This window comes from Arachis ipaensis, chromosome B10, assembly GCF_059453495.1.
Source record: "Arachis ipaensis isolate K30076 ecotype BB chromosome B10, ASM5945349v1, whole genome shotgun sequence".
NCBI lineage: Eukaryota > Viridiplantae > Streptophyta > Magnoliopsida > Fabales > Fabaceae > Arachis > Arachis ipaensis.
In genome coordinates, this window is record NC_142435.1 from 18,959,693 (window position 1) to 19,031,781 (window position 72,089).

At 35.4% G+C, this 72,089-nt stretch overlaps 3 protein-coding genes and 1 pseudogene across 3 annotated transcripts; 2 read left to right on the forward strand and 2 right to left on the reverse strand.

The window, feature by feature from the left end:
• Nucleotides 1–20,182: 20,182 nt before the first annotated feature.
• On the reverse strand, nucleotides 20,183–23,304 carry LOC107620271 (protein FAR1-RELATED SEQUENCE 6-like). The gene is made up of 7 exons (XM_088489557.1): nucleotides 23,182–23,304; nucleotides 22,682–22,739; nucleotides 22,109–22,578; nucleotides 21,841–21,986; nucleotides 21,556–21,751; nucleotides 20,427–20,549; nucleotides 20,183–20,236 (listed from the first exon to the last, which is right to left on the reverse strand). Exons 1-7 carry the CDS (start codon nucleotides 23,302–23,304, stop codon nucleotides 20,183–20,185), a joined length of 1,170 nt encoding a protein of 389 aa, XP_088345683.1.
• A 4,337-nt stretch (nucleotides 23,305–27,641) lies between these two features.
• LOC107624073 (uncharacterized) lies at nucleotides 27,642–30,318 on the forward strand. The gene is made up of 3 exons (XM_088506610.1): nucleotides 27,642–28,508; nucleotides 29,005–29,115; nucleotides 29,725–30,318. The coding sequence occupies exons 1-3, from the start codon at nucleotides 27,894–27,896 to the stop codon at nucleotides 29,881–29,883; spliced, it is 885 nt and encodes a 294-aa protein (XP_088362736.1). The 5' UTR covers nucleotides 27,642–27,893; the 3' UTR covers nucleotides 29,884–30,318.
• A 14,126-nt stretch (nucleotides 30,319–44,444) lies between these two features.
• Nucleotides 44,445–45,023, reverse strand: LOC107622038 (uncharacterized; annotated as a pseudogene).
• A 1,005-nt stretch (nucleotides 45,024–46,028) lies between these two features.
• Nucleotides 46,029–52,723, forward strand: LOC107623554 (ATP synthase subunit B). Its single transcript, XM_088506595.1, has 13 exons — nucleotides 46,029–46,206; nucleotides 46,293–46,364; nucleotides 46,433–46,505; nucleotides 47,329–47,468; nucleotides 47,821–47,922; nucleotides 48,684–48,755; nucleotides 48,857–48,948; nucleotides 49,044–49,125; nucleotides 49,215–49,307; nucleotides 49,525–49,593; nucleotides 50,573–50,653; nucleotides 52,072–52,180; nucleotides 52,296–52,723. Exons 1-13 carry the CDS (start codon nucleotides 46,075–46,077, stop codon nucleotides 52,394–52,396), a joined length of 1,218 nt encoding a protein of 405 aa, XP_088362721.1. The 5' UTR covers nucleotides 46,029–46,074; the 3' UTR covers nucleotides 52,397–52,723.
• Nucleotides 52,724–72,089: the final 19,366 nt, after the last annotated feature.

The following is a 72,089-nucleotide window of genomic DNA, read 5'->3' on the forward strand; positions in this document are numbered from 1 at the left end:
TCAATAAAAAATATAATCCCAATATCCTTATCATTTCTAACTCAATTAATTAAGTACATCAAGGCCTGACTTAGTCGATGTTGGTGGCTCATCACCATCAAATATATACTAGTCCAAATTCGTATTATTCAAATTTTGCCGACCTTCATGAATTAGATGCTATCAACCTCAATGATGATAAAATTGAAAGTCGCAAGCAAGATAGCATTCAACACTAGAAATGATAAGAGGAGGAGATGCAGATCAATGTGCGGTTGAATGTTTCAACTGACCTTATAATCAGTACTGAACAAAAGTGTGAAATATTTTGGAACCAGATCCATAACTACAGTGAAGAATTTAACCCAAGTATGAAAAATGGGCAGTTACATCTAGAAAACGATGGTATAAGATCAACAAGGCAATTATACAATTTACTAGTTATTACAATCAAGTTACTAAAAACATAAGTGGTTCGAATTCTGATGATATAAAGGAGTTGACCTATAAATTCTATTTCACAAAATATGGTAAAAAAAATTTCACTTTTGAGAAGCATTGGAATATGCTTCATTTGCAATAAAAATAAAAAAAGCCAATTACCAACACAAAATGGAGGTTCCAAGAGAATCAATGTAAGTGCAATTGGAGTATACTCATCGTCATCCGATCTAGAAACATCATTGACTCTTCCATTTGTCCACAAGGATCAAAGAAGGGTAAGAGAAAGGGTAAGAAAAATACAAATGTCTGAAGACCTTAAAGAGAAGAAATCATTAGTAGTTAAGAAATTATCTCTCATAAATAATATTAAGAATGTTAAGAAAAAGTGAGTTATTTGATAGAGAGAAAAAAAGAGAAGAGAAGGAAAATATAGAAAATATTATGACAATCAAGAAAAAGGAGTTGTAAATTAAAACGACAATAAAGAAATAAGAATTACAAATTCAGAGGTACATCAAAGGAATGGAGATAAATGCAAAGGAATAGAAAATAGAAAGGATGACAAAGATATAGAAATGAAGATAATTGCAAAAAAAAGAATGAGAAATGGAGAGGACATATAAATACTTAATACTAACACATTTACAATGAGTAAAAGATGAGTTTTTCATGAAATTACATGTAAAATAATTATTGTAAAAAGTGATTTATTTAATTGTTGATTGTATTTATAGAGTTAAGTAGTAAATTAATATTACTTATTTAATTTTCATTATATATATTTATTTGTTGAGTAATGTGTTTTATCCTATTTGGAATGTATTATACTTTTATAATAAAAATTAATTTAATAGCTATATTAATTTATTTTATTTTAATTAATTAAATAAGTGAGACTATATAAAATTAGTTCTTTTTATTGGAGAAGAGAGAAATATCTTTAGTTTCTATTTACTTTTATTTATGATATAAAAATTGATATATAATTATTTTTTATGACAAATGAATCATAAATAGAGACCAAGTAGAGTTCCATTCCAAATGGAACTGCTCTTAGACTAGTTCCAACGAAAAAAAAAGTTATCACTTTATTTTATTTTATGTGAGAAAAAATATTAGAAAAATTTTCACATGTTTCATCCACTTTTAATAATACATTGGTATGACAATCATGGACAAGATGACAATTAAAATCTTGTCATATTTAATATTGTGTAACGGCGAAAAAGACCATAAAAAACACTTAAACGACAACTAAGCCTACCCTTCAAAGAAAGCTTGTTTGGTGAGATAGCTGAGTTAGAATAAACTGCTGGTGGCTCTTGGCTATTGGGTATATGAGATTGTGCACTCTTGTCGAAGGTTAGAAAAGTGTATGAGGAAAAGAAAGGTGTAATTTTGGTGCCACATGAAATGTTTCTTCACCGAAGACAATCTTGAGAAGCATAATTGCATTGCTAAGTTCAGACATCTTCCCAAGGAAAACAGCCGATTGGAAGAAATTCCAGCGGCTGATTCCTTTCCCGGCAACCTTCTCTCCAGTGGCTGACTCGTTGCGATATCGTCTCCCTCCGTTATCGAAGCAGCAAGGTTCACATCTTGTAGGGCCTTCCATTCAATCAAGGAAAGTTGTAGTATTATGTTCATCAGGATTGGGGAGGTAGGTTCCACCAGGAGGGAGCTTAGTTGTTGTAACTGTATTTTTTTTATTCTCTCTTTTTTTTGTGTTGTTTCCAGGTCGGGTTGGTCTTCGGAGACCCTGCCTAATCCCTTAAAAAAAAAAGAAGAAATGTCTTCATCAAAGAATATGATTATTGGAGTAAAAATAGATGAAATTACAGGGGGGGTTACTGACATGGTGGGGTTTGGGGTCTTCCACTACTGTGTTTTTGTTGAATGAATGGGTTCATTGGTGCGATGGAGTCAAGTATTGAGTCGCTTCTAGCATGGCTGGTGCAGTGTGCTGGGCAAACAAAGTTGGTGGGATAGATACTCAGTGCAACTAAGTGTGTCGCATTTGAAGCAATAGGTGAGTTTCACTTTGAAATCTCGAATACTAAAAATCCCGACACAGTAAGTATACCTGATTGTGCTAATTATTGCAATGATTCCAGTTTATTCAGAGAGGATGGCATTCTACAACGGTGTTGTAGAGGGAACGTCCCAGTGGAATGTGAGGAGCAGAGATAATTGGGCTCAATGCAAGGTGTAGATTTGGATGAGCAGGTACATTCATATTAGTGTTTGAAATGACGCTTTAATCTCTAAATGGTTGGTGAGATATGTTGTGGTTTAAATGTTCGTTTCAAAGGGAAAAATGGTTAATTGCTTTGTAGTCAGAGTTAGGGGAGTGTTTGGGGAAAGGGGAAAATTAGCAAAAATATGCTTTTTAAGATAATGTGTTGTTATAGTTGCCAATGTAGATGATAATATTAGTTCCTGATGATGTAGCTGTTGTGCGAAATCCATTATTGAAAATTTGATGTGTATAGTAAAACAGGGGGTAGGAACAGTATTGTTAATGAATCTAATCAGAAACTGTTATTGACAGATTTAACATTAAATGTTGGCTTCGAGTGTTAGTAATATTTGGTGATGTGGTTAGTCCTTACTGGTATTGTGAACCGTAGCGATGCATGGAATTTAGTGTTATATGATATGCGTTGTTTTCTATTTGGAGGGAATAAGAGGTGTTCATAGTTCAGTTATAAAACTGCACCAAACCATTTTGAATAGTTTAGCAACTGAACTAAAATGCTTTTTCACATAAAAATTAGTTTTAAACCAGCCTATAATGTAGTGTATCAGTTTAAACCAATTCATAAAAATAAAACCAGTTTTAATTTAGTAAACTAGTTTAAACTGATTTAAACGCAAAAGCTATTTTTTAACATATAGAAAAATAATTTTAACTATTCTCCCCCCTTTCTCTTCCACCTTTTTGTCGCCCCATATCTCTCTGTCCACCTCTCTCGACCTCTCTTCTTTGTTTTTGTATCATCAATTATGTTTTCTTTAGCTTCTTTCTTTCTTTGTTTTACTTTTTTTTTATCTCTTTGTTACAATGATTTCTTGCTTATTATCATCGTTATAAAATCTTTCATTTTAATATGGTCATGGATTGATTAAACTGAAATTGTACACTTATGGGGTTGTTTGAAAAAATATTTGGGCTGGTTCTTAGTTTTTTATTTCAAGAAAATAACAAAGTTGCATAGTAGAATAACAAAATGTAAGAGCAATTTTTCAAATGCAAAAAATTTGGTTGTGTTTTTTAAATTTACGACTCGTTAAATATATATTAAAAAACTATGAAGACCTGAGTCATTAAATTAAAGCTCAAACTATGACACTTGTTATGACATCATAATCATTTTATGCTACCAAAACAATCGGAAAAATGCTTTGTTTTGATATTATTATAGTGAAATTAGACACCAATTTTATTTGGTTTAAAACCAAATTGAACCATAAAAATTAGTTTTTAACACACTAGTTTTTTTAAAAAAAAGTGTAGTTTCAGTTAGTTTTTTTACCTAAAAAGCTTGATTTATTTAAAGCAGTTTTAGTTCAGTTTGGTTAAACTGATTTTGTTAAACACCCCTAGTCCTAATGATGAATAATAGATTTCAATAATTATACAGGAAGCATTATATGACATGGGAGTTGAAGCAGAAGAATACGTTGGTAACTATGAAAGCAAGGATGATGGGCATAACGATAGATGGGTTCAAGTGGGATGAAGGAGTGGGACCAGATGATGTCCTTCGAATGGAGTTTAATACTCTCGATGAAGTCAGGTCCTTTTATAATAGCTATAGCTGATTAAAGGGATTTGCTACGAGGCAAGGGAGAAAGGTAACAAATAGTGCAGGGGATATTGTATGATATACATTTGTGTGCAATAGGCAAGGATATCGAGAGAAAAAATGGCTAGAGATGGCTAATCGAAAGAGGGAGCATAAGATTATGACTCGTTGTGGTTGTCTTGCCAAGATGAGGATAAAACGAAAAAATGGGAGTTGCAAATGGTATATGTCTCAGTTTATGGATGAGCATAATCATGAACTTACATCTCGCAAGTACATTGATTATTTGAGGTTGCACAGGAGGATATCTGATGTAGAGATTGCACAAATGACTAGCATGAGGGAGGTTGGTATCAGCATTCCCAAAATATATGAATCTTTTGCGGCACAAGTTCGGAGTTTTAACCTTGTGACATTCACAAAGCAGGACATGTATAATGAGGTGCGGCGACAAAGAGGAAAGCAAAATTGAGATGTAAGCACTGCAATTCGATACTTGGAAGGTGTATCCTGTGTAGACAACAGAATGTTTTGGAGGTAAAAGGTTAGATCCGAAACCAATCTTTGTGACCTATTTTGGAGCGACAGGCGCAGCCAGTTTGACTATGTCGTATTCGGAGATGTTCTTGCCTTCGATGCTACGTATGGCCGAAACAAGTACAATTTGCATGTCGTTGTGTTTTTGGGAGTTAACCACCACAACCAAACCTGGTCTTTGGATATGCAATGGTTTCATGCGAATTATAAGAGTCCTACATTTGGGTTCTACAACAGTTTTTGGAATGCATCAGGGGCTGATTGTGCATTGCTCGGGCACTGAGTCGAGGGAAATAGCCTATAGAGAAGAAAGAGAACGTTAGTTCAGAATAAACATTCGCATCTTGCTGGGAGTGGGAGTGCCAAATAAGAATCCCTATTTGGTTAGAAAAGGTACCCATTTTCTTCCTCAATGAGCTTATAATCGGTTGGCACAACTTGTTCATCTTCCATTACTGACGACATAGTCAGAAACACAGCACCAGAAGTTAGGAACTAGAGAATGGGGAGAAGATATGGAGTAGGCGAATGTGGGATCCCTATATAAGCAAGTTTTGCTCTATGAGCCATGTAAAGCGTTTCTTTCTCCGGACAAGACGTGTACAGCAGAGTATGGCCCACAGATAGAGTGTGATGACTGTGATCTGATGTGCATCTGTTAATCCACTATAGTTTGCTCTGTGCCCACTAGACCCGGCAAATATCGTTTCCTCTCCACCCCTCCCCCCTCCCCCCTCCCTTGAATGTTGTGTTCGAAAGGCCACAAAAGATTTGTTCGTCGTTAGGCCAAGCCATACATCGATTTAGTGGATACCAACAAGCCATTTACTTGGAAAACCTTGGCAATTTGTGAAAGTTCAAATTTAATCCGTCGCTGTAACTTTTTTCAATAATATTTCACATAAAAATTTAAGTTGTTCATTATGTTTTAACTTCTTCTATAATTAGAAGTAAATTATTTGATTTGTCTATGAAAATTTAAATTTTATTTTACAATAATATATTTCAAAACTAAATTTCATATACTACAATATCTTCTTTGTATGTTAAAAGATTTTTTTAAATAATTATTAAGATAGAACTTTATTCCTCTCAATAAATATTAGATCATAAAATTTTTTTATAAGTAAGAATGAGCATCAAAGTAATATATGGTTACTTTGGATTAGTTTTAAAAAATACTTAAAAAATAATCTTAACCCTTTAAATCAATTCAACGATTATAAATGCATTGTTGTTGTAAAATAAATAAGGAAACTATAATAAATATATAATAGAGAAATATAAATATACTCTTATCTCACTATAATATAAGTAATCTCTATATTTACTAATATTATAGATAATGTAGTTTAAAACTAAAGAGAGATAAAAGAGAGAAAATATTTCTATAGTAAAAGAAGAGAAGATTGTTTTATTGATGCGTATTACTTCAACCGTAGCTTCTCTTATTTATACATGTAACAAGATTTGATTTTCAAACTTCATTTATTTTGATTGTCTTGGAGAGAGGTTCCTTCAATATTGAGAATGTTAGCCCACATGGTCATCCACATCCTTATCTCAACACTCCCCTTTGGATGACCATTTAGGATTATTGCCTCGTTAAAACCTTATTAAAGAAAAATCCAATGGGAAAAAAATCTTAGTGAAGGAAAAAGAGTACAATATCCTTTAGTGATGGGGACTGCCTCATTAAAAACCTTGTCAAGAAAAAACCCAATGGGAAAAAAATCTGACCAAGGAAAAAAGAGTACAGTCTCCCCCTCTTCTCGACATCATTTAATGTCTCGAAATCGGCGCATCCCAATTTCATGTACCAATCTTTCAAAGGAGGATTTTGGGAGTGACTTTGTGAATAAATCTGCCAGATTGTCACTTGAGCGGATCTGTTGGACATCAATTGTCCCTTGATTTTGAAGATCATGAGTGAAGAAGAATTTAGGAGAAATATGCTTTGTTCTATCACCTTTGATATATCCGCCTTTAAGTTGAGCAATACATGCTGCATTATCTTCAAATAGGACAGTTAGAGCTATCTTCTGATCAATCAGTCCACATGATGATAGAATATATTGGATCAAACTCCTCAGCTAAAAACACTCGCGACTAGCTTCATGTATTACTAGTATTTCAGCATGATTAGAGGAAGTTGCAGCAATAGTCTGTTTCGTGGACCTCCATGATATAGCTGTACCACCATATGTGAATAGGTATCCTGTCTGAGATCTCCCTTTATGTGGATCAGACAAGTATCCGGCATCTGCATAGCCAACTAGTTGTGACTTGGATCCATAGGGATAAAACAATCCCATATCAACCGTTCCATGAAGATATCGAAAGATTTGTTTGATTCCACTCCAATGTCTTCTGGTTGGAGAGGAACTATATCTTGCTAGTAAATTCACAGCAAATGATATATCGGGTCGTGTATTATTAGCAAGATACATTAGTGCTCCAATGGCACTATGATATGGTACTTCAGGACCAAGGATATCTTCATTTTCTTCTTTAGGACGGAATTGATCCTTTTTCACATCCAAAGATCTTACGATCATTGGGGTACTTAATGGATGTGACTTATCCATATAAAATCTCTTCAAGATCCTTTCTGTGTATGTTGTTTAATGAATAAAGATCCCACTTTTTATATGCTCGATCTGCAGGCCGAAACAAAACTTAGTCCTTCCAAGATCTTTCATCTCAAACTCTTCTTTTAGAGTTTTTATAATTGTTGGAATCTCTTCAGGAGTCCCAATAATATTTAAATCATCAAAGTACACAGCAATTATAATGAATCCAGATGTAGATTTCTTTATGAAAACACATGGACAGATATCATCATTCTTGAATCCATTTTTGGCCAGATACTCAGTAAGACGATTATACTACATTCGTCCAGATTGCTTTAGACCATATAAAGATCTTTGTAATTTGACTGAGTATAACCCTTGTGAATATTCATTGGATGGTTTAGATATCTTTAGTCTTTCAGGGACTTTCATATAGATATCCCGATATAATGAGCCAAATAAATAGGCTGTTACCACATCCATTAAATGCATATGCAATTTATGATATGCAGATAAACTGACCAAATAACGCAATGTTATCACATCCACTACAGGGAAATACGTTTCTTCGTAATCTATACCGGGCCTTTGTGAAAAACCTTGTGCCACAAGTCGGGCTTTGTAGCGCACAACTTCATTTTTCTCATTTCATTTTCTCACAAATACCCATCGGTATCTAACAGGTTTTACATCTTCTGGTGTACGGACTACAGGTCCAAAGACTTCACGTTTTGCAAGTGAGTCTAATTCAGCCTTCATGGCTTCTTTCCATTTTGGCCAATCATTCCTTTGTCGACATTCTTCGACTGATCTTGGCTCAAGATCCTTACTTTCATGTATGATATTCAATGCCACATTATATGCAAATATTTCATTGATAATTGTCTTATTTCGGTCCCATTTCTCTCCTGTAAAGACATAATTTATCGAGATCTCGTCATTTTCACAATTTTCAGATACCTGAACGTCTTCTGGCGTTAACATTATATCAGAATTTTGGACGACTGCAGGTGTCTCTACTATGTCTTTTTCAACAGGAATCGTATTTACCTCTTTTCGCTTTCGAGGATTTTTATCTTTGGAACCGACAGGCCTGCCACGCTTCTGGCGTGAATTTGGTTCAATGGCTACTTGTCCTACTGGGACATCAATTCGAATCGGGGCATTTTTCGCTGGTATATAAGATTTGGTTATCCTCTTTGTATCGGAAAATGCATCAGGCAATTCATTTGCTATTCTTTGCAAATGTATAATCTTTTGAACTTCTAGTTCACATTACCCTGATCGAGGATCTAAATGCATCAACGATGATGCATTCCAATTAAGTTCCTTTTCAGGAAGCTTATTCTCTTCCCCTAATGTTGGAAATTTTGATTCATCAAAATGACAATCCACAAACCGGGCTTTAAATACATCTCCAATTTGTATCTCAAGATACCACACTATAGAGGGAGAATCATATCCAACATATATCCCCATTTTTTTTTGGGGTCCCATTTTGGTGCGATTAGGTGGTGCAATGGGAACATATATCGCACACCCAAATATTCTTAAATGGGAAACATTTGGCTGCTGGCCAAAAGCTAATTGCATTGGAGAGAATTGATGGTAACTCGTTGGCCTCAAACGAATAAGTGCTGCGGCATGTAAAATAGCATGCCCCAAACCGACGTTGGGAGATTTGTTCTCATAAGTAAGGGTCTAGCAATTAATTGGAGGCGTTTAATAAGTGATTCTGCTAACCCATTTTGTGTGTGAACATAAGCTACTAGATGTTCAACACTTATTTCATTAGCCATACAGTAAGCATCAAAAGCTTGGGAAGTAAATTCACCAGCATTATCAAGATGAATTGCTTTGATTGGATTTTCTGGAAATTGTGCTTTTAATCGAATAATTTGAGCCAGTAATCTCGCAAACGCCAGGTTGCGAGAAGATAATAAGCACACATGTGACCATCTCGAAGATGCGTCTATCAGGACCATAAAATATCTAAAAGATCCACATGGTGGATGAATAGGTCCACATATATCACCTTGAATCCTTTCTAGGAATTCAGGGGACTCAAATCCAATCTTTACTGGTGATGGCCTTAAAATTAATTTCCCTTAAGAACATGCAACACAACAAAATTCACTAGTTTTAACAATCTTCTGGTTCTTTAGTGAATGTCCATGAGAGTTTTCAATAATTCTTCTTATCATGGTTGTTCCCGGATGACCCAATCTATCATGCCAAGTTATGAATTCATTTGGGCTAGTAAACTTCTGGTTTACAATGGCATGTGATTCAATTGCACTAATCTTGGTGTAATATAACCCAGATGAAAGTGAGGGTAATTTTTCTAATATAACCTTCTTATTTAAATCATGAGTTGTGATATATAAATACTTATGATTTTCCTCATTCATTGTCTCAACATGATATCTATTTCGGCGAATATCTTTTAAACTCAACAAGTTCCTCAGGGACTTGGTAGATAATAGTGCATTATTTATTATAAATTTTGTTCCTCCAGGAAACAAAATTATAGATCTTCCGGAGCCTTCTATCACATTGCCCGAGCCAATAATAGTATTAACATATTCTTCTTTTGGCACAAGATGGGTAAAATATATAGTACTTTTAAGAATAGTGTGCAAACTTGCACTATTCGCAAGGCAAATATCTTCAGAATATGTCCTTGCCATTTTTCTTCAAAAACAAATGATAATAATAATAAAATGAGTAGAAATGCATGCACAGTAAAATTATTCACATGAATACTTAACAAACACATACATATATCAAACTATTCCATCATTGATCAAATAGCCAATATTTCTTTCAGAATTCTTAAAGAAATTAGATACATCATAATGAGTGGTGGAATTTTCATCATTTGAAACAAAATTTGTTTCCTTTCCTTTGTCATCCTTTTTCAAGGATACTTGATAAAGATCAACTAGGTGCCTTGGGGTACGACAGGTACGTGAACAATGGTCATTTCCACCACAACGGAAGTATTTATCCTCAATTGATTTACTTTGCCCATTGTTTCTTTCTTTATCCCACTTCTGGTGAGATCCTTTCTTATGAACATAATTTCTTTTCCTTCCATAACTTTTCTTGTTATCAAAATCTTACCATTTACCTCTTCTGGGGTTATAATTTGCCGCATTTGCTTCAGAAAATGGGGCGGCGCCAGCTGGGCGCGCTTCATAATTTCTTAACAGTAACTCATTGTTGCGACAAGAAAGCAAGAAATTAGCTCAAACAAAATTTTTTAATCTTTTTTCTCGATTGCTACTGCAGGAGCACATTCGAGGCATGGAAGGTCGATAAAGTTTTCTCTAACATATCGGTCTTGAGGAGATATCACCGTCTTTTGATGATTGTACCTTTCTTCAAGGTCTTTCCACAGATCTGCAGAATCTTTTAATGTGGGATATTCAATTTTCAATCATACGTCAAGATGACGACGAAAGAAAATTATAGCTTTGGCTATATCCTTCTGGGATGTATTATTTTCAGCCTTAATGGTATTTTCAAGATCCATTGAATCAAGATGGATTTTAACATCTAGTATCCATGATAAATAATTATTTTCAGATATATCAAAAGCATTATATTCAAGATGAAAGAGTTTCGACATAATGAAAATTTGTTACCTGAGTCTTCCTAAAAATTTGATCAGAGTCTCGTGCTGATAACGTGTTGTAAAATAAATAAGGAAACTATAATAAATATATAATAGAGAAATATAAATATACTCTTATCTCACTATAATATAAGCAATCTTTATATTTACTAATATTATAGATAATGTAGTTTAAAACTAAAGAGAGATAAAAGAGAGAGAAAATATTTCTATAGTAAAAGAAGAGAAGATTGTTTTATTGATGCGTATTACTTCAACCGTAGCTTCTCTTATTTATACATGTAACAAGATTTGATTTTCAAACTTCATTTATTTTGATTGTCTTGGAGAGAGGTTCCTTCAATATTGAGAATGTTAGCCCACGTGGTTATCCACATCCTTATCTCAACAATTGTCAACATTAACATCAAAGAAATATCTAAAAACAATAATCATAGAAAGACAAAAGACGAAATAAATATTTGTTCCATTATTATATTGTCTTTGTTCCCACATTACATTGTAAATTACTTTTTTTAGAATGATGTTTAAAAAGGTTATTTTGTAAGATTTAACATGCAGTTATATATATCATATTAAATTTAATTTAGTATCAAAACTAAAAATAAAAAAAAAAATAACTAGTGATAATATTCTTTTTAAAATTGGTCAATTAGTTAATTACTATACTGAAGCTTAATTTTCTAAATATAAGTAAATTCTTTATTTTTCTTCTTCAAAAGTTAATTGAGATAAGAAAAAATGTTATCCATCTATTAAATAATAGAAAAATTATAAGAAATCGACTTTTAGTTATCCAACTTTAATTCATTTTTCTTTTTTAACTATCAAAAATCTCATTTTTAGGAGAGTTGACTATTTAAATTTTAAGATAAATAAAATAATTTTAAAAATATTTATTGATATTGATTGAAATTATCAGAAAAATTCAACTTCCTAAATAAAGTTTAATTCAAATTTTTTTGTTTTAAATCTTGTACATAATTATTATCGATATAAGTAAAATTATTAGTTTTTTTTTCTGATGCATATACATAATTTTAGTTTAAAATCACAAAAATTTTCGGTGTCTTAAACTTGAACTTCAGAAATAGACTCGATTGTTAATGATTATAAAAAATAAATGAGAAAATAATTAAAGATATATTTGTCTCTTTATAAAAAGATTTGGTCTTCTTAAATATTATAAAAAGATTTAGTCATTCTTAATAATTTTAGTATTAAAAGTCCTTATTAATAATTAAATCTTCCTAACGGTCTTTTAGAGTAATTTTTTCATAAAAATATATTTTGTGATTATAAAATACTTGAAATACATTTTAAAAATAAACCAATCAAACATATTTGTAGTATTTGTTCAATATCTAGAAATCAGTCTTCTTTTTCTAAAATAATTATATTTTTTTAGAATGTGAAAAGTTAAAAACAAAATTTATTTTGTTAAAATAAAAATACAAAACAAAAGCAAAAAACTCTTTTCGCAACCCAACGCTTTCAAAACAACCATTTCAAGCGTAGTTTCCTTCCCCATGCGAACTCCAAAAACTAACAACCTTTAAAAAAACTTCATTTTATTACCTCTTCCTACATGAAAAGCGGGATTTCATTCCCACTATCGACGAGATCGGGTACATTGAAAATTGGTTTGCCAGTGTTGCCTTACATAACTCCTCTCTTACATTTGTAATCTTTATCCTATTCTTGAAGGACACATCACACCATTTACACAAAAGATGAAACTTGCCCAAAATTTGCTACCTGCCCTCCTACAATACAGAGGTTGCTTTTGGCGTTAAGCCAGTCATTGATGGTAAATTCTATCGCCGACTACTCTTCACACCTGCACTGACCACATCTGCATTGACGTTTCTATACCACAACCCGAGCATGAAGATATATCCGAATGAAATAATACTGAATTGGAACTTTTCTTAGTCTGTGCAACATTCCTTCCATGCAAAATAAAAAAATTGATGTCAAGATAAACTAAAAACAAAATACTGTTTGAAAAAAAAACCTAAAATAACATATCAATCGACAAAAGACAAAATTAAAAGTTAGTGAAATTTATGTAAAAATAAATTTTATATAATCTTATTTTATTTAAAAATATAAATATTATACCTAAATGTATTTGAATTTAATTTAAAAAATTTAGAATTTATTTTTATAATTCAAAAACAAAACTTAATATTTTTCACCAAGGTTCTGAAAACCGAACCGGTCATCGAACCGCTCTAGCTACTGGTTCACTGGTTCATAGGTTCAACCGGTTCGACTGTGGTTGAACCGAAAAAACCGTTTTATAATAAAATAATAAATAAAATATAAATAAACACATGAAAATATAATTATAGTCTAATCTAAACTTTAAAATATCATTCAAATTAAAAGTACTACATAAACCAGAATGTTATAATCTCATTCAAATACAAATTCAAAAGTCAAAAAACAAAACAACCAATCAAACATAACATAGCAGCATCAAAATGATCCAAGTTTGTCATCAATCATCAACCCTACCAAGTGGAATAAGATTTTTTGTTGTATATCTTTCTAAAGAATGTACACCTGTGAATAACTAACAACCCATCTACAATAGAGCAGGATCATCATCACCGCCTTCTAAGATGTCCATGTTTAATCTTCATTTACATAATTAAACAAATATTTATATACCAAAAAATGTAATGAGAGAATCATTCAAAGGTACCTCTCCTGCAGCTTTTTTTGAAACTTCCCCCTCTGAAGCTAGAGCTCGGTCAGCACATAAATGGGAATGAGCCACATTTCCAACATAAGTGAAATCAATCAAATCATACATGTTATTGCCATCACCAATAATGAACTGTTCAAGAGAGAATTAAAATTAAAGAATTAAAAGACTTTAAGAAATTTTCTGGTAATAAGTTACATGTGCATATTGCTCTGTCCAAATCCCTCTTTGTTTCTGGAAGCACAAAGGTTTTCTATTATTTGCAACAAGCCAATTTCTTTCAATTCATGGATAATTTGAATCATCAAGCTATGTCCCACTCAAGATTAATTGTCCAGATTAATTAGCTACTGAAGGAGAGTACAAAAATTTATTAGGGCACTCACTACAGATGCAGTGCAAAGCATAGCCTTCAGCAGAAACTCACATTAAGAGTCAGGAAGTATGACTGAGTATGCCATAGCATCAGCTACAAGGCTCTACAAAGCAGTAAAGTCAAGCTAATTGCTAACTCTTCTCATTCTTCTCAGCCCAAAGGGGATAGGATATAAGAGCAGAGAACAGATCGAATAAACATTAAGCCTGTCTAAATCATGCAAAAACTACAAAAATGTATTCATAACAGTTTCAGAGACTCAGAGTTCAGTTCATCAGAATCAGTATCAGATTTCATCACAAAATCATGTTCATAACTAAATTAAAAATTACCTGGAGATGAGGAAATCTATTGCTTTCTCTCAGAGCTCGAAGGACTTCACCGCTTCAACGCTTCAACGCTTCAACCGAACTCTACTGCTTTCTCTCAGAGGCAGAGCTCGACGGAGGTGACTGGTCGAAGTGGCTGAGGGCGCGACGGAGCTGAGTGCGCGATGGAGCAGAGGGCGCGACGGTGCTGACTGCGCGAGGTATCTGACGGCGCGATGGACCCAACGGCGCCACGGAGCTGACGGCGCGATGGTGCTGACGGCGTGACGGAGGTGAAGGCGCGATGGTGCTGAAGGCGTTCTCTCTGTCTCTCACAGTCTCACTCTCTCTGACCCTTGCTTCAGGACGCTGGAGTGTTGCTGGACGAAAGGAAAGTGCGAAGGGAAAAACTGAAAAGGGAATTAGGGTTCCAAAATGCAAAACGCAGCCGTTTTGCTACAAGGCTAAAAAACCGGCCGGGTCCCGGTTCGGTTCGACCCACCGGTAACCGGCCGGTTCGTCAGTTCAACGCCGGTTTTCAAATCCTGCGATTTTTCTTATTATCCGAACCGCTTTAGTGTCCGGTTCACGGTTCGACCGGTTCGACCGGCCGGTTCGAACCGGTTTTCAGAACATTGTTTTTCACCTTTATATATTTGCGCTAGCGAAATAGAAACACACAACAATTTTCGGCGCTCGCAAAGTTCGCTATTTCTCACCTGGCGTAGGCAATGGACAACAACAACAACAACAACAACAACAACAACAACAACAACAACAACAACAACAATAATTATAATAATACTAACAGTAAATATAAGTGATGAAAAATAATAATAATATTTAAATTAACAATAATAATAACAATACTATTTAAATTAACAATAATAATATTTAAACTATAACAAAATAAAATATCACTATAAAATATATTGACATTTTTAACTAAATATGTAAAAATACAATATGCATCTATTTGATTAAGATTTTTTTGACAAATGTTCCACTCAACTTAGCATCCATATTATTGAATTATTCCTACACGCTTTATCATTAATTTTTTTTAAATTGAAAAATATATTGTGTTATTCAGGATAAGTTGAGTATTTTTTTAATGTTGAAATAAAAAATTGGAAGGTGCGATTTGATAATAAAATTTGACAAATACACAAATCTAATCCTTAAATTTGTGATTCAAAAAGAAAATAAAAAATTTATAAACACAAATCTGACTCTCAGATTTGTGAAATGTGACCCTCAGATTTTTGGATTTCAAATCTGACCTTTAGATTTTTGGTTTTCAAATCTGAGCCTCTGATTTTTTTTACTTTACTTCCACAATTTTGTAAACAGCCCTCATCTCCATAATACAAAAAAAAAACACCTTCTTCTCCAATATTAAAAATAAAAAGCGTTTATCTTCAACATAAGCTTCGGACACGCTAAATTGATGTAATCATGTCAAACTTTATAGCTTACTAACATCTTAAATCAACATTAGCCTACTAAAATACCGATAAAGTGTGAAGTAATCATGTTTTAGCCAAACATTCATACCAAAGTATGCTAAGTAAACAATGCCTTTCTTGAACAACATGAACAACGGGTCCTAAAATTGGTCCAATTCAACTAAAAACACACTACACCCCTAATTTCTCCCCAATCCTAATTTTAACCATCCTAATTTTTACCATCCTAATCATCCACCCCCTTTTTGACCTAGCAGTAAACAAGTTTCCTACCCCGAAACTGAAAGTGCAGTCACCGAGGAGAGCCCTCACCGTCGGCGCTCCATTACTAATCCCTACCAAGCTTGCTACAACGTGAACAGCCGTCGGAACCAAATAGCTTCTCGCCACCAGCTTCCATCCATCTTATCTCTCCGCTGCTACCGTCATCCAGAGCGCCCAGAGCGCCTCCCTCATGTAACCGTCAAGCGTCTGACATCGTGTACGAGCCCCTGGTCGTCGTACAGCCGCACCCCCGTGTCGTCCACTATCGGCCCACACTCGCAGTTGACGGCTTGGTCTTGTTTGCACCGCCTGTCGTCTTCCTCTATCAACCCTGACGCCATCGTTCTATGTGCCTGGTCGCATCCATCAAAGGTCAGTCAAAGGCTAACTATTTTTTTACTAATTAGATGTTCATTAAATTCTTTTGGTGATGGTTGTTTTGAACGGTTTTGCTGGTTGTGCGCATTGCTGAATCTGTTTAACTTTCGGGAGTGTTGATGGACATGATGGCAGGTTAATATTGTTGAATAGCCTCTTTTTTTCGTCTTGTTTTTTAATAGTTGACTGAATTCAGGTTTGTTCTGTCCCCGGGTATTAGTAAGTCATCAATTGGTTTGAAGCACGTTTTTTAAATTTGTTGCAATATGAGTTGTTTATGTATTGTAAAACAGATGGTTATTTCACTATGTGCATGGATGGTTGAAATTTTTTACAAGAATGTGAAATTTGTTTGAGTCTGGTGACCAATTTTTTGCTTCCATTAGTTCACCTACCTGTCTGTCACATGTGAATTACCATTCAATTTACCCGTTAGGTGTGTTTGATTTTGTAAAAATATGGTTTAAGTGGTTTCATTTGTTTTAGTTTTAGAATAATCTGCAAGCCAAATTATAATGCAACAACACCTATCTGTATATACGGTTTTCGAACTAGGTTAGGGTTGTTTGTTAGATTTTTAATCACAGTTGAAAGTGTAATATGTTTTTTCTGCACATGATTACTTGGTTATTTTGTTAGCTTTTGACCTTGGATATTCAATTTTGACTGCTTCCTTTGCAAGAAGATTATTATACCTGATTTTTGGTTGTTTGCCTGGTTACTTATATTGCTCGCTACTGTTGTTATACCGTTGTTGAGTTCCAATTTTTTTTCCTTAGAACATGGATGGTAATATTACATGGTGCATGGATGCTTGGATTAAAGCCAACAGTACGAAATATGTTTGAGTTTAGTGACCATTTTTTAGCATTTTTAGTTTATGTATTTGTGTTTCATGTGATTTACTTTGAAATTCTATCCATTAGGGATGTTTGGTTTTGGTTATGAATACTATGGAAGCCTAATTATAATATCATCAAAAATTATGTGTATATGGTTCTGGAATTTGGTTGGTATTATTTTTTGTGGTTTTAATCACAAATAAAATTGTAGTATGCTAATAATCCACGCATTTACGTTGTTAGTATGGTAACTTTTGATTGTGGATGTTCGACCAGGACTGCTTACTTATCCGGATGATTATTTCACCTGGTGTTTAGTTGTTTGCCTGTTTGTTCTAGTGGTTGATTATGTGATTGGTTGATTTTTTTGTTGTGATTGATAGTTGATTTTGTTAGCACTGCACAATATTAGTTGCTTTGCTTATCTGAAAAGGCGTCCATAATTAGTGTTTACCCATTTTAGTGTTATGCTGCTGTGTGTGTCGAGCTTTTGGGGTGGTTAGTTAGGTTTGTAATTCTAGTCTTATGATAACGTGTAGTAAGTGGCAAGGGATTTGTTTATTCAATTCACCATTTTAGTCCTATAATTTTGGAAAAGGATTTATTTGTTCAATTCACCATGAATGGGGACGTTTGTTTCACTTGTGAAGGGTATAATCTGCTTGTCATGCATGTTACACCATGCAGTTAATAGTTAAACATGTTATTTGTGAGTTCTTGTTACAGTGATTTATTCCAATGTGTTTGCAAGGATATTGGTGGCTGTATGCGTTTGAGGTGACAAGGAAAAGGGTGTTGGTAATCGATAGTCTGCATGATGAGGCACCCGACGATCAACAGAGGAAATTAGATGCATATGGGGTAAGCTAAAACACCCACTAATCTCCATATGCGTTGTTTATGGATACATCAATAACAAAAAATAAAAATTGACGAAATATCACTGAGTATTTTATAGGGACGACTAATTGAAGACATGGCTAAAGTGGTCATCCCGACATACGATCGCAGTACAAATGGCCCAAGTTATGCATATGCCAAACTCTCTATGCAACCAAACTGGTAAGTAGAGCACACCCAACAAATGTATCCATTCGCAATTGCTGTAACATTGATATCATCTTGATAGCACCATTCTTACTTCATTATGTAGTTGGGATTGTGGCATCTATGCCATTAAATTCATAGAGACATGGACTGAAGATTGTAAACTAGATGAATGGGACGATGTAAGTTAACCGGTCACTTTGTTTTTAATTTGTTATTTGTATTTCATATTACTTTGACACTTCGAACATTGCACTCACAATGAAAACACCATGCAAGATATGCTTCGATCAATGAGAGTGGAGCTCATGGTGGATATTGTCATGGGAGCACACAATGAATCAATTGATCAGGTGCAAACTTTGTTGGAATAAAATGATGAACGTGTACGCCATAACCATCTAAGAAACAAGAAAAAGGAGGTTAAATCACCATTCACAGCACCAAGCACAAGGACATTAATGAAACGGGTCAGAAGATTACCTGTAAAGAAGAACCGGAAAGGGAGAAAGCAATAGATGTACTTAGTTTTAATACCACAAATACGTTTTTGGCATTATTTACGTGTTTTAGCGGTGGAGTTTTGTTATAACAGATAGAATAAATTTTCATAGTGAATAACAGTTATATGGTGTATTAGTTTTCAAACTCCTCTGATTCTGTTCCATGATATTAGCGATGCGTAAAAGCTAATAGTAAAAAATGACACATGTAAAGGTAAGAGTATCCATCTGCATGCCTAATGAATCACAACTAATAGAAATAACCATCTGCTAGCCTATTGAATCGAACATCCAGCCTATACTACTTGTAACTAATCTGACACACTACACCAAGACTATTACAAATAACCCTCTGGGTACCAATAGAAATAACCATCTGCTAACCTATTGAATTGAACATCCAACCTAAACTACTTGTAACTAATTATACACACCACACCAAGACTATTACAAATAACCATCTAGGTACTAATAAAAATAACCATTCGCTAGCCTATTGAATCAAACATACAGCCTTAACTACATGTAACTAAACACACATGCTACACCAAGACTGCTACAAATAATCATCCAAGTACCAAGAGAAATAAACATCCGCTACCCTATTGAATCGAACATCCAGTCTAAAGTACTTGTAACTAATCATACACACTACACTAAGACTATTACAAATAATCATCTTGGTACCAATAGAAATAACCATCCGGGTACCTAGTGAAATGAACATTTAGAGTCACTCAAATGGTAACTAGTTAAACTAAAAGCAATCAAACAATTACAAAAGCTAATATTAGGGTAACCATCTGCACATATACAGAGTTGAATATCCAGGCGTCTTCAGCAATTGTTAAATGTAGTCAAGTCAAACTAGTCAACATGAATAACCATCCAATACAGGAACAAAATAACCATCTACAACCCTAATCCGTTGAACATCCGAATTATGTAACAAGTAATTTCGTAAAGAAAAAAGTAATCACTAATGTATTCTTCCAACAAATTGAACACAACATGAATTCATTCAACATTAGCCTACAACTAGTCAAACCACATAAAAAATAGAAACACGCTGGCCACGTGCACATAGCAAGAATCCAAAGTCACAAAATACCAGTTTCATAGACATTTGACCATCAACAACTCGAACTACAAAATAACCATCAAACATACATATTGTTGGAACACCAAACAAAAAGGACCTCTAATATAACATTGCAAATTCTGTATCCAAAATAGTCTGGGTATTGCCAAAAGAGTTTAACAGGGACATGAATCCACCAACTCCTTGCGGAACAATCTACCGAGCGGGAGCATCCAAATCTACATTTCTACAAGATTCTACACGATTATCCTGAAATAAACAAACTCAAACAAAAACAAGTCATTATCGACATAATCAACTATGTACTAAAAGTGAAACTTTAAATTAATTACGATACCTACCTGGTCTGAACTCTTCTGCTTTCTCTGCATGGATTTCTTGATCGATTTTTCCAACTCATATCCGAGCCTTTAACTTTTGGCCGACCCTTTGTGGTTACCTTTGATGGACCTTGAATGTCCTCTGTGCCCACCATGGAGGAAGTCTCTGTGGCGATGCTAGTGTGTGCATCATTCAGAGCAGCATGCAACATGTCTGCTTCATCGTCACCATTCACAAATTCCTACGCAACGCTGTAGAAGTGTGCACACAACCCTCTGAATAAGTTGTGGCTCTAATACGAACGTCTCACTTTGTGACTACTCTTAATGTAGGTGTGCTTGCGCTTTATGTTCTTGCTCCAACAAGGGAGAACATAGTAGGAAGGCACTTTATTCACTTTGTAAGAGGAAAACACTACAAGACAGTGGCAACACAGTATACCTGTACTCTCGAACAAGTTGCACTCACATCAAACCTTGTGAGTCGAATGGTCAAAATGGATGTTGTGCGTAACATATCAGGTCTTCTCATAGGCTAGTATTTCCTCTTCCATTTTTACATAGGGCAAGTCACCCTGTTCATAAACGGCACGAATATTACAATCAGCCTTCTTGCCAAACTCCATTTGGACATCCCTGAACATGTTATTGGTGTACTCTTGTTGAAATTGTCTTTCAATGGCTGAGCTAGTTTCACATGGGATTACTCCTCTCGAGTCTGCAGCATCATCCTCCAGTTTCTTCTACTCCTTGTTTCCAAGCACATTGTCAAACTCGTGGATGAACTGAACCAAGCTAGCCTTGCAATGTAAGAATCCACTAAAGAATGTGTGCATACTCTCACTCCTTTGCATACTCCTCATAGTAGCCTAAAATTGACCCTCGAAAAAGATCGGCACCCACAAGCATCGGTCCTCAAACAGGTTTACACAAAACAAAACACCAAAAACAGAACCCCGCATAAGGAACAGATTTTCAGAACAAAATACAAGAACATTACAATATCTAAGCAATTACGATACATGATTTAACTTAAAAGACATGAACCTGATAGCCATGTGTTGTGATGTAGGTTGAACTCAATGAATTCTGCCCAACCATCATCAAAACCTTAAACCGACCGAGAGTTCCATATAATGTGATTCAGCTCAGCATTCAACCTTCTAAACCTAGCATAACCTCCGAGCTTATACGATATCTTTTTCGTTATATGCAGATGCACCAATGGTGGCGTGTATTGGGTAAGACCTTCCTAATTGCACCAAATATGGACCTGCACTGGTCTATGATGATGCCCTGCGGTGCAGTTCCCATGCACTTCAACCATTGCGTGAACACCCACTCGAAACTTGGGATCTCCTTGCTGCCTAATAGAGCACAGCCTAGCAAAGTAGACTTACCATGGTGGTTTACACCGACAAAAGACGCAAACGGTAATCTATGCCTAAAGGGAAAACAACCACATTTAGGAACATCCAGCTAATACAAAATAACAAATAAAAAGTAAAGAACGTCAACGTAAATAAATTTTACCGGTTCGTGTTGTATGTGGTATCAAATGACACCAAGTCTCCATAGTATTCAGAAGACGCCTTGCACCTTGCATCCACCCAAACTTCACTCCTAAACTTATAATCGTCGTCCACATTCACTGCGTAGAAGAAGTTCAGATTTGTTTCCTTCATGCGCATGAAATAATTCAGCATCTATTTGACATCTGCGTTGACATTAGTGGATCGGAGTATTTATGAGATGTAATTTCTGGCATCTTTCTCTGAGAAGCCCTGGTTCGACGGCCTACCAACCTCATTAGCCAATGATAGAAATGTCTTGTTGGATCGAATGTCTGCCCATCATTAATCTCAATCACGCATTTCGCATGCTTGGTCAACTCACTATTCTCGTGGTAGTGCACTGCCTTTTTAGTTGAACATGGGTGCGAGTGCCTCAAATCAACCTTCAACAAGACCCAATTTTGCTTCTCCGTAACAAACTTTGCATATATCCTTGCTTTGCACCCCATGACTGCAATTGTGTTCTTCCATGTCAGTGCTTTGACACGAGACCCACGGAAGCCCTCTCGATTACAATAAATAGATTGGTTAATCGGCCCCTTTGTCATCCTGTCAAAATTTGTGTTCCGTATCTTACTTACAAAACTGACTTTCTTTGCGTAGCTTGCATAAAAATCCTGGGCCAGCTTCAAATGCTCAAACCGCATCCCAACTCTTGGTATTTCATCTTCGGCAAGGTAACTGTGATTCAGTAATTGCAAATCAGTTCAAAATAGACATCATTCGATGAACATAAGGATTAATGGTCGATTCAAACATGCGGTTCAAGAAAAAATAACAATAAACTAGAGTCCAAACCTCATCAACAAGATCCATGTCATCACTTCCAAACTCAGTAATATCCGTACATTTTATGGTCTACAATCAACTATACACAAACACAAACAAACAAACTAATTAGATACCGTACTATTAAATAAATATCAACTAAAAAGATTTTATGAATACTTTTTCTAAAAATATCATCAAAAATTTATTACTATACATGAATGAAAAGAAATCATAACAATGAGACATCTACTCATAAAAAGTCCCACCTAACTAGTTAGTCTTATATTAATTATTTATATAGAGCATGCATAGATCCACTACATCTGAAGTATACCTACACAACCTAAAAGCGAGTTTTCTTCTATGCTTTGAAAAGTCAAAAAGCGAGTCTATTATTGACGGACCAGAACACCGTAAAAAAATTTTGTGAATGAATATCGTCATGGTTAAAGAATGTTGAGCTTCAAATAACCATCTCATTTATATAAAAATAAACATACGTCCCAATGCACCAATATACATTTCTTACCTTGTTAGACTTTTCACCTTCCACATTGCAAGAATTGAGAAGGTTGTCATTTGAATGCGTGGTATTGTCGTCGGTGAAGGAAGCTGGGGCATGACAAACCGGTTCAACCACATTGGACTCCATTGAAGTGGCTGTGAGAGGTCACGTATGTATGAAACGACAGTCGTTGTATTCAAGCGGTTCAATTGGAGACGAAGAAGCGGTGACGGTGGACGCGGTGGGTTGCGGGGGGCGGCATGGTGCGCGGGTTTGTGGGTTGTGGGAAAAAAATTTTCAACGCATGGCGGACTGCTCAGACGTTGGCATAGAGGGAGGCGGCATCGGTTGCAGCTGTGCGGCGATGGCTGCAGTCCAGGGCGGGAAAAGTCCAGCAAGAGTAAGAGAAGATCAACGGCTAGTTGCAGAACCTCAATTCACCAACAAAGCACGTGCTGTTAAAGGTGATGAAACATGTAACTGCACAATATGCAAATCCTACTTTTTTAAAATTTGAAATATGGTTATTATTAGAAATTAATTACTCATGCCATTAATTAAATTTAGGATTAATTTACTTTTTTAACCCCATTGTTCACATTGTTTAGCAATGTTATTGTCTACCTATACTTTTCCATCTAATAATACTAACGCTTCGTTTGGTAAAATTTTTCAAAGAGGAGCTTGTACTTTTCAAAAGCACAAGTATCTCGTTTTATGTTTGGTAAATTAAGGTAGCGTTTGAAAGAGAGATTGAAATTGGAAGACAGAAATTAGAATAAATCTCAATATTGTGTTTGGTGTAAAGATATACAGAACTGAGTTATATGTCAGTATTTTGTTTGGTTCAAAATAAAAACAAATACAAAAATAAATAAAATGACTAAATTGCCCTTGCGATAATCAGAGATTTCAATAGAAAAATAATCTTAATCTTCAAGTCACATACTAAAAATTTAGATTCAGATCAACTAATCAATTGTATGAATTCATACACAAACAACACAGAAATCAATCAATTGTATGAATCAATTCAAAGTCAAAGAGGAACAGAGAAGCCATAAACAATCAACACAGAAACTTAGAGGAGAAAAAAAAAGATTGTAAAAAAATAACTTCCATAAGCTACTTTCGAAGAGTAAAAGTTGTACTAAACCAAGTTCAAGTAATCAGTCTTTCCGTTTGCTTTAAATTAATTACTATCAAAATAAACTAAATTACTCCTTGCTTAACATGTATTCATCCGTGTTTGATGTTAAAAAGACAACCGCTTTTAGATTGAAGTTTGTAAATGGAAATTTACATAAAATTGATTTTGTAAAATTGAATTTATTTAAAATTGAATTGATATTAATGTGATTTATATTTGACAACTTTTACACTAACATAGATTATAATAAGCTAAATGTTGTTTGAATTATATTATTCAAAAAAATTTTTAGATAAAAAAACTAAAAAAAAAACATGAATATTAATTGACAAAATAAATCTTATTAATCAATTTAAATAATCTTATCATTTTAATTTAGATATTTAAATAAATCTCATTAATCAATTTTATAATAAAAATTAATATTTATTTATTAAATTAAAATTAACATATACTAGTTGACAAAATATACTTTATATCAAAAACAAAAACCATATATAAATAATATATCAAAATATACTTTATTAAATTATATTATTTATAATTTTCCTATTACTCTCACTACTATTTTATTTAGTTTTATTTTAGATTGTAAATTTTTTTTACTTATAATTCTATTGTTATTTATAGTTAATTTTTTATTTACTTTATTTTTTTTAGTGGGATCAATAATTCATATTATAACAAAATTACAATAATAAACATAGTATACAACAATTACACTTACAAATTTTAATAAAGCCAAAAAAAATTATATAGACAAAATTAAAATACAACAAAAATAGAATAAAAGAACTCATATAAACAAAAAACAATGAAAATTCTATTAAAAGTATAATTATATATATGAAAGATTTGAGTAATAAAGAAATTACAAAGATAAAAATAAAAGACAAAATTAATAGGAAGAAAATAAATTCAATCAACTAATTGCCGAACCTAATTTTCTAACTACAGAAATTATAATATTTAATTTTACGTGAACACGAATTTAGGATGTGAAATCACATCGGCTTCTCGAAGAGAAAAAAATAACCAAACACAAAAAATAAGCGTTCAAAAAACATAAAATACAATTTTTCTCCTTTTCAACGTTAAACCAAATACAGTCTTAACTTTTATTATAAATAATCCATTATTCATATCTATATCAATCCACTATTACAACTACTAACACATGCTTATAAAAAAGTAATTTTTTTGTATTATTATAAGAACACAAGTTTTTTTGGGTATTATTATGAGAAAGCAAGTTAAACCAATCAAATATACATCAGATTCTTCACCAAAAAATATTTTTGGCCCAGGTCAAAGCTACAAATACCATTTTTTATTTTTGGTTAAATATGGAACAAACAAATTTATTTTATACACTATACCACATTTGGAGACCACTTATTCTAAGTTTCAACTAGCTTATGCAGGAAAAAAAAAAACAAAAATCAAATTTTGCCCTTCAAATTAACCAGCCCCTCCAAGAATTCATCGGATCTGAACAAATTGGACCACCAAGCATCTGAGCTGCAAGCCGTTCACAAAGGGCAAAATTGCAAGGAACTAAAGTCGAGTTGAACTCATTTTGACCTCTAAAATTTGGAGTTGGTCTCAATTTCAACTTTTAAATTTTTAGTTATCCAATTAACACTCTCAAATATTGGATCGTGTTCCACGTTTGTCTATATAGTTATCTCCGTTAATGGAGAACTGATGTGACACGTTAAGTTAACACGGTGTACATTTACGTGGCATCCAACTTACCAGAATGGATGTGTGATAAGTGAATGATGTGATAAAATTTATTTTCACTCAATATGAGTCCATACAAATTAGGATTTTGACATTTACGTAGAAGTCAAATTAAGCGAAAACAACTTTTTGCCACATCATTCACTCATCACACATTCATTTTGGCAAGTTGGGTGCTACGTAGATGCACACCGTATCAACTTAATATGCCACATCAGCTCTTCATTAACGGAGATAACTATAGAAACAAACGTGAGGCACGATCTAATATTTGGAGATATTAATTGGGTAATTAAAAATTTGGGGGTCGAAATTAAGGCCGATTTCAAATTTCAGGGGCCAAAATGGATTTCAACTCAACTAAAGTCAGACTTCTTTCTGACCAAAAAAAAAAGTCAGACTTCTTCAGTTAATAAGAGATTCAATTTTTAACTAAGTTGGATTGGTCTAATAGTTAGTTCACTCGTCTGTTTAAGCAAGTGTTGGGAGTTTGAATCCCGCCTTGTGCATACAACAACTCATTGGTCAGCGACAAATCTTTAAATGGATCTCAGTACCGCAGTGGATTAATCTTTAACCTGTCGAGTTAGAAGATACCGTAAAAAACTAAAAGAATCTTCCAAAACATTAACCTACCATTGAAGCACCAAAAGAAGCGGTTCTTGCTCAAGGACTAAGAAAGAGAAGAAGAGAGTTCTCTCTGCAAAAAGGACTTGGGCATACCAATAAAAATTTGTCACGTGACAAACTACAAACTATGTAAATTGAAATAAGAATCAAAATGTTAGAATTTAGTTAAAAATTAATTTTAATATGAAGATGAATATGATGATTTAGTTAAATATTAATATTTAAAATATACTATTATATTGTAAAGTATAAAAAAAATGTTTAATACGTATTTTGTATATTATCAAAATGATGATACGTATTTAATATACATTTTATATGTTGTTAGAATGATAACACATATTATAACATGTATCTTATGTGTTATTTTTCTATCTACAAACTTCATCTATATTCAAATAAATTTATTTTCAATAAAAAATAACAATATTTTTTTTATATAAGAAAAATGAGCTGAATCTAGTAACTGTTAAAATTTGCTCTATAAATACAACTTACACCATTTAATAGCTGATATTAGATTTTGTACTATACCATTAATTTATTTAAAAAAATATTCAACTTTAAAATAAATAAAAATATTGACAATTAAAAAAGACTTGATTATGATAATTCCACGTCGTCAGTAGTAAATTTTAACTATATGTTTTTTAAATTAAGTAATATTGTTAATTAGTTAAAATTTAAAATTGTCTATTATTATTGTTTTACAAAATTATTTAATTTTTTTTATGTTATTAATTTATAATACTAAATTATTTTTTAATTTATAAATTTTAATAATATTATTATAAAAAATTAATTTAATAACCATATTAATTTATTTTTATTTTAATTAATTAATTTGGTAGGACCACGATAAAAATTAAAATAGTCTCTTTTACTAAAAAAAAAAAGAAAAAAAAAAGTAAAAAACACTTTAGTCTCTATTTATTATTTATGATGTAAAAATTAATGTAAAATTATTTTTAATGATAATTGAACCATAAAGAGAGACTGGCAAAATTTCTCCGCTGGAGCTGCTCTTGTGGTTGTAAGCAATAATCTCAGACACATAGCCTTGGTATAGGGAAGAAGAAACAAAAATGCTCCAACCTACCATACCGTCGAATCCATCGCTACCAAACAAAACAAAACCCCAAAACGGCACTGTTTAAATGCTACTAAATACCAACACCAAAATCCTCACATTCAAGAAACGCTGGCAAAAATGATTCTCACTCGTCACCACCTTCATCACCTCTTCGCAGATTCAACCCTCAACTCTTCACTCAGAAACTGCACGCCAATTCCGAACCCTTCCACTCGCTTCCGAGTCACGTACCTCAACTCGTTCGCAATTCACAAAATCGCTTCGGTTTCGACCCGACCCGCGGGTCAGTTTAGCATCAGAGCCCAAGAATCTGATGACGCGGTTTCAAAACGCGTTCTTGGCGACTTCGATTTGGACTCGGCACTCTCCGTGCTGGAATTCGCGTGCCTTCTTTCGTCGGCGGTTGCGTGGGTTGGTTTTGCTGTGATTGCTGGTTCGGCGAAGCAGGGGTTCTTGGTGGCGATTGGGGAGACTAGGGTTAGGGTTGTGGTGGCTGTGTGTGGGGTACTCATGATGGTTGGTGGGATTGCGATTGGAGCGTGGATTCGGAGGCGGCAATGGAATCGAGTTTGTGGCGGAACGGGAAAGGTGAATTTTGTTGGGAGGATTGAGAAATTGGAGGAGGAATTGAGGAATTCTGCCACTGTTATTAGGGTTTTGTCGAGGCATATAGAGAAATTGGGGACAAGGTTTAGGGTCACTCGCCAAAATTTGAAGGATCCCATAGCTGAGGTAATTATACTATTCTTTCTATCAAGAATGCTCGTGTTTGGCAATTGTTTCACATAAGGAATGTGTTCGATTTGAGTTATTAGGAATTTGTAGAAATTGGAACTTGTTTGCTAATCTAATGAGCTCATATAATAGTTACTGGGCTATGATTTATGGAAGATCTTTGTAGATTGAAATATCAGTGTATCGCATTAGGTTCCTGTGTGTAGGTTACTTGCAAAGCAAGAAATTTACTGATAAGTCATAATAATGAGATTAATTATAATGAGCGAAATACTCTGAAAACATGCCGGAACCATTTCTCCAGGTGTAAGCATGTCATGCTGTCTAGCTGACAAATAAGCGCAATATAGCTTTATCTTGTAAAATGGAAGACTCGGGAAATATAGCATTTTCTCATTATGATCATTTCTGGTGACCGATTAATATTTAACACTTTGGATTATTGCTAGAGAAAATGGTTAACAGAAAATAATTGTTCATTTGTTTCTTGCAGGCTGCAACTTTGGCACAGACGAATTCTGAGGCTACAAGAGCACTAGCAGTGCAATCAGATATGTTGGAGAAGGAACTTCGCGAAATTCAAAATGTTTTACTAGCAATGCAGGTAATCATCCCTCCAGTATGTTATTTAAACTTTCCACAGAAGATTTTATGTTTAAGTGAATGATGATGATACATACCTGGCAGATATATTTGAGAACCACAAAATAAGTTTCAATGTCACGGTTGTAGTGTAGATTATTTTTTTCTTGAATATAGGAGTCATATTAGTGTCTTAGTTGAATCATTGTTAGCATACTTTAGCACAAATGTAGAAAGTCCTAGTTACTATAATGGTATCACTTTTGTGTACTCAGTTTAATGGCAGTGGATTAAATTAAATGCTTCTCTTAATTACAATATAGATTAAATGTTAGAGCTAGGCATAGCTAAAATTTTTATTTGTTTAATGACTTAATCTCAGTGCAAAATTCTCTTATATTAGCATTCTATTAGGTATTTCCATATCCAATCAGAGTGGTTTTTTTTTGAGACAGTTGGTATGGCAGTTAACAGTTCTTGTTTACATGGCAAAACCTAATTGAATGTTGAATGTCAGTATAAAAGGGTTTTCCACAGGTAGTGCATACATGCTGGCAATTGTTCTTGTTATCTTTGGCTGGGTGGGATATACCATCAAGTTTGACTTGATTGTATTTGAATGCTCATGTAGGAACAACAGCAAAAACAACTTGATCTGATTCTTGCAATTGGGAAGACTACTAAGCTGTGGGAAATCAAACGGGAAACTAGTGAAGAACATGAAACTACATTAGATACACCTAACTTGGCTGAGGGCGAGGTAAAGCAGAAGGAAGTTCACCAAATTTGAGGTTTAAATTTAGCTGAGGAGAGGAAAATCCTGGATCCTAGAAGTGGCAATTGGAAAATGGTGAAGATTTGAAGTCACATGTCTTTGTACAACATTGTTACATTGTTGCTGTGTATACCAAATGATCAATCATCACAACTGAAATTACTTAGGAGTTTAATTGGCATACAAATCATGATTACTCGTTTTTTTTTTTTTTTTTTTCTATTCCCCTCGGTTGGAAATAGTTATACCAAACTTTCCACGAATATAGGTGAGGAGAAATCACTTGAAACAAATTAAGATTGGAGAATGACTGAACTCCATTTGGTGCCCTGGTAAAGCTCAGAATTGTTTGAATTTGTATGTACTTTTTGATTCGGTCTGTAACGTACATTGTCAATATTTGTTTTGAGGAAGCATCGTTAATAAAAAGGTCAATCTACACTTTTTGTATACAAGTTTGTGTATCTGGTGAAATTGTGCTTTAAGTATGTTACTTCTTACTTCTTACTAACCTTTACGTTGATTAGTAGCATGGTAATAAGGAGTTTAGAAGTGATTTTATTTAGGTTAAATTACACAGTTGGTCCCTATATTTTTAGTGAAATTATAAATTGGTGTCCTTATATTTTTAGTGAAATTGTAAATTGGTTCCTACACTTTAAAAGTTTGTAATTAGATTCCTAAAGAGAATTAAAATTTGCAATTTAGTCCCTGTTGTTCAAAAAGTATTTGATTTAACAAAATATTCTCAGCATATTTTCTATTTTAAACATGTGAGCTACACATGTTTGACAATAGAGATCAATTTGTAATTTTAGTGAAAGTATGGGGACCAACCGTGTAATTTAACCATTTGAAAATGACCAAAAACTTCCTAAGCTATCTGAACCCACCCTGCCACTCCCTAGCTCTCTTACTCTCACTTTCTCACTTTCCAAAATGACACCCCAACCCCAGCGTGCTCTATTTCTTACTTCGGCTCACCATCGTCGTACCTCTCGCCTCCGTCACCGCGCCGGATCCACTAATAAATTGAGTTGCTATTTTTATGTTGATTTGTTCTCTTACATTTATTGGTGTCCAGTATTAAGATTGAAAGAGAAGAAAAAGTTGTCTGATGAGAGAGACAAGATGGAGGCAAGAGGCGAGACCTGACTCGTGAGCACAAATGCAGTGGATCCGGCGTGGCGACGGTGAACCGAGGTGAGAGATAGAGAGCGATAGGATTGGGGTGTCAGTTTGGAAAGTGAGAAAGTGAGAGTGAGAGAGTTGGGGAGGGGCGGGGTGGGTTCAGATAGTCTAGAGAGTTTTTGGTCATTTTAAATGGTTAAATTACATGGTTGGTCTCCATACTTTCACTAAAATTATAAATTGGTCCCTGTTGTCAAACATGTGCAGCTCACATGTTTAAAATAGAGAACATTCTAAGAATATTCTGTTAAATCAAATACTTTTTGAACAACGGGGATTAAATTGTAAATTTTAATTCTCTTTAGGGATCCAATTATAAACTTTTAAAGTGTAAGGACTAATTTGCAATTTCACTGAAACTGTAGGGACCAACTGTGTAATTTAACCTTTTATTTAGGACGATTGCTTCATTTCTTGGGTGATTAGTGCTAGAAGAATAGCGAGCTAGACCGTTTCTACCCTTTTAGCTACTCTGTTATGTTGACCGTGCACTACTGCAGCGAGCTCGAGTTTGACGGAAAAAGTTTACTGGCAGTGGTTTGTATGATTTCCGTTTTTATTTCTAGAATTAAGTATGATTTTGGTCTTAATAATTTTATCCCAAAATCAAAATTGTCTTTAAAATTTATTCATCCAAAATTGTTGGTGAGGTTATATCATATACAACCGAGGGTGTAAAATTTATTTGTAAAAGTCTAGTTTCTTTTACTATTTCTTGCACGTTGTCATTTGCAGAGTGAAAAAATAGATTATATCAATACATACACAAAGATATTTTAAAAAGCGTTAGTAGTATTTTATATAGGCAACCAATGATGGTTTTCAATGGTGTGATACAATTTCAATTAATGAATGTGGCTGATGAAGCCACTATGCTAGAGATGTTAATGATTTATAGACAAAATCAAGCTCATGTGTCGATCCTAGAGTTGTATATTGAGTTCGAGTAATTGGCTATTAGCCACAAAGCAGACAAATCGTTGTTAAGTGAAGGAGACAACATAAACTGGGAAGAAAACAATAGTAACAGTAAAGAAGAGTTCTTAGCCAACAATGACATGTTGGGAGGAAGCGACGGAAAGGACGAGAGTACTGATAGGGAAGTTTATGCTTCAATAAACACGGCTGTAAGCCAACATTCTTTCGATGTGCCATCTTTCATGAGTGCTTTGGATTTCGACGCTATACACACACCAGAATTTGCTGAGTTTGTAAACCTAAGTATGTGACTCTATCATTTTCTAAAGAATGTTGGTTAAATTACTTTTTTTTTTAAAAGAATGTTGATTATTTCAAGATTTCGCATGTCTTTAAGTAGTTGTTAATAAGATTCTTTTGCACAAAAAAAAAAAAACAAATAAGTTCCGTTATTTTGCTTGATATTGTAAGTGCATGAAACAAAATGCCTACAAACCAGTGATACTAATTTTTATTATATTTCTAGATTTCTAGTTATTACCGCTTCAGGTTGCATATCGCCCAGCAGCTGCTTAAGCTGTGCTACTTTCATTTCTTTATGCTTCTAGTGTTGCTTCCAGTTAATCCACCTGAAAAATTAAACTTTCTAATTAGAAACATAACAATAATAATTTAATATTGTAATACATCATGTAATAATTCTATTTCATGCTTGAAGAAAAAATTTTACCTTCGTGCCAACGGAAAGACTCCATCTGGAGGAACGGGTGCTGGAATCGGAGCTAGCCAAGACATTCACTCCCATGTCCAGACATGCAACAGCACTAGTGAACCATCCATCTCGTTCATATCATAATGTGAGGCTCGACATAACGACTTATATAGATACGCCAAACATGCTGATCCCCAACTATAAGATCTGATTTCTGAAAAATTCTTCAACAGGGGCAAGTACTTGCAGCTCACTATCGACATCGACTTGTCAGGAAATAAAATGGTATCAATCAAGCAGAATATGTGACATCGAACATAGCGTTGCACATACTCTACAGTGTCCAACGCCTCCGTATCACAGATTTATCTGATCCATGATAGCTTGATCGCGCTAGATACATGACCATACTAAAATATAGATTGCAAATGGTTCAAAGAAAAAGAAAAAGAAAGTTCTAAATGAGCTAAAATTGATGTGTTTTAATTAGGTAAAATTGTCTTTGTGCATGTTAATAGTTGTGCTAATATACAATTTACTTTTTTCAATTGAACCTTTTAGATAGTGGATCAGTGGTACAATTAAATTTCAGTCTTTATCATGGACAAATTATGAATTATCAGTTTAGAGATTCCAGGAAATAAGATAGATTTTTCGGTATTTATTTGAATGAATTTCGGTGCAATTAATGCAATATTTTTATTATTTTAATAGAAATGAGATTACTTTCTAAATTGTGTTGTGTTGTTCCATTTATCAAGTTACTGTTGGTTTTTAAATTACTTTTTTCAATTGTTTAATGGTAAATAGTTTCAGGTGGGAATGTGAACAAATTTCGATGCATTTGTTGTTTCTTAAATATATTAAACCTAAATAATATGAACTTTGATTAATATGGCTTTAGATTTTGCAACACAATACAGAAAGGTTCATAGAAGTTTAATTTGGCAAAGAAATTCATCAAAAACTTCGATTGAATATTTATAAATATGCAAAGGATGTGTTTGTTTTAACTATACAGTATACAGATAATTCAATACTCAACTAGTGTAAAAATTCTTAACAATTTACAACATTCAATTTATACACTTTTTATATCTCCTAATGAATATTTACAGAAAGGACTTGAATCACTTGATATTGCAGCAGATGGCTTCGAGAGTCTTATGGCTTTAGATTCAACAATGACTTTATTTTTCAATTGATTTATTTCGTTAAAGAGAACAATCGAAACATATTCCACTCTGAAACGATCAACTTGTTGTTCCTACAATTAAAATAAACTTATTTTTAATTCATGTTAATTTGGAAGTAAAAAAATTATCTATTTTTAATAATACTTACCTGTTTTCAATTTTTTCATGTATATTTTTTTTCTTGACCTTTTTGGGATTAATTGTCTCCAACCATTTCATGACATATATTTTGCAATCCTAGCTAATAAAAAAATGAAATAACAACGTAAAACATGTTTAATAGGACAAAAACAGGAAAGCAAAGTAACATTATTTACGTTGTTCGTTGACCACTGATTGAAATATATAGTGCTTCCATGCCCTCTTGATTGTCTACCAAAGATTTTGCTTTAGCATACACCTTCATTTTTGATATCATCAAGCTCTGAAAATTACAAAAAATCAAACATAAGAAGAAGTACAAATTAATTTTAGATAAAAAAAAGTGATCAAAATAAGTGCACGTTACGTGACACAGAATTGCACCAAAATTAATTAATGATTACAACGCACAAACTCATTTCAAAAAAAGAACATAAATAAGATAAAGAAAATAGAAATATTCATTATGTAAATAACTTACCGCAAATTATTCATTTTTATTCTCTTATTACTGGGAGATTCCTTATGAATGTAGTCAAACACATAAGATTTTCTTTTACACATCTATAATCCACAGTCACCAATGTCCTCCATGACAAATTAGGACAAATAGCTGAAATTTGGTTAAATAGAACAATATTTTAGTCTAAATGACACATAATGAAAGAATTATTTAAAAAGTTTTAAAAATAAAAACTTACAAATGGGTGAGATGTTAGTTTTTTTTTTTTAGAAAAGAGAGGTACTCCTTATATTCATTGATGTTGTAGGCCTTCTTGGTTGCTAGATTAATGTTATTCTTAAACTTCATCAACATGTTATTCTGCACCGAAATAATCACTTTAGCATACAATATATTTTCAAAATGCACCAAAAATTGAGATTAAAGTTTAATGGTAGTAGAACTTACCACAATATCAGATGAGACATAGTATCTCTGTGCTTAAAATCTTTTAGATTTTTTCTTGTTGAGAAGTTGGCATACCGCGGAGACCACCTATGAAAATAAAGGACCCAAATGTATTACATATATGGCACAATAACTTGTAAGAAAAAGCATTAGTGTTATAGCAGAACCAGATTTTCTACAAATTCTTTTGGTTTTAAAGATGTAAAGTAATATCTAGTTCTCGAATAGATTTTCATGATTCAACCCGAATATGATCTCCCATTAATTGCTGCTCTCATCTTTGAAAGTCTTGATATTTGTGGCCCAATGAATCCCTAAGCTCGTTCGTTATTTTCTTTTGCTTTACTGTAATCTTGAACTTTTTAAGGAAGCTCAGACTTGGCTGCACGTCTACTTGCATCGGTTGTAGACTTGTCTCCTTGCAAATTTTAATGTTGTTGCAACTCCAGCATCCATAATCTCAACCAGCTTTTCCAACTCATCAACCAACACAGGGCTCTCTTGAGTTCTAATTTTTGGGAATTTTCTCTTGTTAGCTAGTGATTCATCCTCTTGAGTAATTGTAGTTTCATTGGTTGATTGACTTATGCCAAGATAAAAGGATGGTACACCAAAGTCATCATCCAATGTAGCATTTACAACCATTAATAATCCATCTTTAAAATTTTTAGTCTTGGAGGTCTGTAGCATGACACATAAAATCTTTTAAGAATGCCTCAAAATTATTTAAAAAATTAATTAAAACTTATGCATTAAGAGGGACTTCATGCTAAGTTTCTTTTGGGAGAGCTTCCTTAGGAGCTTCTTGATGAGGTTATGGAGGACTGCAGGATGAGACATAAAATTGTTTAATAAAACACCGAAAAGGAATTTAACTAGAACTAACGCATTAATAGCCTCTTCTTGCATATATTCATTTGTGGGAGATTGCGCAATTTGTTGTTTAGTATATGGAGGGATGGAGATAGAGATTTCTACTGAAGGGGCAATTGTTTGGAGTGGCACTCTAATGAAGATAAACAATAAACATTCAAGAGTGATACTTAACAAATTTCGGTGCAAATGATGAACTCAATGATTAAAATAGGAAAGTAAATTGAAAAACTCACATATTCAGTAGTTTGGATTGAGACTGAGATTGTTTTCGCAGCACAAGTATTTGATCTTCGGGATCAGTCCTAACATTAATAGTTGGACTACTCATACTAAATAAAATTCGGTGACAATTAAGTCAATAAAATTAAATGGAATATAAATATTTATTATTATGAACTAAACTGAATACTTTACTCACTTGACAGATGTTGGTGAATCTTTCATCCTTTCCTGCAGTTAGAGCTCTTTCTCCATTCTCGTTTAATTGGTATAGCTTCCTCAACAGGATTGGCTTCATCCAGTCTTTTTTCTTGTACTTTGAATCTGAAATGCACCAAAATTATATCAATAGAGCAACTCAATCATTGAATGATAACAAGACTTTTGTTTTATGAGAACTTACGTAGTTGTAAGTTGCAAACTCTTTTTCTTCTTTTTTCATGCCTTTTTTCTTAAAAAAATCTTAGCGGCGTTTTTTTTAATATCAAATTAAAAAGCACATTATGGTAGGACAAGAAATAAAGAAATGGTAAGAGAAATTATGTTGGATTAATTAGTGCATTTACAAACCCCTGAAAGCTTGAATGTGGTTGAAACACAGGATCATTCTCACTTGACAGATTTATAGGTGACACTCTAAGGACAAAATAAATATTATTTAGTAAAACTAGACTAATTACATCAGGTTTTAGGAAATTTTAGTAAAGAAACAATATAAGATATTAAATCTTACGTTTGTAAAGAATCATAGTGAGCTTCTCTTGAATCATGGACACTTTTTGGTTTTTCAAGCTGAACAAACTTTTTTTTTGATGGAGTTACCTCTTTGGCCTGCATCCTGGAAAAGCAAAGAAATATCAGACAAATAAACACAATAAATATTTACAAATAACACCGAAATCAACACATACTCTTCTGCAGGCTTATCACTTTTTTTTCTTCATCCTTTTTTCTGTTTTTTTCTAAATTTCTTCAATTTTGACAATACATACAAAAATTTTTATTTATGCAGAAAATTTTGATGAAAAAATAAATCATAGTTTTAAAATAGTAGTTTCTGAATCCTACTCATTTTCAGAGTTAGTCTCTGTTTGTGAAGATGAATCCACAATAACATGTTTTCTCTTTTTGGATTCCATCCTAAAAAAGTGCAAATACACGAGGTAAATAAACACAATAAATATTTACAAATGACATCGAAAAATAACACTTCTTTGCCATTCTTTGTGATTGTTTTCTTTTCTTTGGTGTCTCCTCATAGTCAGATTTAGAATCAAACTGATACTCAGAATCGGTTTCATTTTTCGAAGAAAAATACAATATAATAGGTTTCTTCTTTTTTTGTTTTTTTTTCTCTCTGCTGTGCTCTTCTTACGAGGCCCTAAACTAAAAAATTATTTAATTAGAACAATATATTTTAAATAATTGCACAGAAATTTTAAGAATATGATTAATTTTGAGTTACCATTTTATCTTTCGCCTCACGTTTTATCCTCTTAACTAGCATCTCCCTTGTTCAATGTGCTATCCATGGTGGTCTGAAAATTCTATTCGGTGGGCTATTAATGTATTTGGACTCATGAAAATATATAATCATAAGTGCAAAGAAACATCCATCAATTGCATATTTGTTTTTCAATTTGTGCCATTTGATTCCTTAGATGAGGAAGTTGAGCACATGAGCAACCCAATTCCATTCTTGTATGGTATTCACATAAAAAATTGGTGGCATGTGGATTGGAAAAATTTTGCTTTGCAACAAGAAGCACTTCTAGATGAATAGGATGAATGTTCTCTTGAATTTCATTTGATTTTCAGGTCCATCCACACTCATTTGAACTAAAGATTGTCAAAAATGATAAAGAAGAACCTTTAAAGCCTTCAACACTTTGCTTCTGCTCTTCATTGATTTCTTTATAAATAATTTTGTTTGGAAATTAAAGCAATCCCTTACAACAGTAGCAAAAATATTTTAATAACATAAAAATAATGTAAAAAATACCGAAATTTGATTGATAGAATAGATTACAAAAGGAATTTTTATCTGATGCATTTAAGACAAGAGCATCCCTTATCTTATCAGAAGTGGTCTTGATTTTTTCGTACTTTGTGTCTAAGGAGCTATTATACAAATAAAGGAATTAGCTTGTGTAACACCCTACCATACAGAGACTTATGCTTAAGTCATAATTCAGAGATGGCAAGGTATTACGACCTCTAAAACAAAAATTTAGTACGTATAGTAGTATGAATGATTGATTATAACTAGGAGCCTTGTAGAAAAAAGGGATAAACAAAAACCGCAACTCGAAAGCGCAACACTCCGATCACTAACACAACGAGCAAAGGATAAGCTAACGCAAGATCGTATATATAAAGAGTATCAAAAACAGGAATATCAAGACTCAAAATCCGGCTGCGAAGGTAACCGGTTCGAGCATAGCAATATATACATATAATAAAATAAGGAAAACCCCAAGGAAAACCCAAAGGGACATAAATACCGAAAACCTAATCTCCAAAATCCCCTCTAGAAGGAGTCATCACAGTTTGTATTATTTAATGGAGATAAAAGTATCTAAACAAGATATATAAATCAAGATAGAGTCCCGAGAACAAGAATCTTCGCTAATCCCGAAGTCCCCAGCATGCCTCAACGAGAAGCCTCGCGTCCTGCATCTGAAAACCACAAAATCCGCATGGGTGAGAACCAGAGGTCCCCAGCACGGTAACAGCTTCCACATATATAATACATAATAATAGAGGAAAGCCGAAGGCAATCCTAGAACTTCCTCCAGATAATATCAAAGCTTATAAACAAGCTAAACCGTAAGTGGCAACTGACTAAAGATTCTTCAGTCTAACTAATACTTCCCTTTCCAATTCCTTCAGACCTCCCAACCACCAGCAGGAGTATAATATAGCAAACACAGTTATATCAGACAAGAGATTTACAAATAGGAACAGATAAGGCATTTAGGCAATTAGCAAGTAATATGCAGTCAAATAGGCAATCTCAAACAATTCATGTAGTATGCTTATGATGCATGCCTGTCCCTAGTGGCTGATGATATCATCTGTCGGTTATAGAGCCAACCCGACAAGTCCTGGTAGCTAGCCATTGGACTGTCCCTCTGTCGTGCATCCCCAACTCGAGTTATACTCATCATAAACTTGATCATAATCATGATCCATATCCATCACCCTCACTGGTGAATATTTATCCATCACCATCACTGGTGAATATTTATGGGGGCGAGCTCATCCGGGCCTTTCACAGTGCCCGGCCACACTTACGACATAGGGTCAAAAGAGCTTCGAGTCTCAACCTGGAGCACATGGTGGCTAGCCATTGCTACTACCCAGGGAAACCCTCATCTCCAATGGTGGAAGTGCAAACCTTCACAATTCAATCAACATCATATATGCATTTATACTTGGCCATAAACATGGCTCCGCCGTAACACGGCAATAATCTAGCCATCCGGCTCACGGTTAAATCCATAACCAGCCAATTCATTAACAATTACGGCCCTTCGGCCCATGGCACAACAAGCACTTCCACCGCCATTATCCGCATCTCACATAATCATCTTTGATCCTCAATGATCATTCATTTTTCCCTTGCTTCACTCGCAAGTTACCACATTCACTAGCCCTTTTTCTCATGCTAGGCATATCATAATGATTTAAGACATAAGTGGTGAGATCGGAGGCTTAGAAGTATGAAATTTGGCTTTTAAAACTCAAAAATCAACTTTGGGATGAAAACAGGTCCACGCGTACGCGCACTCCACGCGCACGCGTGGATGGCGCTTTCTCGAAGAACGGCGCGTACGCACCAAGTGCGCCTACGCGCGAGGGGTCATTCTGCTAAAAATTTTCTAAGTTAAAAGCTGCAGAATTTACAGATTCAAACCCCAATCTTCCGACAGACATAACTTCCTCATTTTAAATCGTTTTTCACTCGTTCTTCGAACGGCATGGACATCCCGGATCCAATTTCATTTCTAAACAGATTTGGCACAAATCAAAGATCCGTAGTCCAAGTTATGTCCCGTCAAAGTATGCCCAAAAACCATGTTTTTATACAAAACCACAAGGTGCCATTTTCAAAACAAGCCACTTTCAACTCTTTTCAAAATCAATCAAACATGCCAATTTCAATCCTTCTCTTTGAAATCATTCAAAATGTACCAAAATCAACAACAAGCCATCCTCAACTCACACATTGACACTTTACCAAGGTTTCCAAAACCACATCCAACCATTTTAACACTTCTCAATCAAATGGCTAAAGGACAAACACAATATCATGTCATACATCCTTCCTCATCCCAATTTCCAATAATACCATTTCCAATTAACCATCATTATACATAAGCAACATCATACTCACCATCAACATGGTACCACCCATCAATTCAACCTCAATCATCCATCAAGCATATATCACAACATGCATTTCTCATATTTCACACAATCAAGGCATCAATATTCATAATCACATATATGAACACATCATATATTTCAACCATTCAACAACACCAACAATTCAATGCCTATCTTAGGGCCTCTAGCCTAAGTATTTCCTACCACATTACATATTAGATACGGGAAACTAAAACCATACCTTAGCCGATTCCCCAAGCTCAACCGGAGCACTTCCAAACCACTTGTCCACAAGCTCTCAAGGTATCAACACCTCCAAGAACAGATTTTATCACACAAAACCCTCTTCCAAGCTTTCCAAAATCACCAATCAAGCTCCAATATTCACATATACACAACCTAAGCCACAATCATCATACCCATACACAACATCTCAATACCCAAACATCATAGAACAACAAATTATACTAGGGTTGAGAATCTTACCACACCCAAGGTCCAAGGAGACAAGATTAACCTTCTCCTTCAAGAGAGTTGGGTCCTATAACATCAAAGAACCCAAAATCTCAACATTTTTGCTCATGAAACTCGAAATCAAGGGCTGGAATTTCGAACAGTAAAACGTGGCTTACCTCAAGATTGATTGTATGGGTTTTGTAGAGCTCTCCGCGGTGAACGCGTGGCCGCAAACGGAGCGGCAATCGGAGCTCTAGATCAAAAGTTATGGTGGTTTGAAGATCAAGTGAGAGAAAGAACTTGAGAGAGTGTTCTTCCCCCTTCCATCTCAATTTTCAGCGTGTTTTGGTGTTGTGTGAGGAGAGAGAGTGCTGAAAACTAGGGTTTTGGTTTAGTTATGTTGGGCCAAGGGCCCACTTTGGGTCCGGTTGGTCCGGTTTGGCCCGTTCGGTCCAATCTTGGTCCGATTTCTATAAAATTGGTACCGAAATTCTCGTCTCAATTTCCTCTATCACATTTAGCCATAAAAATAACATTTTTGGCTTTCTAGAATAAATTCTCATTTATGGGTTAATTAGCCATTAATTAACCGGGTCTTACAGCTTGTTTCTTTTAGCAGTTTATGTGTCACATTCAAGTTCGGGATATGTCTCATCGCACCAAATCCTAATTCGTCCACAAGAGTTTTCTTTTTATCACTCATTTTGTTGAATATATCTGATATCAATCTTGTGGAGTATCGCAAATCATGAGTTTTCTGTAAATAAATGAAAATTATGTTATATAACTATATTTATACAACAAAGATGGAGTTATTTTAATATATATATATATATATATATATATATATATATATGATTACATTTTATACTGGTACCTTTTTTTTTAGATGCTCTTCTCAACAATTTTTTTATTGTCATTTTGTTGTAAGGAATAAAAAATTAGGTTAATAGATAACAACACTATATTTAACTCATAATTGCACTGAAAGTACTTCTTAATTAATACACTCAAACATGCACAAAATAACAATAAAAACACTACAGCAACTTTCTATGGCCTAATTACACCAAATATAGGACAAAAACACCAATTGCACCTCAATTCAATCAAAATTCACTGAAAATACTTCTTGATTACTACATAGAAACTCAATTTAAAGCATGCAAATAACTCAAACATGCACAAAAACATATGAAAATCACTTAACCATGTACAAAATAAAACCAGAAGCAGTACAACAACTTTCTACGACCTAATTACACCAAATCTAGGATAAAAGCACCAATTTTACTTCAATGCAGTCAAAATGCATCAAAAGTACTTCTTAATTACTAGAAACAAACTCAGATCAAAGCATGTAAATCACTCAAACATGGACAAAATATTAACATAATCACTACACCAACATTCTATGGCTTAATTACACCCCAATCCAAGACAAAAACACCAATTATACCTCAATTCAATCAAAATGCACCGAAAGTATTTACTGATTAATAGACACAAACTCAGTTCAAATCATGAAAATCACTCAAACATACACAAGAATACATAAAAATCACTCAAGCATGCACAAAATGACAACAGAATCACTACAGCAACCTTTTATGGCCTAATTACACCAAATCTAGGATAAAAACATCAATTATACCTCAATTCAGTCAAAATACACCGAAAGTACTTACTAATTACTTGATACAAACTTAGTTCAAAACATGCAAATCACTCAAACATGAACAAAAAAGACATGCAAATCAATTTTGAATAAAAAAAAAAGATTAATATAGGTTAAATAACAGCAGAAGTACTACAATAACATTCTTACACCGACCAAACACAGCTATCACAAATGAACAATATAAAGAGTACATTCATTTCTACGTTATCGCGAGAACATAAATTGAATATACTAAATACATAGAAATATGACTATTTAGTGTATTCGTGATAAAAAATATGAAAGAGAAAAGTGAAAAAAATATGGACGATTGACCTTCAATAATCTTTCATCTTCTCTTTCGATGTTTGTTGTTGAAGATTTCGAACGTAGCTCCAAAATTTTTTTGAGTTTTTGCGAAGATTTTCACAATTTTTTGAGGGATTTTGAGTGTCGTTTGAAGTTTCTTTGTTGCAGTATTAAGGAAAAGAGAGGAGCCGTTTTTCATATTAATATGCATGGCTTCAAAACGTCTCTTTGCCTTAGTGAATAGTGGCGCCAACACGTGTTATTGGGCTTGAGCCAACTTGATTGGACTTGGTTGCCAAAAAAATTGTATGTGTAGTATACTGATATATTTAATATCTAGTTATTTTCATTGCGTTTTAAAATCTTTCGAGGATTCTGTCATTAACATGTTTTAAATTTTTTTGTCAGTAATATAAACTTTTGAGTATTTTTTTTGTCAGTAATACCAAATCGGTACCCGAAAGATTCAGGCGCTGACAAAATGATACCTGAAAGATGTTATTAACAAAAAACTCCCAAACAGAAGATTAATTTTGACAAAAATGACCAGCAATCAATTGAGTTACCTAGAGTTAAGATTAAACACTGGTGTGTCAATTAACAATTAACATAATTACAAAAGTTACCATACTTTTAATTTTTATAATTTTAAAAACACCCCAATTTCAATTTTCTAAAAATACTAGTATTTTTTTTTCTTTCTAAAACTCTCATTTCTTCCTCTTCCTTATCATCATTTACCAATGTTTTCTTCTTCTTCCCCAATAAACTCCTCCTTATTTTCATTCGTCACACCTCTACCTTCCTCCTCATCCTTTCCCCGACCAACTCCATAGCCTTCGAGTAATGTTTAATCGCAATCTCAAACTGATTTAAGTAGCATTACCAGATTCCTTCTCCTTCAGAGCCAAACTCTCCTCTCCTTTTTCTTTTTCTCATCCTTTGTCAAATCCGTCATCTCTAGCTCTGCCGGCTTCAAAGTCTCTTATGCAGCAGTAGCAGCTCACTTCCTCTCTTGTACGCCTGGGCCTGTGGTGACTGAGACGAAGCTAAAGGAATTGCCTCCGCCTCTGCCATATTTTCGTTACCATCATCATGCGTCTGGATATTCATATTGAGCAAAACACCAATGGCTTGCATTATGCTTAGATATTTTAGATAAGAGGTAAATACCAAATTGGTACTCGAAAGATTCTGGCGCTAACAAAATGGTACTTGATCTTTGTTACTGACAAAATGATCCCTGAAAGATTTTAAAATTTGACAAAAATGACCAACCATCAATTGAGTTACCTGGAGTTAAGGTTTAAAGGTGACGTGTTGGTTAACAATGACAATAATTACAAAATTTAATCACTTTTAATTTTTATAATTTTAAAAACACCCCCAATTTCAAATTTTAAAAACCCTAATCCCCTTTCTTCTGAAACTCTCATCTCTTCTCTTTTCTCATCATCATCCACCAATTTTCTTTCCCAATTAAATCCTCTTCATTTTCATTTGTTGCTACCTCTACCTTCCTCCTTCTTCTTATTCTTCTAACCAAAGATACTTCTTTGATACTCAACCCTTTCTTCTCAAGACTCAACCCTTTTTTCATTTCTCATTTTTTTTCTCATATGCCATTAGCTCCTCCAAAAGCTTCTCCACCTCGTAGCTCTTCTTCTCCTCTTGATGTTATTGATCACCACTTGACCCACCTGCCACCTCCGATGTCAAACCAAAACCAGGCTCATACTCAGAATTATCATCAACACAACTCACAAATGGGTCTGTATTGATGGAACCACCAACACCAATAGCTCCTCCATAATTCAGATCGTAACCAAACTCTAATTTGAGGTTCAGAATCCTTGGCTAGTTGTTCATGTTGTTGTTGTTGGCATCACCATATTGATACAGAGGAAGATGATTACTCGATCTTCAAATGGGAGGAAGAGGAAGGTTTGGAATAATGTTGCAAGATTGTTGAATGGAGTGTTCGTCATCCTCGTTGGGGAAGTTCACTTTAGCTTTCCTTCCGCGAATCTTATGAGCTTCTCTGTCATAGGCCCTAGTGGCTTCTTTGGTGGTGTTGAAGGTTCCAAGCCAAAGGCAAACACCTTTCCTTGGATCGCGAATCTCTGCCACCAATTTTCCCTCTTCACACGCCTTCCCAATCGCAAACTGAACCATTGTCTCAAGAACACAGGGTCTTCCATGCGATGCCTCTGCAGAAGATCTCACCCCCTCTGCCGCTATCACCAGCACCACCACAACTACAACAAGAGCCTCGTTAATCACTACCTGATTCCCAAAAATAGCATCATTGAGAGGAAAAAGAAGAAGAAAAAAAAAGGAGATTAGGGTTTTAGAAAATGATGATGATTTAGAAAAAGAGATGAGAGTTTTAGGGAAAAAAAAGAGGATTAGGGTTTTTTAAAAAAATTGAAATTGGAGTTTTTTAAAATTATAAGAATTAAAAGTGGGTAAATTTTGTATATGATAATTGTTAACTGACACGTCACCCCCTAAACCTTAACTCCAGGTAACTCAATTGGCAGCTGGTCACTTTTGTCATACCATTTTGCCAACGTCAGAATCTTTCGAATACTGATTTAGTATTTACCTCTTTAGATAAAGATTCAAATTGTTCCGGTCCTTCTAAATATCCTGCATCATCTTCACGAAATCCGGTTGCTGAAGGTAAGCCAGGTTCCTGGGTTTGCGGTAAAGCGATTGGCTGTCAGAGGATGTGCCCTCGCCGCCGAGGAGGAAGGTAAAGGCGGCGGTAAAACGGAAATAAGGAGGAGTTTATTAGGGAAGAAGAAGAAAACATGGGTAAATGATGATGAGGAACAGGAAAAAAGTTGAGCAATAATTTTAAAATTTGTAAATTTTATCAAATATAGTTTTAGTAGTTAAATTTTAAAAATTTAAAATTAATTCAATAATAATGTATGATAACTATATCTAATTTACGTGTGTTAAAAGTTATTTTTGTGAAATTATTATTGAATTAATCTTAAAATTTTTGAAGAATTAGCCATCAAAAATATATTTAAAAAAATTTTTAAAATAAAATAAAAATTAACTATATTTTTTAAATTTTTAGCAAATTTTTTAACAAATTTCAAAAACAAAAAATATATCCTACTCTAAATTAAATTAATGGAACGGCGTCGTTGACGCTGTGGGCAGTAAACTAGTAGTGTACCGTCTAGCAGCTGAGGCAGCAAAGCTGAGAATGGAAGAGTTACGGAAGCTTGAGAAAGTGCAGAGGATGGTCCAATTCATGGAATCACGTGCCCTCCTCGTGACTCATTCATCCTCCAACGATCATGGCCGCCGCTTCCTCGCTAATCTCATGCTCTTCTTGGTCAGTCCCCAAATCCGAAATCCCCACTCTACTCTACAATTCATAACCTCCGCTTTCTTCATTGCTCAAAACGACATGCGTTTCAGTTACAACCCTGCGGAGGCGGAGACCTTTCCATCAACGACAAGTGCTCATTGCTCTCTGACCTTATGCCTCGAGTGAGTTCCACATCTCTCCTGATTGAATTAGAGTTCTTGTTTCAGTTTTCTTCTTTCATTTTTTGCAGCTCTCCTCTGAAGTTCTGGAAGAAGCGTCTGTTTGGATAAGTGAAGACCTCGTCGCCATGCAAGAAAACGATGGTATTTAATCTTTGCCGAAGCGGATATTTCTAGATTTCTTCCATTGCTATGTTGGTTGGAAAGTTTCACCCCCCAAAAGAGGGAAATCGAATTTGGAGGGAGTTTCTTTTTTTTGTTTAAGAAAATATATACTAATTTATGAGTCTGCAAAATACAATAAATATGATGATGAATTATTACAGAGACATTTCCAAAGGAAAAATGAAAGGAAGGGAAGATGGTAGTTCACTAATGAATGTTATTTGCTTAGGTTGGTTGTTCAAAATCATCTTGACGCGTAATAACTTTGAAATGCTCATAAAAATGAACGAGGGAAAGTTCAGTTTTTCAGCTTCTGAGTTGTAAATAGAAGGAAGGGAGATTTTTTTTTTTTGAAACCAGTAATCCTTTTTCCTTTCCTTGGCATCCAAGCGGTCCATTAGGGACTATAAATTTGTAACCTTGGTGGCATCATGGGGTTTCTTTGGCTAAGAGATAGTGATGCTTTTCTTTCTTTTCTCTTGTGATGTCTAAAAACTTGAAGGACATTGAGTGAAATTGGAATATACAACAAATTTGTATCTACCTATGATGTGTGGCTGCACTCAAATACCTCCTACTCCTGCCTTTACCATGGATTATTTGTATCTTCCTACTTACAACTTTGGCTGAATTTTATTGAAAATAACTTTGACATGTTGAAGACTCTTAAAATCTCAATTGGAATCCTCGTAGTAACTCCTGATTCATTCTATATTTCTCATTTCTTTCCTTCATATGCTTTGATACATGCTTTAATTTCATCATATTATAGTAATTTTCTTGAATTTCCACTTGCATTTAGGTTTTCAACAAAATCATGTTGAAAATGCCTTCCATGGTTGCAATCAATTGGAGTATAATTTATTGCAAAGTTATAATGAAAACAAGGCCATGGTCAGTCTGGATTCCATGGAAAAAGCAAACTCCACCCTTGAGGATTTTGTAAGTATAGTTACAAAACAAAAACCTCTTTGCTGTGATCATGCTATTCTCATGTGTTGCTTGATGAATTTAGAAAATGTGCAGATAGTTGCATGTTGAATCTCAGAAGACAAATTTTGGAATGCATAAACTAAGTTGATTATTATCTTAATAATTCTAGGTTTGTGGACTTTATATGCTACTGTGTTCTGTATTAATTGAAAGATAAGGTGTGACATGTCTGAGATTTCAGCTTTCTTTATGGTACATAATTTCCATGATAAGTTTGGTAGAATGTTTCATACTGTTTCAACAAATTAGCGTAGCTAACTTGCTCTATCATTCAGATTGTAATATAAACTTATTTTTCCAGTGCAGATCTTATTTTATGTTTCATGAATTGGATGTAACAAAGCCACAAACAGTCTTCAAATACTTGCCTATTCTTTCATTCACAGAAAGTTATATCTATCAGGTACATCCATACACATTAGATTGATGCTATTAAATTTAGCCATACTTTCTTTTATTCTTTTTTTTCTTCCCTGCATGGATTCCATTGCATGTGTGGAACAAACAATGAACGTAAAAACAAGTGTGGCTGGAAGGCCTAAAAGTTAGAGCACCTCAAGCAAGAGGTGCTTAAGACAACACCGGTTTATGTATCATTTTGGCAATTGATGCGATGGATATTTAGTCAGATGGTGTAATTGGATAAGTATATTATTTGACTGCAACTTAATGATTGATAAATTGCATTGGCTTGGATAACTCCTCATTGTCTCAGGTTTGGCCTATTTAAGGACCATAATGTCAAATGCCAAAAGGCATTGTGCAACGGCCCTGAACAGTTTCAGAGCAGCTCATATTTGCTTTGAGTTTGTGGACTCTAGATTCTTGACTAATATGATGAAGGCAGCTAAGGTTGAGAATTTGAAATCAGCCCTGGATGCCATTAGGATTTAGACTTTAGAGGCTTATTATGTTATTAGAAATATCATGCATGGGTTTAGGTAGACTAGGTTAAAATTGGTAGCTTGGGCACTGAATTTGATGCAATATTTTCTTTTGCTAGGAAACATGTATTTTTTTTTTTGTTTGTTTGAGATTATTTGTGTTCATACATTTGACCATCTAATAATTTCGGAAATCGATATTCTGCAAAATTCTAAGGGGTCAGTAAGAAATCTGCAAAAGCTCCTATTTTGCTTAAAATTCACGGCTATTTATATGCAGCTTGATAAAATGAATGAGAAACTGCTGTCTACACCAACCAATGGAAAGTCTGTACATGGAGGAAAAGATGAGGTGGTTGACTGCATTTGGAACTTATATAGAGGAAATTTATTAATCTTAATGTTTAAAGTAATAATTTTCAACTTTCCAATATAATTAAATTTTGTATGCAGAAAACAACCGAAGTGTTGGCTTCCTACTTTTCAAATGATCCTGTTCAACCACTGGTGACACTTCTCAAACATAAAGGTCTTTTGACAGACAGGTATACATTCTGCCTTTATAAAACACTCAAGACTCCTCAAGTAGCTGAGGATGAGATTAAGTTGGTACTCTATTCTTTTTGCTTGATGAGCTTAGGATAAGAGAAGAACTTACACTTGGAGAAGAGTATTGGGCTCTTGAAAGAAAACTTTGTTACGCGCTTGTAAACGAAAAAGAGGTACACTTATAACTCAAGATAGGTATACATTAAACCATTTTCTTCATAAAGTTCCATATGTAGAATCTAATAAATAAATTGTTACCTAGATTCTTATTGAAGATGTCATGAAGGCTATTCATTTGAAGTCTTTTGATTATCGAGTGTTGAATCTTCTCCTATATCAACTGCGAGGAGCTGAGGTACAAATAATAAGCAAAAAAAATGCTTTATTGATACTGCATTCTTCATCAAAATCTTAATCATTTTATTATGTGATTATATTCTGAGTTGGGCATCTGATTTTTTCTAAGATATTACTCGAAGGGGCAACATAAATCTGTGCATAAAGCGACATAACTTTTGTTAGCTGATATATATCTCATCAGGATAATTCTGTTCTGTGAATATGAGTTGAAGGTTGAGGAGTTGCATATGGAGTTTCTTTCAGTTTCAGAGTTCTTGGTGGAAGTTTCTGATGATCTGTTAGTACTTCTTTTGATTTTGTTGATGTTGGATAATATAATATCATATTTATGTATTCAAACATGGGAGAATTTTGTATTTGCCTCTCAAATAGTAATATTTTCTATTTTCATTTATATATGTTTAAATATCAGAATTTTTAGATATTCAGTAAAAATGCATTAAGATGTAGTGAAATGGTTGCATTATAAGGACTGCTTTTTGTTCTTTCATGCTTTTAACTGAAAAAGGTATCCTTTCTAGTTTCTTCTCTGGAATTAATGAAACTTTTACCATACTGACATTTATAAAAATGTAAGACCAATTTGTACCAACAAAAGTATTAACAATGGTTGAAAAATACGTTGCCATGACAATTTTATTTTATTTTGAGTAATATGACAAGTAGGTCTTTGAAAAATTTGCAATGAACTTATAGGTCCTTAAAGAAAATAAAGTATCAAATAGGTCCCTAAACAGTTTTTTGATGGACTTATAGGTCCCTGACAAAAAAATACCAAATAAGTTTCTGAAAAATTGAATGTTGGACTTAAAGATCCTTGAAAAATTGCGATGTTAGACACGGTTCATCATTCTGTCAGGGATCTATAAGCCCACTAATGCAATTTTTTAGGGATTTATTTGATACCTCTTTATTTTTTTCCCCCGAGAGATTTATAAATCAATTTCAAATTTCCTAAACGACTTGCTTGCTATTTTTATTTTTCTCGGGACTTGTCTTATTACTCTTATTTTTTAGTGTGTTTTATAAGGCTGTTTCCAATCCCCATTTTTATCCCAAACTCACTCTTGGTTATTTTGGTTCCACTTTGCTGTTCTTGTTGGTGTTTAATTTGTTTGTAACATACACAAATATTGATTTCATACTAATAATCTTGCAGGTATGACTATGAGGTGAGTTCAGTAGTACAAGGCTTTTAACCTTTGGTCATCATGCTCTTGTCTGAATCTTAATTCGACTAAAAGCCCTCATATCACACAGGATGATGTTTTAGAGAATAATTTCAACATTTTGCGGATGTTTGTCAGAATATATGGAGCTTCAACTGCTCCAGCTATGTTGGTCAGTATTGCAAAGTCTGGCAAGAATTGGCATTACTAATTCATATATTTTCTTATATACTCTTGCGGAATTTAAAATAGGCTGGAGAAGCTGGAAAATCAAACTTACTTGTTGCATTGCTTATTTATATAATTGATTATATGAGAATCAACTTATTTTTATGGTAATATAGGGTTAGAATGATTATTTAATCATATGATGTTTTAATAGTTAGGGTCAATTTGATTAAAAAAAAGTAAAAGGAAAAGGAAAATGAAAAAGATTCTGTGTATTGTATAAAAAGCTTTTCTGAAATGATGTCCAAAACGCAGCTTATGATTATTTTAAAGAAGGGTAAAGTATACTTTTTGTCCCTAAAGTTTGGCAAAATTTATTTTGTTTCAATTTTGTCTCAGAAGTTTTCGATTTGCATCAAATATACCCTCGACGGCTAAATTTTCAAAAAATTTAAGACCAATCTAACAATAATGCATGAAAATTAGGCTTGATTTACTTGTGTTGAGGGTTGGTCTTATGAAATTGTTGTTGAATTGGTCTTAAAATTTTTGAAAAATTAGCCGTCAGGGTATATTTGATGCAAATCGAAAATTTTTGGGACAAAATTGAAACAAAATAAAACTTGGGTATTTTGAAACTTTTGTCAAACGTCAGGGACAAAAAGTATACTTTACCCTTTGAAGAAAAAGCCCAAGTATTTGATACAATAATTTTGCCCACCAAATTATTCAAACACAGACAACTTTTCAATAAGGAAACAAACATGTTTTGGTAGCTTCCACCCCTAGAAAACACCCCTCCTCGTTCTCTGTTAACATCTTGTGGTAACTATATGTTATAGAGGTAATGTTTATTTTAGTCCTTGAATTTGAATGAATGATTAAATTTGGTCCCTAATTTTTCAAAATGATCAACTAAGTCTTTCAGTTTTGGAAATGTGACTTTCTAGTCCTTGTGCAAACTTCCGATTCACAACTATTAGTATAGTACTGATATTGACAATTAAATGTCACCTTAACAGTGTAATGGCTATTTAGCATGGATAGTGGATACCTTTTAATTGTGGTCAATAAAGTGATCAAAGTTGGTTCATATGAATTTAATAGTATCTACTAAGTTTGATTTAGTTAAGTCCTATGAACCAATTTTGGACATCATGTTAAATACAATTAAAAAGTGTCAACATTACGTAGCCATTATAGTATCATGGTAACATTTAAACTGTCCACATCAACATTATATTAACGGATGTGAAATAAAGGTTTGGTCAGGGACTAAAGGAATTGAGGTTTTGAAAGTGTGGAATTAAGTTGTTTATTTTAAAAAGTTAATGATAAAATTGATTCATCTGACTAATTTCATCAACCAAGATGAACATTACCTTATGTTTTATATATATTCCTCTGGTATGAAAATTTCAGGCTAAGTGCATTGGCGAGGCTGAAGACAAGTATGAAAGTTTGCTGAATTCACTGGATCCACAACTGTCTCAGAGTTACAAGAAAAGATGTGCAGAAGCCACTAAAGAAGGTCATTTTGAACTTCGATGGGTTCATTCTTCTCGATTAATAGTTAGACCTCAAACTGTAGGCTACCAGTGTTTTGTTTTGGTTTATTGACAACGGAATTTTCTTTTTTTATATAGGTGGAAAGGTGTCAGAGCACCCTCTTGGCACGTGGGTGATTCCAACCGTGATTCCAGATGAGGAACTGTATCGGTCAAAATTGAAGTCTGATACTTCGTAATGGAAACCTGAACTGTGTTAATGGCACTTGGATCTTGTTGACTCAAAACAGGTTATGTTGGATTCAGAAATAATCAAGAAAGTTTGTGTCTAAAGTCTAAACCCTCGTAAGTTAAAGTTTATATAGACTAGGAGCATTAGGTATACAATTCGAGAGTTCTGGAGGTACCATTTTTTTATGACTTGGCCTTCCGGATCTGGAATTCTGAATCCTATATTACCTTAATTTGGCTTGAGGAATTTTGACTTCATGCTTAGAAGTTATATTTGTGACTACATTTGTGACTACCGAAAGAATGAATTTACTTGCAAGTTATTCACTTGACTATTTCGAGGTTGTTTGGGAGAGTTTCTTGACTAATCCAATTGTGCATGTATTATGATTTGTTTTCTAAATCAAGAAATTGTAAATGAAATCATTGTGCAAAATCGCACAGCATGCTTAAAATTTTTCATACAACGTTGAGCCTCTTCTTTTGCACTATTACAAAGTGGAGCTCTTTTGTTTTTGAACTTTGGCAAGAAAAACGGAGTTAATATTCAAATTGGTTTTTGAAGTTATATTCATGTTTCAACTTGGCCTTCAAAATTTCAATTTATTCAATTTGTTTTTCCAATTTAGATTTGTAACTCACGTTAGTTCTTGATTTTGTTTTCGTTACAAAGTTGTTAACACGCAGAGATAGACTAATGGCTACCATGCTGAATATGCTGAATTTTCTAATGACTATTTGACGTGGTAATTGAAATTTTTTACCTTAATTTATTTCTTAAGAAGTCTTTAAAACTCTTAAGTGAAATTAAGATTAGGGTTTTAAATACTTCACAGAGAGTAAATTGCGGTAAAATAAATTTTAATTATCACTTTAGATAGCTATTAGAAAGTCTAGGAGGATCTACTATTCTATAATCTATATAAGCACACCATTAATAATTTTGTAATTTTAAGGACTAAATTAAAATTTTGGGGACTAGATTAATGTGTGGGTGTAACTTCAAGAACTAATTTGAGTATTAATTCTAAAAAATATTCATTTATAGAAACTCGCATAGTACTTTCTCAGTTAGCTGAAGGAAACTCTTTGCTTCAGTTGTGATTATCATAATATTCAGAAGAGAGTCTAGGTGAAGAGAATTGAACGCTAAAAATAACAATTTGATTAAGTTTGAAAAATATGTAAGGTTTTGGCTTTTTCTCATTACAGCAAATTGATTGATTATAGTCACTATAATTAAATACCACAATCACACTATAGAAGTCACATTTATATATAACTCAACATGTAAATAGAAGTAAATAACAAATCATTATCTACAAATATTAGCTAGTATTTTTTGCAAAGGGTTTAACATTTTTCGTGTAGCTGTCATTATCATATTTTTAGATAATACTTTTAAATAAATTATGCCGGTTTTGTATATTGTTATTAATTTATTAAATTTTTTTTATTAAAGATTAATTTTCTTAAAACTAAAATATATTAGTACCAATTTCGATATTAGTTTTGTTCATACCTTGACCCAACAAATAAAAGTCAAGCCCAACAACACAAAAAGACCCACCAATAAAGGTGGACCTCATGACAAACCCGACCTCTTTAAAGAGGTCGGATACCGACGTAAGGAGGTTAAGCCCTACCTGCCCAAAGCAGGTAACTACCTCCATGAATCTCTCCTACTATCTCTATCTAATCTAGAAGGTAGATCCCAACAAACTCCCAAGATAAAGGGAATATTTATCCATCAAAAAAGAGGGAACTACTCTAACAAATGTGGTTATCAATTCTACTATAAATACACTGACACCTCCATGTATAACTCACGTTCTAATATACTAAAAACTTGCTTAAAGTCCTTTTTAATTTAAGCATCGGAGTCTCTTGCAGGTACCACCACCCACCTCCTCACGAGGAATTTGGACAAGTGGCACCTTGGCACCAAAGATGTCGGACGCCACCACATCCAGGGATCTGGACCTCACGTCCAGGCCCAAAACAACGTTTCAGGTAACCTCCAGAATATTGGCGCCGTTGCCGGGGACCTGGAATTCTCCCCTTGACGAATGGCGGACCACAAGTGTGAAGATGGTCGCACGACATTTGAATCCGAGCAAGAAGCTCAGCCAAAAGACCAAGCCCTCTTACTTCCTCCTCCACCACCACACCAAGGCTCTCACGAGGAAGGGACCTCAGGAAATCCTCATCCAACGAGGATCATTCTGAAATCCACTATCTTGAAGATGAGAACCGTCCTTATACAACCGAGATCCTGGACCTAGTTCATGGCCGTGGGAATTGACTGCAACAGCTCGAACACGAGTCTGAACGACAACAGAAAGCAGAACGAGAATTACGAAGAGAGGTAAGACGACGAAAGGAGCTAGAAGACAAGCTCCGAAAACTGGAAGCTGAGCTACAAAAAAGGGGCAATCAGGCAGAGCATGATGAAAGTCCCCTAGAAGAAGAAGATCTATTCACAGAAGAAATCATGAAGGCTAAAGTTCCTAGAAACTTCAAAACACCCGACATGGATCTCTATGACAGAACGTCCGACCCGAGCCACCATCTCAGTAACTTTAAAAGCAGGATGTATCTGGCCGACGCCTCTGACCCACCCGTTGCAAAACCTTTCCGACTACTTTGACCAAAGTGGCCATGAAGTGGTTTGATAACCTGCCACCTAGGTCGATAACCTACTTCGACGATTTGGCCAGAAAATTTCTGACCAGATTTTCCATCCAGAATGACAAAACGAAGCATACCCCGAGCTTATTGGGAGTAAAGCAAGAAGTCAGAAAAACCCTCTGTGACTACATGGAAAGGTTCAACAAAGCTTTTCTGGAGATCTAGAATCTACCAACTGAAGCTATGATTATAGGTTTGGTCAATGGCCTCAAAGAAGTACCACTCTCCGAGTCAATATCTAAACGACACCCGACTTCTTTGAATGAAGTTCAAGAAAGGACAGAGAAATATATCAATATGAAAGAAAATTCCCCACTTAGAGAACCTCCTCCGCGAACAAACCTGCCCTACTACCAAACTCGGGACAAAGAAAGGGAACCCAAGAAAAAAGAGGAGCAAAATGTAGAGAAGCCCCGAAAGTACCACAACTACACCCCTCTAAGGGTTTTCCTGGTGGATGTTTACCACGAGATATGCCATACGGAAAAACTCCCAACTCCTCGTCCGATTAAGTATAAGAAAGTTGGAAGTCGGACTGAATACTGTGAGTACATAAGTTGTATGGACATTCTACTAACGAATGCTACGACTTAAAGAATGTTATTGAAAAGTTGGCTAGATAAGGCTGACTTGACAAATACCTGGCTGACAGGTCGGATGATCCAAGGAAGAGAAGGCGGGATGAGGAAGGAGGACAATCTAAACACCCTTTTAACACCCCAGAGCGACACACACATACGATCAATGGTGGGTTTGCAGGAGGAGGAATATCAAAATCCTCATGAAAAAGACATCTCAAGGAGGTATATCAAGTTGGGAAAGACAGTTAACTAACCGACCTGCCAACCATCTCTTTCACCAAAGAAGATGCTCAAGGCATATTGCCCAGGCATGATGATCCCGTCGTAATAACTATGATCCTAGCAAATGCTAACCTTCACAGAACCTTGATAGATCAAGGTAGCTCGGCTGATATTCTGTTTAAACCCGCCTTTGACAAACTCAGGTTAGAAGAAAAGGATCTAAAGGCATACCCCGACAGCCTTTTCGGACTAGGAGATACCCCGATCTGACCCTTTGGCTATATCTTATTGTAAACTACTTTTGGAAAAGGTATCCGATCAAAGACGCTAAATATTTACTACATAGTAGTCAATGTGACCTCGACCTACAATGCCCTAATTGGTCAGACTACCTTAAATCGACTTGCTGCCATCGTCTTTACTCCTCACCTCTGTATGAAATTCCCAACGACAAAAGGGATTGCTACTGTAAAAGGGGACAAAAAATTGGCACGCAAATGTTACAACGAGAGCCTCAGTTTAAGAGCCAATCCAGGGGGAAAAGAGGTCAACACCATTGAGTTAGGAGGGGTACGAACTCGTGAAGAATTGCACCCCCAACCTGAGGGTAAAATAGAAGAAGTGCAAATCGGAAACCATCCCAACAAGAAAACAAGCATATGGGCAAACTTAGAAGAAAGCCTGAAGATACAGCTCGTACATCTGTTAGGGAAAACTCCAACCTCTTCGCTTAGTAAGCTTCCAACATGCCTGGTATAAATCCCGATTTGGTGTCCCATAAGCTTGCAGTATATTCGGGCTCCCGACTTATTTAGCAGAAACGTAGGAAGCTCGGACCAGAACGGACATAGGTCGTAGAAGAACAAGTACTAGCCTTGCTGGAGGCAGAATTTATAAGGGAGCTAAAATATCCACTATGGTTAGCTAACATAGTGTTAGTGAAAAAATAAAATGGAAAGCAGAGAATGTGTGTTGATTATACCGACCTCAATAAAGCATGTCCTAAGGACCCTTATCCACTCCCCAATATTGATGCTCTGGTTGACTCAGCATCAGGCTACAGATACTTGTCCTTTATGGATGCCTACTCGGGATATAATCAAATCCTGATGTATAAGCCAGACCAAGAAAAGACCTCGTTCATAACTCCAAAAGCTAACTATTGCTACGTAGTAATGCTTTTTGGATTGAAGAACGCGGGGCTACATACCAGCGATTGATTAATAAGGTGTTTTCCACTCACATAAGAAAAATCATGGAGGTATATGTGTATAACATGCTTGTAAGACCCAAGAGGACACGTCACACCTGTCCGACCTCTCTGAGGTGTTCTTCACTATAAGGAAGCATGAGATGAGGTTAAATCCTTCAAAATGCACCTTTGCAGTAGAAGCTAAAAAGTTCTTGGGGTTCATGTTAACCCAAAGGGAAATAGAAGCCATCCCAAACAAATGTCAGGCTATACTAAACATGAAGAGTCCAACTTGTGTCAAAGAGGTCCAACAACTAAATGGAAGGTTGGCCGCTCTATCCAGGTTTTTAGCAGGGTCAACTCTGAAATCACTTCCTCTTTACTCAATCCTAAGGAAAGGGAAGTAGTTTAAATGGGCTCCAAAATGTGAACAAGCCTTTCAAGACTTTAAACCATTCTTGGGACAACCACTCATACTTATCCGACCTAAAAAAGGGGAAGAGCTCGTGCTATATTCGTCAGTTAAAAGCCGGGCTATAGCTTCAGCCTTGGTCCAAGAAGACGAAAAGGGGCAGCAACCTATCTACTTCATCAACAAAGCCTTACAAGTGGCAGAGTTGAATTATCAAAAGATAGAAAAGTTTGCTTATGCCTTTATCCTCACATCTCGAAGGCTCTAGCCTTACTTCCAAGCTCATACCATCAAAGTCCGTACTAATCAACTAATGAAACACATCCTACAAAAGACGGACTTAGCAGGTCGAATGCTACAATGGGCAGTAGAGTTGTCCGAGTTTGACTTAAGATACAAAGCTCGGACAACCATTAAGCCTCAATACCTTGCTGAATTCATCGCCGAATACACCGAATGCCCAAGAAATCCAGTTACATGGAGTTTGTATGTAGACGGGCCATCAAATAAGGCTAGAAGTGGAGCTGGTGTTATTCTCGAAAGCAACCAAGGGACTCGGATAGAGCTATTCTTAAGGTTTGAGTTTCCTGCTTCCAACAATCAAGCAAAATATGAAGCCCTACTTGCTGGCTTGAAACTGGCTAAAGAAGTGGAGGTAGAAAAAGTGATGGTGTTCAGTGATTCGCAAATAATAAATTTCGCAAATTAATGGCACATATCAAGCTAAAGACCCCACTATGAAGAAGTACTTGGATAAGACCCGAGAACAATTAACACACTTTTTAGAAAGTGAGGTCCGACATATAACTCGGAAATCCAATGCTTGAGCTGATGCCCTCTCAAAATTAGCCAGCACCAAGTCAGGGGGCAACAATGGAAGTCTCATTCAAGAGACTCTGCAATCGCCATCCATATCAAAGGAAGAGGAAGTACTGACCATATCCAACCAACATCTAGGGTGAATGACTCCCATAATCAACTACCTCAAGTTTGACGTACTCCCAAAAGATGAAAAGGAAGTTAGAAAGCTCGTAAAGGAAGTACAAAATTATACACTAGTCCACAATATTTTGTACAAAAGAAAGATCTCAGCACCCCTCTTAAAGTGTTTCCCGACCTCCAACATAAAGGAAGTCTTGGAAGACGTACATATCGGCATATTTGGAAACCACTTGGGAGCTCGGTCACTGACCAAAAAAGTGATTTGAGCTGGCTTCTTTTAACCGACCTTACAGAAGGAGGTAGTCGAGTTTGTCAAAGTATGTCCGCCTTGCCAGAAACATGCTAACTTCCATGTAGCACCTCCTGAAGAGCTTATTGGTGTTACCTCACCATGGCCATTCACGAAATGGGGCCTTGACCTACTCAGACTCTTTCTCCAAGCACAAGGCCAAGTCGAATACCTCATAATATGGATTGATTATTTTACTAAATGGATTCAGGCAGAGCCCCTAGCAACTATTACTGCTCAAAGAAGTCAGAAATTTCTGTATAAGACCATTGTCATGAGGTTTGGAGTTCCGCACTCTATCACCACGACAATGGAACTCAATTTACCGACTCGACCTCTAGAAATTTGGTGGCCAATTTAAAAATAAAATACCAGTTCACATTCGTGGAACACCCCCAGGCCAATGGACAGGCTGGAGCTGCCAACAAGGTCATATCGGCCGGGTTAAAGCGTCGATTGCAATATGCAAAAGGAGCTTGCGCAGACGAGCTTCCACAAGTCTTGTGAGTATATCGGACCACTCCACATTCCACAACGGGAGAATCACCCTTCCGACTTGCATACGGAATGGAAGTAATGATCCCTGTAAAACCCGCAAAATTAGTAATTAAATAGTCAATAAATTAACTATTATTTTAAGAAATAAAAAATTTGAATTTTATAGTTTGATAAAAAATAATTAAAATATGAATTTTAACACTAATATTAAAAGATTTAGCTCAAAATTGGGCCAAACAGGTCAAACCAGGGCAAATCAGGCCCATATTGGGCCCAAGGCCCAACCCAAATCAATAGAACAAAAAAGCTTAAGCTCTCTCTTCCCTCTTTTATTATGAAACACGCTGGAAACACTTTGGAGGAGGAGAAGGAAAATCTAAAACCCTTGCTCCAATTTCAATTTACCATATCTTTCAATCTGGAGCTCCGATCGCCGCACCGTTTGCGGCCACGCGATCACTGTGACGAGTTCTACAAAACCATAGAACAATTTGGTAAGTACCTCACTATTTTCTTCTCAGCCACTCTTCCCTAATTTCGAAAATCCTATGCATTGGGTGTTGAAAATTTGTTATTTTGATATTTAGGATCAAGCTAACGTAGTGGGTGTGCCGGGTTTTGGCTCAATTCTTGCATTGGCAAGGTGAGAAAGGTTTAATCCTTGTCAAGTTATCTAATTAGTGAACCCTTTGGTAATTTTAGTGTTATTTTGTGAAATTTGCATTGGGTATTTTGGAAACAAATTGATGGCATTGGAAACTTGATATTGGACTTTGGAGAGCTAGAAACCCGTTTGTTGTGACCTTGGAAGCTTGGATTTTGTGGAACGGTGACAAATTTTGCCGTTCTGGGTTTTTTGAGAAATCAGCCAAGGTATGATTTTGGTTTTTCGTATATAAAATATAATGTCTTGTAAAAACTTAGGGTATGTGACCATAAGATAAGTTGAACTACGTGAATATGTTGAGGCTTAATGATTTCTAGTGATAATTTTGAGTTATTACTAAAATGGGATGATTATTGTTATGAATGAGGTTGGTGATAGTTAATGATGATTGTGGTGATTAATGATAATGATATACTGTTGTTGATGATAGTAAGTGATGATGATAGAGTGTGTGATGGGCGTATTATGGGGGTATGAGTTTGAATTGGTTGAATGGGTATGAGTTGATATATGAACAAATGCTGCTGTGTTAATTATTGATGAGTATTGACTTAAAGTATATTAAATTGAGAACTTTGAATGAGTTGAAGAATTGAGGATTGAATAGTTCAAATGGTTGAATGATTGATTAATTTTTGATGAGTATTTGGTATTGATTTTGAGTGTTTTGGAATCGATTTGGTTGATAATGGTTTGGTTTGAAAATGAAAATTTGGAAAATAGAGGTTTTAAACTTTTTGGGTAAAACTTGATTTTTAATGAACTTCGGCGATCCATAACTTGAGTCTTAGAATTTGGATTTGAATGAAATCTATTTAAAGATAATTTCAAGAGCTTTAAAATGGTATAAAGTTTGTAAAAATCTGAATTTTGTAGAGGAAGTTATGGACGTTGGAAATTAGGTGTAGAAAACTAAAATTTTCCTAAGTGCAGAAAACCAGAATTTCTGGTATGTGTGCGTACACACATTTCGGGTGTGCATAGTGTGCGTACGCACATGTTGGGAAGGTCGTTCTGTTGTGTGCGTATGCACAGCACCTATGCGTACGCATACTTCCCTGTTTTGTACAAAAATTCTATTTTTCACCGTTTGACCTTCCCGACAAGCCTGTAAACCTCCGAAACTATTATTTTGATGGAGATTCAATGTTTTTGAACTATTGAACATTCCTATGATTTTTCAAACTTCTGAGAACTCTGATTAAATAAGTAAGGTTTTGAGTCACGAAGTAAGGGTTAGCCAGTGGAAGAAGATAGAATTGGCATCGGAGGAGTTGAAGAAAGGGGTACTTGATTTGATGAGATTATGAAAGTAAATGAATTGTGGTTGAGGAAGTGTGGAATCAATGAAGATGTATAAAATTTGACTGAATTGAGATGTGAATGTTGAGATTGGCGATGACTGGATATGGCCGGAATGACCAAGATGGCAAGGTCTGGGTGTGATCCCGCTTGCGTGTTGACTTGAAAATTTTATCTATCAGATGGCAAGTAGAGGATGGAAGATTCCCTCTCTTGTCGTGACGTGGATGTGGGGAAGGGGAAAGACACACTCTTTTGTATTGTTTTCGGCACATTCTTCTCTGGTTGCAAGGTGGAAAGGCACACTCTTTTGATGTGGAAATGCACTCTCCTTTGTGATACCTCCAGGAGAAGGTGCAAAGACACTCTTCTTCGTTATATATGTGGGAACCCTTACCATGCTGAGAACCGAAAAACTGGTAAACCGAACCTAATACCGGTCCGATCCAAGCTTAAGACCGTTTAAGGTAGAGAACCGGTACGAACTGGTCAAACCCAGAGTGAACCGACAAAAACTAGTTAAATTTGGTGAAAATCAAACCGGACTTAGAAACTCGGTCAAAGTTGAAGGTAAATCTACCATGGACCAGCGTTCTGTGAGTCCACCGTGCTCCATGTGATCCAGCGCTGCCAAGTGTCAAGAGTTGTGATTGTTGAAAAATTTTCCAAAATGCTTCACATGAGGTTCAAACTCCTTCCTCCAGAATACAACAAGCATGGTTTTACCACCAAGCTGCAATGCTTCTCATTAATATATATACATATTATAATATATATAGCAATCTTTCATTTCACTTATATTCAATTTATTTTAAGGTGAAAGTCACTCATTTTTAAATTATTTATATTTTATTTAACTATAAATTTTATTAAATATATACACATTAAAAAGTTAAAAAAAATTTATTAAGCACAATTTATCTTTTTTTATGATGATATGATATCTATTAATATTATTTTTTCAATAAATACTTGTAATATATAATAATAGGTAAAACTCACATACAGTTGTCTTCATATGAAGTTGATAGTTAAAAATTGTTAGATGATCTTTAGTCAAACTTGTCAAATCATTTAACGGTTCTTAAATATCAACTTCACAGGAAAACGACTGTATGTAAGTTTTTACCTATAATAATATAATAATAAAATGAATATAAACTAATTAATAAAGTATTAAAATTTAAAAATGATAATTATTTTTATAAAAACAAAATAAAAAAATAATAAAGAAAAACAATTAAATTTTATATAATTATTTAATTATACCGAGTTAACCGGTTCGACCAATGACCCACCGGTTGAACCAATGACCTAGTGACCCAGTAACCTCATCAGTTCGATCACCGGTTCGGTTTTGACAACTATGATTTAGATATACCTATATGCATAGAACTCTCCTTATATATATGTTTTACTTTTTCACCTCATAGAGGTTTTATGGAGAACTAGGACTTCTTTCTGAGTATTTTGGGACTCGGATTTTATATGTATGTATGTAAATATTCTCCGACCAGCCTTAGCTTTGTAGACTGAGCTCGGAGCTTGAATATTTTGTATACTTGACTCTCTACTCTCATTTTCTATATACGTATGTACATGTACCTATGCTTTCTTCATATGCAAGCAAACATTATTTCTGAGTGTTGCGCTTTTAGTTTTCACGATTTTGCTTTAACCAACCTTCAAGGCTCCTCGATAATTATATTCTTTCAATTATTATACATACATATATATATATATATATATATATATATATATATATATATATATATAATTTTAGAGGTCGTAATACCACACCACCTCTGTTTTATGACTTAAGCGTAAAGCTTTGTGTGGTAGGAAATTACATTATGGTATCAGAGCAGTTTGTTCCTATAGAGCCTGAGGGGCGGACTAATTATACGTCTGGGAACTCTGGGAGTCTTTACATGCTAAATTAGGTTATCTAACTGATATATGTGGCATGAATGTTAATGAGCATGCATTTGGGACTTTGAAGCACTAAACTTGTGATATTGAGACTGATCAACTTGATATCCCTTGTTTGGTGTGAACAGAAACCAGATGTCGACTCGCGGACGCGGTCGCGGGTGAGGCAGAGGTAGAATAGGTAGTGCAACCCAGGAACGATAGAAAATGACCCTATGGACTTTATGGCTACTCTAGGAGACATGGCTGTGGCTATGCAAGCGACAGCTGAAGCATTGGAAAATCAAATAAATAGTGGGAATGGGAATAACAGTGAGGAGAGGCTGATGACACTTGCTACTTTTCTGAAGGAGCATCCTCCGACCTTCAAAGGAACCGCAAACCCTACTGAGGTTGATAATTGGCTTCAAGCAATGGAGCGAGCTCTGCAAGCTCAGCAGGTTCCCAAAGACCAATGGGTGGAGTTTGCAACCTACCAGTTACAGGGTGAAGCCCAGTATTAGTGGCAGGGAACGCGGCGTATTCTACAACCAGATGGTGCTGTGATGTCTTGAGAGGTGTTTTGGGCTGAGTTCTACATAAAATATTTCCTTAATTCGGTTAGAAACACTAAGGAGCTTGAGCTACTGTAGTTAAAACAGGGTTAGATATCTGTTGTGGAGTACACAGATAAATTTAAAGAACTGTGTCGGTTTTCCCGAATCTGCCAAGGTGCTCCAGAAGATTTTGCAGAATGAAAATGTATTAAGTACGAGGGAGGACTTCGAAGTGACATTCTAAGCTTCATTGGGCCAATGAAGATTAGGGTTTTCTTAAAGCTGAAGAATGTGTGAGAAAGGCTGCTGTGACAGAGAATGATAACCGGGAGTTCCACCGAAGAGACCACCATCAGAATTTGGCACCAAGGAGCCAAGAGTTCAAGAGGATTAGGAACTACCTCCTAATAGGCAGCATAAAAATGGACAAGGTTTGCGTTACTGGTGTGAACCAGGGCATCTGGTTAGGGACTGTCCTAGTCCACGTGGGAGGACTTAGGATGTAGATCGATCGCAACACCAAGGTTGAGGTAATTGCAATAACTGGATTTATAGAGCAGTGTATGATTTTAAAATACCGCATTTATCCCCAGCTAAGGTAGGAATGAAAACCTAACACTAAAAATGTTAAGCTTAGCATTAAACTTATAACTAAACCGAGTCGTTCCTAGTAGGGTATTATCATTAGAGCTTGTAGAGTTTAGTGATGCTTTTGGTTGGCGTTGGACGAATGATCAAGATTCTTAGAGATAAACGAATCAGAGTGTGGCAGAAAAATCACGTAGAATAGGAAGACCTTAGGACTATTATATGTTAAATTAGAAGGAGGGTTACTCTCATGAACTTGCGTGGCAGACGATATTTTTGAGGGCGAAAATTTCTGTAGGGGGTAGGATGTAAAACCCGCAAAATTAGTAACTAAATAGCCAATAAATTAACTATATTTTAAGAAATTAAAAAATTTAAATTTTATAGTTTAATAAAAAAGAAATAATTTAAATGTAAATTTTAACACTAATTTTAAAGGATTTGGCCCAAAATTGGGCTGAACAGACCAAACCGGACAAACCGGGCCCACATTGGGCCCAAGGCCCAACCCAACTCAATAGAACAAAAGAGCTTAAGCTCTCTCTTCCCTCTCTTATTATGAAACACATTGGAAACACTTTGGGGGAGGAGAAGGAAAATCCAAAACCCTTGCTCCAATTTCAATTTGCCATATCTTTCAATTCGGAGCTCCAATCGCCGCTCCATTTACTGTGACGTGATCATTGCAACGAGCTCTACAAAACCCATGAAATAATTTGTTAAGTAACTCACTATTTTCTTCTTAGCCATTCTCTCTTCATTTCAAAAATCCTATGAATTGGGTGTTGAAATTTTGTTGATTTTGATATTTAGGATCAAGCTAACTTAGTGGATGTGTCAGGTTTTGGCTCAATTTTTTCTTTGGCAAAGTGAGGAACATTTAATTCTTGTCAAGTTATCTAATTAGTGAACCCTATGGTAATTTTAGTGTTATTTTGTGGAATTAGTTTGGATTGTGTATTTTGGAAACAAATTGGTGGTGTTGGAGACTTGATATTGGACTTTGGGGAGTCGGAGACCCGTTTGGTGTGACTTTGGAAGCTTGGGTTTTGTGGAACAGTGACAAATTGTGACGTTCTGGGTTTTACGAGGAATTAGCGATGGTATAGTTTTGGTTTCTCGTATATAAAATATAATATCTTGTAAAAACTTAGACTAGGTGACCGTAGGATAAATTGAACTACGTGAATATGTTGATGCTTAATGATTTCTAGTGATGATATTGAGTTATTATTAAAATGTGATGATTATTGTTATGAATGAGGTTGGTGATAGTTAATGATGATTGTGGTGATTAATGATAATAAGTGATGATGATAGAGTGTGTGGTGGAGTTGTGAAAGGAATGGAATTAAATGAATTGTGATAATGATTGGGGGTATTATGGGATATGAGTATGAATTAGTTGAATGGGTATGAGTTGATATATGAACAAATGTTGTGTTAATTATTGATCAGTATTGACTTGAAGTATATTAAATTGAAAACTTTGAATGAGTTGAGGAATTGAGGATTGAATAGTTCAAATGGTTGGATGATTGATTAATGGTTGATGAGTATTTGGTATTGATTTTGAGTGTTTTGAAATTGATTTGGTTGATAATGGTTTGGATTGAAAATGAGAATTTGGAAAATAGAGGTTTTGAACTTTTTGGGTAAAACTTGATTTTTAATGAACTTCAGTGATCTATAACTCGAGTCTTAGATTTTGGATTTGAATGAGATCTATTTCAAATTAAAGATAACTTCAAGAGCTTTAAAATGGTATAAAATTTGTGAAAATCGGAATTATTTAGAGGAAGTTATGGACGTTGAAAATTAGGTGCAGAAAACTAAAATTTTTCTAAGTGCAGAAACCAAAATTTCTGGTGTGTGTGCATACGCACAATCATGTGCATACGCACAGACCAGGAAGTGTGATTTGGGGTGTGCATACACACACAAGGGTGCATATGCACAGGTTGGGAAGGTCGTTCTGTTGTGTGCGTATGCACAGAGCCTATGCGTACGTACACTACCCTGTTTTGCACAAAAACTCTGTTTTTCACTATTTGACCTTCCTGACAAGCCTGTAAACCTCCGAAACTATTGTTTTGATGGAACACTATTTTTGAATTATTGAAAATTCCTTTGATTTTCCAAACCTCTAAGAACTCTGATTAAAATTTATTAGTAAGGTTTTGAGTCACGAAGTAAGGGTTAGCGACTGGAAAAAGGTAGAATAGGCATCGAAGGAGTTGAAGAAAGGGGTACTTGATTTGATGAGATGATGAAAGTAAATGAATTATGGTTGAGAAAGTGCGAAATCAATGAAGGTGTATGAAATATGACTGAATTGAGATGTGAATGTTGAGATTGGCGATGATTGAGTATGGCCAGAACGGCCGAGATGGGAAGGTCTGGGTGTGATCCCACTTGCGTGTTGACTTGAAAATTTTATCGGATGGCAAGTTGAGGATGGAGCATTCCCTCTCTTGTCGTGATGTGGATGTGGGGAAGGTGGAAAGGCATTTTCATTCGTATTGTTTCCTTCGTATTCTTCTCTAGTTGCAAGGGGGAAAGGCACACTCCTTCGATGTGGAAAGACACTCTCCTTCGTGATACCTCCAGGAGAAGGTGGAAGGCACTCTCCTTCATTAAAGTTCCTCCTGGGGATGTGCAACCTAGAGACCATATCTGGGTTTGCTACTGGATGTGTCAGCTTCTGGCGATTTAACCGACACGTGAGCTCACATCCAGTAGGATAGACATACATCACATGCATATGTTTGATTTGCTTTCTTGTGCATTAATTGGGAGTGCCTATGTGAATTATTATGCCTAATTGCTATATTTGCTATCTACATTACCTGTACTCTATTTGTGTTTGTGTTTGTCTGTTTGTTTGTCTATGTGCCTCCATCGGAGTTTGGAGGGTTGGAGGAAGGCAAAGGATTTAGGGTTTTAGTTAGAGTTTGGTTAAGTTTAGGAACCTTAGAGAACCACCCCTGTTCACACCCTGGGTTGAACTATCCGACCCGGGATGTTCAGTAACAAAAGCGACCGACCTCTTCAGGTCAGGCTATCCAACCTCTTCTCAAAGAGCTCGGCCAAATCGACATGAAAGCCCAGTGAAGGGCCCAAATAGAGGAATACGACCCAAATCTAAAGGCAGTCCAAGGCTACAGAGATAAATGCGGTTCCCTTAAAGATAAGCTGACCTCACCCAAAGATAAGATAAGATAAGATAAGATAAGATAAGATAAGATAAGATAAGATAAGATAACTAACTTATCTTATCTGAAAAGGTCACTCCACACTATTATAAATACATTGGAGCACCCAAGTATTACTCATACTCTGATTCTACTAAAAACCTGCTTAATACCCTTGCTAACTTAAGCATCGGAGTCCTTTGCAGGTACCCCCCACCCTCCGGTGGCGAAGGATCAGCAGTGTAGCCAAGCTCAACAAATCAGATACGATAGCTCCGACCTCCACTCACAGCCGGACCCATCATCTCCGATCAACACAGAAGATCTCGACTGAGATCGACCTACAGTTTCAGGTAACCCTCGGAACATTGGCACCGTTGCCGGGAAACTTAGAAGTCATCCCATCACCATGGCAGACGACCACGACAACGACCACGATTCAGATCTAGAGGATAGAACACCGCACAAAAACGCGGGCAATACACTGAAAGATACCCCGGAATCTAACGGGGACAAAAACTCATCAAATCCGGGAGTGATAGAAGCACTTCAAGATCATTTAAAGTAACTTGAAAAAGAAACCCAGCATCAACGAGAAGTTGGGAAGGATCTACAAAGAGAGGTAAGGCGACGCCGAGAATTAGAAGATAAACTTCTAAAACTCGAAGCCGATCTCAAAGCCAAAGCTACTCGGTCCACCCCTGAGGACAACTCTCGCAAGGATCAAGATCCAGTCACTAGAGAAATCATGAAGACCAAAATCCCTAAAGACTTCAAACTTCCGGATATGGCTTTGTATGATGGCACTATAGATCCCAACCATCACCTCAGCAATTTTAGAAGTAGAATGTACCTCACTGACGCCTTAGATGTAGTTCACTGCAAAGCTTTCCTAACAACTCTCATAAAGACAGCAATTAGATGGTTCGACAACCTACCTCCGAAATCCATCTCAAGCTTTGACGACTTAGCCAAAAATTTCCTGGCCAGATTCTCCATCCAAAAAGATAAGGCTAAGCACGCCCCCAGTCTATTAGGAATCAAGCAAGGAGATCGAGAAAGTCTTCGCAACCACATGGAAAGATTCAACAAAATATGCCTAGACATACAAAGCCTACCAACAGAGGCCGCCATCATGGTCCTCATCAATGGCCTACGAGAGGGACCTTTTAGCCAATCTATATCAAAGAAGTATCCCACATCTCTGGACAAAGTGCAAGAACGAGCGGAGAAATACATCAACATGGAAGAAAATTTTCGACTGGGAGAAACCTCAAAATCTGGATTCACCTACCGAGACAAAGATAAAGAGCCCCAAAAAAAGGAAGATCGACAAGGGGAAAAAATTAAAAAATATCATAATTACACCCCTCTTCGGGTGTCCCTTGTGAATGTTTACAAAGAAGTCTGCCACAGAAAAAATACCCCCAGCTCGACCACTCAAAGGCAAAAGAGGGGGAGGAAACCGGAACGAATATTGTGAATACCATCGAGTCCGTGGGCATTCCACCAACGAATGCTTTGACTTAAAAAATGTCATAGAAAAATTAGTGAGAGAAGGAAAACTAGATCGGTATCTGGCCACCCGGGACGATGAGCAAAGAAAAAGGAGAAGGGACGAGGAGGTTGGACGAACCGAGCGATCACCTCGTACACCAGAAAGACATGTTCATATGATACACGGAGGGTTTGCAGGAGGAGGAATCTCCAAATCATCTCGCAAAAGATATCTCAAAGAAGTATATCATGTCGAAGGAAAGGAGGAAGCACTCGACATCCCTGCAGTTACGTTTACCAAAGAAGATGCATCCGGTATCATCTCAAGACACGACGATCCCATGGTCATCACCATTATACTGGCAAATGCAAATCTCCACCGCACACCGACATCTTATTCAAAACTGCCTTCGACAAGCTCAGCCTGGAAGATAAAGAACTTAGAGCATATCCAAACAGCCTGCTCGGACTGGGAGACACTCCAGTGCAACCACTGGGATACGTCCCACTACACACAATCTTCGAAAAAGGAAATCAATCCAGAACACTCAAAATAGACTACATCGTGGTCGACGTGAGTTCAGCCTACAATGCCCTAATAGGTCGGACAACATTAAATCGACTCGGCGCAATAGTCTCAACTCCACATCTATGCATGAAATTTCCAACTGTAGAAGGAATAGCTACGATAAAAGCAGATCAGAAGATGGCGTGCCGCTGTTATAACGAAAGTCTAAACCTCAGAGGCAGAGGAGGAGAATTCCACACAATCGAACTTGGTGGAGTTCAGAGGCGAGAAGAACTCCGTCCACAACCTGAAGGTGAAGTAGAGAAAGTCCAGATCGGAGACATCCCAGACAAAATAACCAATATTGGCACGATTCTAAAAGGAGACATAAAATAATCACTCGTACAGTTCTTACGAGAAAATGCCGACCTCTTTGCGTGGAAGGCTGCAGACATGCCAGGCATAGACCCCGAGTTAATGTGTCATAAGCTAGCAGTCTACCCTGGATCTTGGCCAGTACAACAGAGGCGTAGAAAGCTCAGACCCGAACGATCCCAAGCTGTGGAAGAGCAGGTAAAAGCTCTACTGGAGGCAAGATTTATAAGAGAAGTCAAGTACCCACTATGGTTAGCTAACGTCGTCTTGGTGAAAAAATCAAACGGGAAGTGGCGAATGTGCACCGACTATACTGATCTCAACAAAGCCTGCCCAAAAGACCCTTATCCACTCCCAAGTATCGACGCTCTGGTAGATGCCTCCTCCGGATATAAATACCTCTCGTTTATGGATTCATATTCCGGATACAATCAAATCCCAATGTATCCACCCGATAAAGAAAAAACCTCATTTTTAACACCAAAAGTAAACTACTGCTACATTGTGATGCCTTTTGGTCTCAAAAACGCGGGAGCTACTTATCAAAGGCTAATGAATAAAGTCTTTTCAGATCATATCGGAAAAGTCATGGAAGTCTATGTGGACGACATGTTGATAAAGACACAAAGTGAAGAGACATTATTGTCCGACCTGGTCCAAGTGTTCGACACTATAAGAAAGCATGGCATGCGACTCAATCCTGCAAAATGCACCTTTGCAGTAGAAGCTGGAAAGTTCTTAGGTTTTATGCTCACACAAAGAGGAATTGAGGCAAATCCAGATAAATGCCAGGCCATACTCAACATGAAGAGACCAACTTGTGTCAAAGAGGTACAACAACTCAACGGAAGATTGGCAGCCTTGTCCAGATTCCTAGTGGGATCAGCGATAAGATCTCTTCCCTTCTATGCTACTCTAAGGAAAGGAAAAAGGTTCGAATGGACAACGGAGTGCGAACAAGCCTTCCAAGATTTCAAAAGATTCCTAGGACAGCCACATATCCTATCTCGGCCACGAGAAGGAGAACCACTCATATTATACCTTGTTGAGTTAAGAAATTAACTAAATTAATTAATGATGACAAACATTATTTTTGAGCAAAATAAATAATTAGTGTTGATTAATTAAATCTACTTATTAACTAATTGTTTATTGTTGCAGGCCAAATGTTAATAGCCCAAAATGGAATAAAAGACATTCAGCAAAGAATATTGGGCTGAAAGCAAATAAAGAGCCCAAGCAAAAGCAAAGAAAGAAACCAAAGAAATTAAATCGGGCCAAGCATACCAATACCCGATCCAAGCTCAATTGTTTTTCAATTTCCCACCATCTTGCTCCAACCAAAGCAACGTTCTTCTCTTCTCTAATCAAGTCACATCAAGACCTCAGAAAAGTAAGAAATAGAAAGAGAGAAAAAGCTTCCTCCATAAGCCAGTAACCAAAGATGCAAGAAAGAGAAAAACTAAGCTTGAAGCACAGAAGCTAAAGCAGAAAATCTAATCCAAATCAAGCTTAGGTTAAAGGTAATCCATCTCATCTTGCATGCATCAGATCTTCATCCCTTCTTCCCAACTCTCTGCACTATCCGAAAATGGCATTCAAGGGAAAGTTGATCTCTATTCTTCACTGCTACAAATCCACGGTCCCAAGAGATACTTGGGGACCAAGTTGCATCTCTATGGTTCAGATTTGGTTGACCATTGGAAGACAATCTCGGTTACTCCTACATGGCTTTCGGTCAAGTTGGAAAAGTCAGAAGCAAAGGTTCTACTTTGATGTTTGAGAAGAAAAAGTGAGCTTGTGGGTTGGTGAAGCACAAGGCTCAAGTTGTTGACCTTGGAAGAAGAACCAAGGAACATGCAAGGAGATAAAAAGAAGCTTGCTGTTCATTCAGAAGCAAGGAGAGAAAACCAGAGTTTGAGATTTGAGTTCTGTGAAGTACTCCCTGTGAAGTTCCTCTACTTGGATAATGCTTTCTATCAAAGAAGCATTCGGCCAATACTGAAGAACTAAATCAATGGTTTGCAAAGCTGGTTTTTCACATAGCAAATAGGCTGTTGATGAAGTCAATCTCCTTCATGTTTTACTGATTGTAATGTACTTTTCTAAGTTTATCTTTCTGTAATTTCTTGTGAGAAAAGGCATTGTGAGAAAGCTCAAGTAAAAGCCATGAGTGGAAAAAGGCTGAGTGAAACACTTGAGAGAAAAGCCTAGAGTTATTTTCAGATTTCTTTAGGTGTGTTTATGTCTTGTATCTTGTACCTGTGAGGTATCC

Coding starts and splice junctions, on each gene's coding strand:
- LOC107624073 (XM_088506610.1), top strand. CDS start 27,894: ATGATTCTCACTCGTCACCACCTTCATCACCTCTTCGCAGATTCAACC. Junction 28,509..29,004: donor TGAAGGATCCCATAGCTGAG/GTAATTATACTA, acceptor TGTTTCTTGCAG/GCTGCAACTTTGGCACAGAC. Junction 29,116..29,724: donor ATGTTTTACTAGCAATGCAG/GTAATCATCCCT, acceptor ATGCTCATGTAG/GAACAACAGCAAAAACAACT.
- LOC107623554 (XM_088506595.1), top strand. CDS start 46,075: ATGGAAGAGTTACGGAAGCTTGAGAAAGTGCAGAGGATGGTCCAATTC. Junction 46,207..46,292: donor CTAATCTCATGCTCTTCTTG/GTCAGTCCCCAA, acceptor CATGCGTTTCAG/TTACAACCCTGCGGAGGCGG. Junction 48,756..48,856: donor TACATGGAGGAAAAGATGAG/GTGGTTGACTGC, acceptor TTTTGTATGCAG/AAAACAACCGAAGTGTTGGC.
- LOC107620271 (XM_088489557.1), bottom strand. CDS start 23,304: ATGGAGTCCAATGTGGTTGAACCGGTTTGTCATGCCCCAGCTTCCTTC. Junction 22,740..23,181: donor AAGGTGAAAAGTCTAACAAG/GTAAGAAATGTA, acceptor AGTTGATTGTAG/ACCATAAAATGTACGGATAT. Junction 22,579..22,681: donor TGACATGGATCTTGTTGATG/AGGTTTGGACTC, acceptor GAACTGATTTGC/AATTACTGAATCACAGTTAC.